This window comes from Magnolia sinica, chromosome 2, assembly GCF_029962835.1.
Source record: "Magnolia sinica isolate HGM2019 chromosome 2, MsV1, whole genome shotgun sequence".
NCBI classification, from domain to species: Eukaryota; Viridiplantae; Streptophyta; class Magnoliopsida; order Magnoliales; family Magnoliaceae; genus Magnolia; species Magnolia sinica.
In genome coordinates this window covers 126,387,718-126,459,806 of record NC_080574.1, presented here as the reverse complement: position 1 = coordinate 126,459,806, position 72,089 = coordinate 126,387,718, and the positions used below count along the sequence as shown (strand labels likewise).

The 72,089-nt window shown below is 41.5% G+C and overlaps 1 protein-coding gene across 2 annotated transcripts; it reads right to left on the bottom strand.

Annotated features, from left to right (window-relative positions):
* Positions 1-13,648: 13,648 nt before the first annotated feature.
* On the bottom strand, positions 13,649-54,894 carry LOC131237573 (methionine aminopeptidase 1B, chloroplastic). 2 transcript variants are annotated; one of them, XR_009167317.1, is made up of 11 exons: positions 54,617-54,894; positions 46,293-46,371; positions 45,232-45,469; positions 41,793-41,954; positions 41,645-41,686; positions 34,845-34,916; positions 33,658-33,737; positions 21,877-21,974; positions 21,415-21,519; positions 17,918-17,965; positions 13,965-14,036 (listed from the first exon to the last, which is right to left on the bottom strand). XR_009167317.1 is itself a non-coding variant. In XM_058235408.1 (10 exons), the coding sequence occupies exons 1-10, from the start codon at positions 54,753-54,755 to the stop codon at positions 13,891-13,893; spliced, it is 1,104 nt and encodes a 367-aa protein (XP_058091391.1). In that variant the 5' UTR covers positions 54,756-54,890; the 3' UTR covers positions 13,649-13,890. The 2 variants fall into 2 exon arrangements, 1 of the variants encoding a protein (XP_058091391.1); XM_058235408.1 differs by lacking the exon at positions 21,415-21,519 and having other exon boundaries at positions 13,649-14,036; positions 54,617-54,890.
* Between the last annotated feature and the right edge of the window lie 17,195 nt (positions 54,895-72,089).

Sequence of the window (72,089 nt, the reverse complement as noted above, 5' to 3'; positions counted from 1 at the left end):
ATACGAGTCCAGAAAATAGATGTGAAACGCGTGTCTCTATCAGACACAATCTCCAGGGGAACTCCATGCAGACGTACTATCTCTTTGATATACAACCTAGCCAACTCGTCTGCAGAGTTAGTGACTCTGATCGGTAAGAAATGCGCCGACTTCGTTAATCAGTCGACGATCACCCAAATAGAGTCATATCCCTTCCTTGTTCTCGGCAACCCAGAAATAAAATCCATAGAGATGAAGTCCACTTCCATTTTGCTATGGGAATGGGCTGTAGTAATCCAGGAGGTCGGCGATGCTCTGCCTTGACCTGCTGGCACGTGAGACAACGAGAAACAAACTCAGCAATCTGGACCTTCATATTGTCCCACCAATAAGACCTCTTCATATCCTGATACATCTTCGTGCTACCTGGATGCATCGCAAGCTTAGAACTATGGGCTAACTCGAGAACCTCCCGTCTCAAGTCAGGGATGTCAGGAACACATAATCGGCCACAAAATCGTAGACCCCCATCAGAACTAACACTCCAGGCGGAGTTCTCATCTGTACCAACCCACTTCCTCATCTTCACCAAAAGCTCATCATCTGCCTGAGTTACAACGATCCTCTCGTCGATAAGGGGCTGTACACGAATGTGTGCGATAACCTCATACGGCTCAACCACCATAAGCTTCTGCTCAAAATTGTGCACGAACTCCAACATATCCCACTCTGCTATCATCAGTGGAGCCGCAAACTCAATAGCCTTCTTGTGACTCAACGCATCTGCCACAAGGTTCGCCTTGCCCGGATGGTAAGAAACATCGAACTTGAAGTCCTTCAATGTTTCCATCCATTGGCGCTGCCTCATATTCAAATCACGCTGCGTGAAAATATACTTAAGGCTCTTGTGGTCGCAAAAGAGCTCGAACTCCTCACCATAGAGGTAAAGTCTCCAAAGCTTTAATGCAAAAATGACAGCTACTAACTTCAGGTCGTGCGTAGGATAATTCTCTTCATGTTTCCTTAACTGACGCGAAGCATAAGCAATCACCCTGTCCTTCTGCATAAGGACACAACCCAGGCCAACGCGAGAGGTGTCAGTATATATAATATACTTAACCCCTTGCTTTAGCAATACTAGCACAGGGGCGGACGTCAACTTGTCCTTCAGCTCCTGAAAAGCTAACTCCGCCTGCTCACTCCAAGCAAACTTCAAATCCTTCCGTGTCAGCTGCGACAACGGTCTGGCAATCTTCGAGAAGTCTTAAATGAAGCGTCGATAATAGCCTGCAAGACCCAGAAAACTCCTTACCTCAGTAACTGAACCAGGCTGCTTTCAGTCCTGCACTGCAGCTACCTTGGCAAGATCGACAGCTATCCCTTCCTTGGACACCACATGTCCCAGGAACTTGACTTCCTCTTTCCATAAATCACACTTCTTGAACTGCGCAAAGAGCTGATTCTTCCTAAGAGTATCCAAAACCGCTCTTAAGTGCTCCTCGTGTTCTTCTCGGCTCGCCGAATAAATCAAGATGTCATCGATAAAAACAATGACTAATCGAAACAAGAATGGCCGAAACACCCTGTTCATCAGATCCATGAACACGGCCGGTGCGTTCATAAGACCGAACGACATCACAAGGAACTCATAGTGACCGAATCTAGTCCTGAAAGCGGTCTTCTGCACGTCCCCATCCTTGACGCGCAACTGATGATACCCTGATTGCAGATCAACCTTCGAAAAGTACCGTGCCCCCTTCAACTGATCAAACAGATCATCAATCCTGGGCAAAGGGTACTTATTCTTCATAGTTACCAGATTCAGCCTGTGATAATCAATACACAGTCGCAAGGAACCATCCTTCTTCTTCACAAACAAAACAGGTGCTCCCCAAGGAGACACACTAGGCCGAATAAAATCCAAGTTCAGCAAACCATCTATCTGCTTCCTCAACTCCTCCATTTCACTCGGAGGCATACGATAGGTGGGTAAAGAAATGGGCGTCGTACCAGGCATGAGGTCGATAACAAAATCAATCTCACGCTGAGGAGGTAATCCAGGAATCGACTCAAACACATCTTCAAACTCCCGAACTACCGGCGTGCTAATTAATGCCGATTCAGTCATACTCTCTAACAGAGAAGAATAATAATCAATACGAAAAGGGTAGCTGACCTGAACTGGAAAAGTAACAGTCTCGCCCTCAGGTCCATGGATGGTCACCGACCTCGCTTCACAATCGATCTCAGCTCGCATCCTCGTGAGCCAATCCATACCCATAATAACATCGTAATGATAAAGCAATGCGACTAAGAAATCAACACGAATCGATCCACTTCCCAGATCGACCAAACAATCCATACAACGCTTGCCCAAAGTAGAGGAAATCCCCGTAGCGGTAGTAAGCGTCACTCCTTGCATAGGAACAGATCTCAAACCCAAACGCCTAACTGCCGCATAAGATATAAGAGAAGTAGTGGACCCTGTATCCACCAACATAGAAACGGGAATACCTTCAATGTGCGCTGTCACCTCGAAAGACCTCGGCACCAAATCAGACATAAGCGCTTCAGCTGAAAGTGCATGAACTCGAGCCTGCTGCTGACGATTCGGCGGAGGAACCATGGGCCGCTGAGGTGGCCTAAAGCTAGGAACTGCAGGTCTGAAGGATGAATGAGCTGGCGCTAATCGAAGAGGTGGAGGAGAGAAAAACCTGAGGCATCGGACGGCTAATCCTCTGCGGTGGAGTAAAACCATTGGCCCGCATACGAGAGAAGCAAAAACGGTCCAAATGCCCCGTCTTCCCACAATATGAACAGCGAACATCAGCTCTCATCTGCTGAGCGGGCAGCGCTGAACGCTTAGGAGGAGAATCTGTGCGCGGCCTCTTGCCGAGAAAAGGTGCACCCTGAAAGTCCGGTCGTGGCCTAGGAGTCATCGGTGCTCGCATGCGGGACGACCTATCCCCGTCCTGCTCTGCTCGCAAGGACATGCTCACTAGCTCCGCATAAGAAGAAATGCTAACACAGCAAATCTTCGATCGGATCTCAGGTCTCAATCCCTCAGAAAAACTCCGCATCCTCATCGGCTGATCGTCCAGGATCAAAGGAACATATTGACCCAGCTCAGTGAACTGGTTCTCATACTCCGTCACAGAAAGCCCTCCCTGGCGGAGGCGAAGGAACTCACTCTCCTTCTCATGTCGGTACGTAATCAGAAAATACTTCTCGTGGAATCGTGCCTCAAACGCCTGCCACGACCACACAAAACCTTCCTTAACAGTGCGAAGAACACTGTCCCACCACAGACTGGCCTCCTTCTCAAACATAAAGGAGGCAAGCTCAACCTGCTCAACCTCAGAGCAGTGCAGCGGTCTCAGCATCTTAGAGATGCGATCGATCCAATACTTGGCCTCCTCGGGTCTATGAGAACCCGCAAATGTAGGAGGTCGCTAGCGATGGAATCGCTCAAAAGTGCCGCTAACACTGGCGCTCCCAGATGGGGGCATAGGTGAAACAGGTGGAGTCGCCCCCACTGACTGAGCAAAGATGTCAGCCATGGAAGAGAGGAACTCCTGCTGCTGCTGCTGCTGCTGCAGCATCAACAGCATTATCTGCTCGAACCTATCAGACGGCGGAGCAGACGAAGGTGCACGGCTCGGCTCAGGAACCGAGGGCGTGACTGGAGGAGCCATAGGTGTCGGCCCAACACCGGCATGAGACGGACCCGCCTGTGGATCCGACTGGCTATCGCTCAAGGGAGGAACCCCAGCAAGCGACTCAATCAAGGAGAGACGGGCCGAAGACTTCGAACCCTTAGGAGGCATACCCTATATTCAACAGAGGATGCAACCTGTCAGATTCTACGTCACATAATCTATCCATACAGCATTTATAGCACAACTCCAAGGAAAAACAACATGCATTCCATTAAACAAAATCGTCACAATACAAGTAGTGCAGCATTACATGAATCACGACTATGAAAGCATGTGAACTACAACAACTAATACTTCAAGCAACAACAAACAACTACTAACAACTCCAACTACAAAGCCAACAATGGCTACACACGGAAAGAAACAACAAACAAAGCAAAGGACGGCTACACCACAACTACTCGTCGGAATCAGGAGATGGAGGCGGGGCACCCTTATCCTGTAAGCAACACAGGATAGACTTCAGAGTTCGAGTCACTTTCTTAAACTTATGCTTCACAAGGGCTCGAAGATCCACAATATCCTGGCGTAGAACAGCCTGCCCTTCTTCAAGCCGTGCGAGACGGGCATCTCTGGCAGTCTGATCTGCGCTCTGCTCTGGTGCCATAGGAGGAGAGCTATCACTCGTATCCTATGCCTCAACCTCTTCCTCGTTCTGCTCTGTTTCTTCCTCAATCTCAGCACCACCTTCAGCATAACTCTCTTCATCATCACTCTCTGACTCATCCTCAGTCTCTGAGGCATGTCGACCAGAACCAATCTCCATTTGCTTAAGAGTCCTCAGATTAATATGACGAATAGGAACCGGCTTCTCTGCTCGAAGCCTATAGCCAAACTCATGAGCAAGCTTGCAAATGAGGCTGCCAAATGGAAGCGACTCGGTCCTCCTAGTCGAACGAGCGATGAGAATAATCTGACGCAAGATGTATGTCGGCACACACAACTTCACTTCTTGCCCCACCTGATACAAAAAATCTACCATCAGGCGCGTACACTCGCTGCGGTTACTCCACCTTAAGTATACATTGAACTTACACATGTGATGAAGCAAATGAAAATCGTCCGTCATATAGGTAGCCAGAAGACTCCTATTCGGCTGCCATTCGACCAGACGACCACACAAGGATCGGGGGTGACGATCTCTCTCGCGCATACTGTTCACATTTTGCTCACTGGCATGCACTTCACCAAGTAACACATTCAGGAGTCGGGATATCAAAGCGACATTGACTATACCCTCTCGACCGCTACCACAAGGAATCTTGAACTGTAGAGGCTCCAGTGAAGGATCGCGAATATTGGCATAAAAGGCTCGAACAGTACTTGCATTCGCGCGATACTCGCCTTCAAATAAGGGACACCAACCAACCACTTCCAGGCGCTCCAACAACAGAAACTCACCATACAGCCGCGTATCAACATGAGCCTCAAAAAGGACTCTACGACATTCATAGACTCCATGTGACAACTCCGCCAATAAGGTCCTACCAATAGGAGCTCGAGGATCGAGGTCCTACTTGGTCTGGAATTCACGAGTGGCGGACGTGCTAGCAGCGGCACCTCTCGGCCTCCGTGCACGGGTTGGGCGGCTAGGCCCGGCTTCATCCACAGGCGCTCTCTTCTTCCCCATCAAAGAAAGAAAGGAGAAAATGAAAAATATGGCCGTTATGAACTCAAAGAGGGCCATGAGAAATGAGAGAAAGAGAGAAATAGGAAGGATGGAAAGTTCCCACACACTTGAGATCTCAAAAGAGAATGTGAGAGCTTAAATGAGAAGGAAAGGAAGGGTAAACAGCAATGGGGGTGAGGGTTTTGAGATGGGGTGATGCGGTTTGCACGAAAATGGAAGAAGAAGAAGATTTGGAGAAGATTGGGAGAAGATTGGAGAGAAACTTAAAAGAAAAGAGAGCTTGGGAGGGAGAGTTATGAAGGAAGTAGGGTATAGAAGATGTTTAAAATAGTAAACCGTGGAGGGGTGGGCCACACAAGACGTAAAATGCGTCGGCCCGCGCCGGCCCGCTGATCGGCGAGCCCGCCGAACCGGCGATGGCATCGCCGGTCTCTGGACTGGCCGGCGATGCCTCGCCGTTTGGGCGAGGTCCTCCTGGTCCCCCATGCTTAAAATGATGTGGTTCCCCACCTGGGCCCCACTGGAAATGCCCCGATCGGCCCCTTACATGATTTGACGCCTATCGGACCATTCGGGCAGAAATCTGATTCAAATAAAGATTTCTTGAAGATTAAAGGGTTGAAAAGGGAAGATAGACCATCTAAACTCATTAATAGATGGTCTAGGATAGGTTTCAGGTCGCTGTGTGTGATCAGGAGAGAGTACAGACTCGATCTCGACGAACGTTTTCAGGAAACTTTCGCCGATAGAAGCTACGGAACACAAACACACAATCTACACTAGACTCGCACCCAAATACACTAAAGTGGCGACAACGTTCGGTGTGTGACCATAACCCAGGTCCGGTTTAATCCAGATCATGCTCTGATACCAACTTGTAACGCCCTGAAATTCAGGGGTCGAGCATAACTCAGCTCCAGAGTTCCAAAACATCACTTATGCAACATATTTAATGATGGATGTATGTTGTCTGTATTAGTGCATAAAACATAGAATAGATTAAGCCAAATAGCAAATATAATTCAGGGATAAGTGAAGAAAGCAAGCGGAAGACTTATAGAAATATATGTGTACAAGTGCAAATCCCTGAAGTACATATACATACCAGGTCGTAATGTAAGTGTTATTATCAAAATTACAAGTATTAAGTTACATCATTTAATTCCTAAAAATAATCACAGCATCCCGCGCATCAGAACAAGGCTCGCTAAAACCCGTCTGAAAACTGCATATAAGAGAAATCAGCCTCATCATCATCCATCTCCCGCTCTGCCTCAGAAGTCGCATCAACATCTGCAACATCAGAACCTAAGACAGAGTCTGGTGGGTGTTTAACACTGCCCCAGAACGTGGGAGTGAGTGATCAACTCAGTAGAATAATAAAGCACAGGTTAACATGTTATCAGTTCAATCAAGCAGTAATGATAAAGCAGAATAAGTAAACAAGTCCTAAGTACACTTGTTAATGCAAGGATGTATGCAGAATGATGCGTGCCCTCACGCGTACACCCTCAGCGTCTTCATCTTACGTTTCGCATGACACCACCTCAAAGTGCGCCACATCTACAAAGCACATGCAAATGCAGTGCATGAATATGATTACCAAGTTGTTATTAGTCCTTTTCATACAGCAGGATTGGGAAGCTAAGATACCTTCTTCATATCACCATCCAAACAGCGATCCATTCTAAGGTCGTCAATCCTAGGCATCTCATACGATTATATAGCTTCAGGTCATAGCAAAGGGCTCGTTACCAATCAATGCATGCCTATCATACATTCGTTATTACACCAAGGCTCGTCACCTTAACGCGGTATCCAGGCATGCTCGAGGTCACTACAAATGACTCGTCACCAATCAATGTAGGCCGACAGCACGAATATAGTGTCCCATACCACCATAATCAACTCACGAGTTTAGTTGCTCACTGGTCACTACGGGGAGGCTCGTCATCCCAACGTAGGCCGACAGCTCGACTACGGTGTCCCATACCACTATGTCCGGCTCATGAATCTTTGCGGATCAAGGTACCATGGTTAATAGGATTTAATTAGTAAGTCTAGTACCCTAGATTCAAGCAGTTGCGTCCATAAATGGTGAACATACATCGGACAATCGGGTTACTTGACGAACTCGACTAGCACGAGTGCACGTTGGGTTGAACGACATAGAGTGCGCAAATACTCCGCGTGGCCAAACCACTGCCGACAACTCTAATGCGTCTCGGGTTCGTCTAACACGTCCTACGTGGCAAAAGCAACCTCAGCCACGATCTTAAGGCCGATTACCGATTTTCTGGACTAATGCAAAGTCCCACACACATTACACTACAACAAATATTCGTATTGAATGTAGAACAGTAATGGAGCAACAACTCAAATCATATGGTACGCAAGCATTTGAAGAATATCAACTAAACATAAATGTAAGCATAAGTAAGACTTGAAATTAAATAACAAGGAATGTAACTTACATGAAGGAAATCATACGCATCAATAGGAGTGTTGAGAATCACTTCTCAACGCCCGCAAATAGTGTAATAAGTTACACTTTAGATCATTCAGGCATTTCTACAAACACTTAGAATACATAGTTCAACATACATGATGTATGTTGAAATACGCACATTTGGACAAATCCTTTTACCAAGGAGTTGTAGCACATACATCTAGCATAAGTACACGACAAATAATCATGACAATCACATGTTCATATATTATACGCATACGGTACTTTATACATACACAGAATACACAAATCTCAATATATCACATGCATATCAGGAACGCAAAGTAAACATAACATTTGACATGTGAAATCTCATCCATAACAAGAATAAATCATTAACTGGCATTAAAAGCTTTGAAAACCCTAACCTATACACTTAAAGTCTGCACCTTAAGCCAGAAAAGAACACCGAACTGATTTTAGACGATATGTCTTCGTCAACGGCGACAGAAAAACCTAAAGTAAGGATAGAAATGAGATACAGCAACACCAAGACTATTCTAAGCTCTATCACATATTAGGGTTAGGTTAACTTACCCAAAGATGAACTGAGAATCGTCAGAATAACGATTCAAAGTGAAGGTTCAAGGATGTAGAAGAACTAGAGAGAATCCAAGATGATTCACCAACTTCTCTCTCACTTTCTCTCTCTTTTCCTTTTCTCTTTCCAAGCTAAGGTTAGGAAATTCGTATGGAAAAGAGAGCTAGGGTTTAAGGACTATAAATAGGCCTCATATTAATGAAAATAACCCCAGGGCCAAGGTATACTTAGGGTATAACCAAAACCGGCCTCTCACGATCCAACGAAGCACTTCTGGTGGGCCTATAACCACGAAAGGTCGGACTTAAGCTCACTAACTATGGATCTAGGTTAGGCTGAGTTTTCGTACCGACCAGCTCTTCAGATCAGCCGTGGCAGATCACACTCAATTCAACGGTCACAGAATCTCGATCAGGTCCACAAGCACAAGGACATGCCTGGGCCACCTTCCCTGATCAGAGGGTGAAATTGGGTCAGAATCCAACGGTCAGATTGCTTAAAATCATCGCGCAAGCGACACGACTCAGATTTCATAAAAGCTTAATAAATTTCCAACCGTTCTCACACTCTTCACTCCGAACTCAATCAAATCAACCCAGAACATCACATGGACTTGATTTTCAAGGTGATGGTCAAGCCCAACATGGTGACCGCAACAGCCTAAGATCATCGCTATCGGACTTTCGACGCGCGGTCCAGGTCCGATTCAAAACTTCTAAAAATTTTCCAGAACAACTGGATTTAGCGATGGATCCCAGATTTCAGAGTAACATAGCACTAACTAATCTACAAGTTTAGAGTCATGCAGATCGAATTTAAAGTAATTTATGCGAATTTCACAAGCAATCAAGTATAGCACTAATTACCCCAAAAACAACTACTAAGGAAAGAAAAGCACAAAATTTTCAGGGTCATTACAACATCATTAACAATGGTCTGGCCTTGGCTCCATACAGGTTCGGGATACTGCTTGAACTAGCAGTAGTGGTCGCTACTCTTTGGGGTCTCGCTTATCCTCTCTACGACTCTTGGTTCGTGGGTATAGGAGGTTAAGAATGCCCTCAATAGGTTCTTTTCCCTTGGCCTATGGTGCTACATGTGAAGGACCTGCATTAGCTACACTATTAATAAGACAGCTCGTGTGTTGGATCACTCAAGCTACGCTTCCACTCCGGTGGCCAGCTTGATGACTTTGTTTATGGTCCAAAAGAGTTGCGTCTTAACCCGATCTTAATCGCAATACGCAAACCACTGTTGAATCGATCGACTTGCTGCAATTCAGTTTTAACTAAATCGCTCCGCACTGTCAAATGGTAGAATTCCTCTGCATAATCTCTCACCAATCAACTACCCTGCTGACAATTTTGGTATTGTTGGAACAATACCTAATCGTAATCGTTGGAGAGGAATCACGCGCGCATTAGTTATTTCATCTGTTGCCACGTGCGAATTGATGCCTTCATCTATCTCGTCCATGTGAGCTGAAGTCGTTCTCATCAAGTCAAAACTTCGCCCTTCAACTTGTAAGCCACTAATTTAATTTTCTTCTCTTCAAGGATGTCCATGAAGTCGAAGAAGCGCTCAACTTCAAGCAACCAATTGAGGAAGTCCTTGATTTGAGTTGGCAGTTGAAGCTAGGAAGATCGACTTTCATCTTGAATTCTTGATTTGTCCAATCTACCCGATCACCACCTCGTCCGAGGTATTAAAGAACCATGTCATCGATCTCCTCATCGTTGGATCCCACATCCTCAGCTGTGATTTTACGATTCATTGCCAGCATCGCCCTGCGATCAGCATGATTGTGAATTCCAGCACCTACAAGAGGCGAATCATCGCCACAAATATGAAGTTGCCCTAAGGCCTCCATCAAGCAATCGAGAGCGGCCTGCAGCCATTGCATGGCTTGACGATTTTCTGACTACGTCACCTCAAAATCCACCGCCGTTATAGGATAATTCCCTAGAACACCATCTAAGGGATTATTGCCCGATCCATCGTTAGAAGCCATTGATTCAAAGAAAAGCCTCGCTCTAATACCAAACTAATATAGGGAAGGGTGTGATAAGGATGATCATCGTCTTCCTTAAATAATAAACACCTTGAATCCACAAGGCCCTCTTCAATCCACGAGAATTTTTTCGAATCCACAAGAGAAATAAGAAATTTAAAGATTTTTTTATTAAAAAGCTATCAAAATAAATGAATTTGCATACTTAAATACTTTTAAATAAATCCTAATACATAATTAGAAAAGTCCTAAATAAATAAGGAAACAAAAAAATTTCCGTTATCCGTTGATCAAATCGTTGATCAATCCATTGATTGGAATTGTACAAAAACGTACAGAGACTAAAGCCCAAATATTGTATTTATTTCAATCAACCAACCTAATCGGACTGAGCAAAATATGTCCAGCAAACTTTCACCTAAGTCTAAATTTCAATCGATTTTGATGGATCGAACTACGTGATCTCCCTTGGAACTTTTTATTGTCCATTTGTAATAGGAACGCTTGCAAATGGACATTTGGGTCCTTACACTTGCCCGGGTGGTAGACTCCTTGGAGTTTCAACTCCCGGTCAAGGGTTCGAGTACCCATAGGTGGTGAAATTCCACCGGCGTGAGTGTGTGGGGTGTGTGTGCGTGTGTAAAATTAAAATTTAAAAAAAAAAAAAAAAAAATTTAAAAAAAAGAAAAAAAAGAAAAAGGAGCGCTCCACGTCGTACATCAATTTACCCTCTGTGGCGAAGATGATTCACAATGCTGCACTGGATGAATATTCTCTACTTCGCGCAAGCATGATAAGTTCGTAGGTGTGTCGTGAAACGACTCGATACACCCTCTACGGCTGCGATTTTCCGTAGTTAGTCTGAAGTAGACATGCTTGACATGCCACCACTGACCTCCCTGGTGGCAGGACTCTGTGGGGCCCACCGTGATATATGTATTTATCCACACCGTTCTCTCGTTTTTCCAGCTCATTTTCGGCCATGAGCCTAAAATTGAAGCATATCCAAAGCTCAAGTGGACCACTCCACAGGAAACAGTGGGGATATGACGTCCACTGTTGAAAACTTCCTAGTGCGCACGGTGATGTTTGTTTATCATCCAATCTGTTTACAAGGTCATAAAGACATGGATGAACAGAAAACACAAATATCAGCTTGATCCAGAACTTCTGTGGCCCCAAGAAGTTTTCAACGGTAGACATTCAATCTCAACTCTTTCCTGTGGTGTGGTCCACTTAAGCTTTTGATCTGCTTCATTTTTGGGCTCAAATTGAAATAAACTCAAGAAGCAAAGAGGACGGCTTAAATTCTCTAATACGTGTGATCTTTGAACCTGGGCCATTCATGATATCCTTTTAAAGATCATACAAATCTAAACCACTGATTGTACTCTTCAGGAATAGCAGTTACAAAGTCCTGGTGATCCAGACCGTTGTATCCAAGTGGACCGCACATGGGTTGTTTATCCAGACCATTTGATCTTTATGGGCCCATTGCAGATGGCAGGTGACCCGAAACACTTTCATATTTGGAGATCCTAGCCATCAAACCCAATGGATTTTTTCTTGATCATATCCTTAGTTTTCATAGACTCCTATGCCTGGGCAGTGGGCCACTGATCAAAAGGACAGGAGCTTCTACTCTGATAAATTTTGAGGAATTCATGGTATGGAAAATAAGATCATCGCTCCAATGACCATAGCACGTTCCCTACGAACATGTAAAGCAATCTGGACTGTCAAAGTGGTGGGCCCATCTGTGGACGGAGGGTAGCTCGAAATTCACATTGTAATCTTATATAGGAGTAGCAATGGGCTGGACAGCCTGGGCTCGGCCTGAGAATCCCACGCTGTAAGGCCAGGGACTGAACCTATAAGCTGGGCCTAGGTCTATAATATCTGAGCCCACCCGGGGAATGATGAATGGTTAGTCCAACATCAAGTGGGCCAACATAACAGAAACGAATGGAGAGTTTACAGACACATTTGAGCGGCTCCCATTCACCATAAATATGTAGTTTTAAGACAATCGTTGGATCTGGGTCATGTTTCACTGAATCAAAACCGTTCATGTGATGGGATTGTTGTTGATGGAGGATACCTAAGAAAATTCTTAAATTGGACCATTTTATTTAAATATTTTCAAACCTTAGAATGGACTATTTTATTTAAATTCTTATGTGTTGGGACTTTTTCTTATTGATGGAGGATACCCGACAGAATTCTTAGATTGAATTATTTCAAACCTTTAATTATTTAAATATTTTCCTGACCGTTGCGACCCATCAAGGGCTTTTTAGTCCAATTAGGGCAATAGCTAAGGGGACTTGGGGCCAGATGAGGGCTAAGCCTAACCCTAGCCCTAACCCTGTCACCCTTAATTTCATTTCCCAATTGAGTTGAATTTGGGACTACTGACCATTTTATTTTCCACGATCTTCGGTTGGATGGCTGGTATGTGGTTCACCACATGGTCTTCGGTTGGATGGCTGGTATGTGGTTCATCCACATGGTCCTTGTGGCCCACGAAATGATTAGTCCGATCTCATCCAATGTGTCATGTATGGACTTTTATGTGTCCCCAAAACCAAACACAGACCAACGCGGCGAGGTCAGCCGGATGCGGGGCTGGGTCATGTTTCAGCCCAGCGACCCGAGTAATGATAATTGCTGTCACTGGACTAGTCTTGGGCTGGGCTGAGGTCTAGTCCAAGCCCAGTCTGCCAGCTAAAACCTACGTCTGAGCCTGGACTGGACCATGGTGAGCCAAGACAAGCAAGCCCAAACCGTGCCCTTGATTATTATGAGAAACTTCCCTTGAAATCCTAAACATGTTGTTCCGGGCTGACAGGCTCTTAATGAAACCTGAGCCCCAGCCTAAACAGGCTTAAATTTTACGCCCGAGCTCGGATCTCAGGCCTAGTATTCTAGCCGAAGCTCGGCCTGAAGTGGGCCAGCGATGAGTCGTTTAGCCATGTCAGGTCTCAAGTTGACATGGGTTCCACACAAATGGATGGATGATCAGAAGATACTGTGGAAGGACCATGATCAAATAATCACTCACCATTTATGTGCGAGTTGAATATATGAACCAACAGAAATTCCCATCAGACAGTCCACATGTCCATAAATATCATCCATTCAGCATGACATTCGAGAAATGGTCCATCTACATGAGCGCCTGAAAATGGACAATGGGTGGACCATGCCCAAACAATATCCTCACAAGTTCCTAACCTTTAAATTTCTGGGCTGGTCAAGAGAAGAGATTCAGTGTCTGTCCATATTAAATAGATGATCCAAACATTGGAAGGTAGGATCTTCTAAACATTGGCTTTTCAATATTCCGCAATGATACAAACATAAATAACATTCTACACATGCATATGAACAAGAGCTTTCAATGGAAAAATGATGTATGCTACACTGTAACAATGATTTCAAAGAGACAGACACAACATTTGTAACGATGGAAGGATATAGCTTCTTCGGTGCCAAATATCAGTACTTTGTTAAAATCTCTGCGCCCATCCTTGTAATTAGCAACGTATGCTCGAACTGGGCGGCGAGGCTGCCGTCAGCAGTAAGTGTGGTCCAATTGTCATCCCATGTAACACACTCGATGCTTCCCATTGTAAGGATGGGCTCTGCATATCAACTACATGTTAGTAACAATGCCAATGAAAATAATATATTCACACACCCAGATCCATAGCTCGACTGGCAGACTGAGTGGAGATACCTTGTTTCAACACTTGAGGTCTTGGTATCGATCCCTAGTGGGGGTGGCTAACGTGGAGTGTGTGTACTGACATGGGTGTGTACCAACAAGCTGACCATATGTGTGTGTGTGTGTGTGTGTGTATATTCACACCCCCCCATACAGATGCATTGTAGTGGTTTCATGCCCTTTATCGAAAGGGAAGGAGCAGATCACTAAAAAAAAGGGAGTGTAAATAGAGTCACGCAAATATTAATGTATTATTTCCTAACAAAATCCAGCATGATGGGAGGTAAGAAGTGAATTCTACAAGCGAAGTTACGCATGGTTTAAAGAAGAAAGAGGCATTCTGCAATGCTCAGGCTAAAAGGTTGTACAGTACCGTAGATGGTCCATGCATAAAAAATCACCCCAATTGAATAATCCTACCATTACAATTTTTTGGCTTTTTTTATTGGTTGAGTGTGAGCTAGTTGTCCCATTTCCTTGTCTTTAACCATATCCCTTGAAGGTTCTTCCAATCTGAGGGATTTTCAGTTTATGGGCCATCCAAATTGGGACCAATGAAAATCAACTGTTTGGATCATTGAAATTGAGCCCTACTTTCCTCATACTAATTCGAAATCCAAATGGCACTGTACAACCTTCTGCTCAAGTATTGGACAATACCTAGACAAGAGAAAAAATCACATGATTGTGACATATTGAAAGATTAATTATCCCTGAAGAGACTTCTGTTGATTCCACATGCACCTTCACATGCAGGCACATGTGCCAACATGTGTCATCTGCAAGATCCAAGCTACTCAGCAGATGCCCTCTACCCATGTCAAAGATGAGTTTTTGGATGTTTCTTCAACTGCCCATTGCTTTTATACACGTATCTTCACCTGAAGGGTAGGACAACCTGATTTTTCAGCCATGGCATCTGTTCAACCTCACACACATGGCACATGTGCTAGCATGTGAACATGAATGTGAAATTAGCAATACTTCTCATTAATAGTAGCTTATATGAAAATTGTGCATGAGCAGAGTAACAACTCACTAACTAAAGTATGAAATGGCTTTTGTTTGTAATAACACCTACTGCATCGACATGACTACCTCATATACATGACAGGCACTTGTACATGGATATCAGGAGATTCAGGACATTATATTTACATGCATGCAAAAACTGTATGCATGGATTTAATTATCATCTGATTCAGTACAAATAACTAGTTACAGATGGATTTTTTTATGGTTAATATGGAAAAAAATACACGTATGATTTGACTTCTTTTTTTATGTTCATAAGAACTTGCATCAGTACTATTGTGGTGCTGTACCATCTTTCCTGCCAACATGCCATTTGTTTTTGAAATCAGTAACATAAAAACTATGGATGTCATCATGAAGATCACCCATGTATTGAAAATCAGGCTCATCTGCTGCTCAATAGGTGAGCCACACCTGTGTGTTGGGTTAGATCGTTGGTTGTCCTTTGATTCCAAAGGTGTGGCCCACCTTATGAGCGGGGTCCAGCCTGATTTTTCTGTTAGGTTATTTCATGGTGATCCTACCTTTTTCTTGATAATGATGGCCAACACAAGTGATATGTTGACAGGAAAGATGGTATGATAGCACAAGTTGTGGTGCCTTGTGTAGGTGATCAGTACTTGATGCAATATGGAATAAACAGCATTTTGATCCTTGATTGTGAATGTATTATTGATGTCAATGCCAACTTAACCTGAAGAAATGCAGAGTACATGACCGCACTCAACATGTGTTAATGGTTATGAATGTTTCCATTGAGAGATGGAAGAAAGGAAATGAAATTAATAGGTGTCCAAAAATTAGGTGGTGGAATTTAAAAGGAGAGAACAATGATATTCAGAAATAAATTGATGGAAGAAAGAAAGTAGAATGTCAAGAAAGAAGCAAACACTAGGTAGAATGAGGCGGCTGAGTGCATCAGGAAAGTGGCAAAATATGTTTTAGGAGTATCTAGAGGGAAAAGTCAATCATATGCGGAAACTTGGTAGTGCAATGACGATGAACATAAAGCTATTAATGAGAAACGTGCATGTTTCAAAGCCTCGCAAGGATAGAAACCATGAAAATCTTGAACAAAATGGAAATGCCGAAAAGATTGCTAAGAAAGTAGTGATGCTAGACTAAGGCTTATGATGATCTTTGCAATAGAATGGGGATAAGAGGAGGTGAGAAAGATGACTTCGAACTTGAGGTGATAAGGATATGTATGAGGGAGCATTAACAAATGTGAGGACCACTAGCGGAGAGGCAAGTGAGTTCCAATTACTATGGGCTTACACCAGGGGTTGGCATTGACCTGTACTTTTTTGCATTGGTTATGGACAATTTAACAAGTCATTTGCAGGAAGAGATACCATGGAGTATGTTGCTTGCAGATGATAGTCTTGATTAGCAAAACGAGGGACGATGTAAACACAAAATTAGATTTATGGAGAGGTGTTTTAGAATCTGAAGGATTTAAAATAAGTTAGACGAAAACAAAGTATATGGAGTCAATTTTTGTGACAATATGAGTTGAATCGAGGAATTAGTAAACTTTGCTACCCCAAAATGATCACTTGGAGTCAATTTTTGTAACAATATGAGTTGAATCGAGGAATTAGTAAACTTTGCTACCCCAAAATGATCACTTTTGATATATTGGGTCAATAATTCATCAGTGGAGAGATTAAGAAGGATGTTAACCATAGAATTCAAGTGGGATGGAAGCAATGGAAATGTGCCTTTGGAGTTTTATGTTATTGTCGTGTACCACTCAAATTGGAAGGGAGCTTTTATTGGATGCTATAAGACCAGCCATGTTTTATGGGACAGAATATTGGGCAATGAAGAATAGAATTAGAAAAGAATGCATTCGAGGGAATTTAGAAGTAGAATCAATAGGTAAGAAGATGAGGGAAAGTAGACTTAGATGGTTTGGTCATATGCAATGGAGACCAAGAAATGCACCAGTTAGGAGTGGGTGGAGGAAGTGTGCCGGTTGAAGGCTCTAAAAGGGCAAGGGGAAGGCCCAAAAAGATGTGAGTGCAGGAAGTAAGAAAAGACTTGACCTATGATTTAACTGAAGTTATGACCCTTGATAGTGGAATGAGGGAAAAGGATTCATGTAGTCGACCCCAATTAGTTGGTATAAGGCTTGGATGATGTTGATGATGAAATGCAGAGTACATGACATGTACCATATCGAGCCAAATGTTTCTATACATACAAAACAGAATATGCACAGACTGAATCTATCATCATCTAAACAAGTTGGACGAAAAATAGGACAATCTTAAAGATCACAATTACATCTTCTGGTGTGGATGGAATTTACTTCCTAAAAACACCACAGAAGTACTGGTAAAGGGCTTTTGGATAATAAATCAGTTCTAATCTTTTGATTTAGGGTCCATTTAGAGCATCAACAAATGGGGATTGGATCTGCAAATTGAGTGGATCCCATCTACCTAACATTTGGAATAGTGGGGACAACCAAAAACGACATTAAGCAAGAATTTTCCATCTCTTTCTACCCCATAATCCCATAATCTCGATTTAGACCCAATAGGGATTTGGGTGTAGCGCATCCCATCCACTGCTAGAAACAGAAACCTTGGCATGCATCCCTATTTCTTCTGTTATTGCTACAGTTCTAGTTGCATGCATCTGTATCAACCATATGCTAAAAATTTGCAGATGTTCTATTTAAACAAAATAGAAATGTGAATAATGTCTTTCACGAGATGACATTTCAAATAGCACATGAATTGTAATGCTCACCGATGGTAAATGTTTGACCTTCAACCATACGCCCAGGTCCATCATTATCTGTCATGTAATTCATTTTTACAGCATTAATAGAGCGAGCCGGTAACTTTAGACCAAAAGGCATAACATGATAGATTTTAACATAATCAAGAAAATTCACAGAGCAGGGAGCTTCATAACCCAAAAAATATACCTAATCTTGTAATTCTAAAAGGGAATTGATCTTCTGTCTCTGGATGCACAGCATTTCCATGGCTCTAGATTGTGGCATTTCTGTACCTCTAGATTGTGTGCCATACACTTAGCACATGTATGATGATCTAAACCAAGCATCCTACTGGCAATGTGTGCCCTGAAAGGCCAATGAAGGCTACGATCTTGGTACTAGTTGGCCACTTGGGTTTAGTATATATACGATGGATGCCATAATTGATATGTGGGAAGCTTCAAGTGTTTATGGTCACGTAGATTAAAGGGAGAGATTCCTCCCGGTTGTCCTAGGGGAAGATGACTTTGAACCAACAACCACTAGCCAAGAGAGAGCATACGACACAGTCCCTAGAGAATTAGTCTGGTAGTTGTTGGGAAAGAAAGGAGTTCTAAGAGGATATATTGACATGATTAAGGATATGTATTAGGGAGCGGTGACAAATGTGAGGACTACTAGTGGAAAGACAAGTGAGTTTCCAATTATTGTAGGCTTGCACTAGGGATCGACATTGATCCTGTACCTTTTTTTGCATTGGTTATAGACAAGTTAATAATGCATTTGCAGGAAGTTCCCATGGTGAATGTTGTTTGCAGATGACATAGTGCTGGTTGACGGGACACAAAGCTAGATTTATAGACGAGTGTTGTAGAATCTAAAAGATTTCAAATTAGTTGGACTAAAATAAAGTATATGGAGTGCAATTTTAGCAATATTTTAAATAGTGAATAGCATGTAGTGTAGTGTTCTATTAAGTGTGAGGCATAAGCTACATAGCATGTAGCATAAGCTACATGCTTCTTCTAGATTTTTAATCAAGGTCAGCTTGGTTGCACCAATTTCATGATGTTCTACACTAAATTAGACTGATTAATAATGAAATTTAATAAATTTTCATGATATTTGGCGCAACCAAATGCAACCTAAAGTAATGGGAAAGGGCAATGATTAAGTATAAAGGGAAAAATAAAAAGAACAACAAAACTGATTTAATATTGTTACTTATATTGTTTTAATGAGAATAGAAAAATGTAACAAATCATTGAAAAAATTAATTGATTTTAAAGTTGTAGTAAAAAATAACTTGTAGCATTAGTCTATGTAGCACGTAGCGTATGCAAATTATCGTGTAGCGTAGGCTACATGACTTAAGCTATTTCCATGAGTTATGTAACGTAAGGCTAAGCTACACTACATAGCATAAACTACATGCTACATAGCATAGCTATTTAAAACACTGAATTTTAAAAACAATAAGAATGGAAATGAGGAATTATTTAAGATTGTTGACCAAGAAGTTTCCCAAAATGACCACTATCGCTATATATATATATATATATATATATATATATATATTGGGGTTGGCTACATGTACCAGTGGAGAGATTGAGAAGGATGCTGCCCATGGAATCCAAGTTGGGTGGAATAAATGGAGACGTGCCTCTAGATTTTATGTGATCGTCATATACAACTCAAACTAAAAGGAAAATTTTATAAGATAGCTATAAGACCAGCAATGCTTTATGGATTGGTACATAATGTTGGGCACTTAAGGAAAAAACATGTTCATAGGATGAGTGCAGCTGAAATGTGGATGTTGAGATGGATGAGTGGCAAAATGAGGAAGGGTAGAATTAAAAATGAATGCATTGGAGGGAACTTGGGAGTAACGCCAATAGGTAATAAGATAAGGGAAAGTAGACTAAGATGGTCCGGTCATGCAAAGACCAAGAATTGCGCCAGTTAGGAGTGAATTGGTACAGGTTGAAGGCTCTAAAAGGGCAAGGGGAAGTCTGCCTAAAAGACGTGGGTGAAGGTCGTAAGAAAAGATTTGATGGCCTATGGTCCAATTGAAGTTATGACCCTTGATAAACTAGAATGGTGGAAGAGGATGCATGTAGCCAACCCCCAATTAATTGAGATAAGGCTTAGATGATGATGACGATGATGATGGCCATTGGCCAAGAGAGAGATCTTGTTCATAGATCATAGTATCCTAAATGCCCATGACCACTATAATGGGATTGTGTAACCCATGATCATGTTGGGAAGGATCACATCAAGTCTCTAGTCTGGGAGTTGGAAAGGACAATCTCCACTATTGTGGTGCCTTTTGCCTACATGGGAGTGTGAGTGTTCACTTTGCATGCAGGTTCTTGTGTTTAGGCTTGAGTAGGCACTTGCATTGAAGGATAGCACCAAGTCTGTGGTCTAGGAGACTCATCATGCTTGGATCAGATTGACTTAATCAAATACTAGCTCTAACTAATCCTTAGATCTGAGGTGGCATTGGGACTTTATAGTCCTAGTGTTTTGTGCTTTGGCTCACCTTGCAAGGTTACATTGGTTGCTGACATATGGGTGTGATTGAGAGTATGCATTAGGATGTACTTGAAGCCCACATGCTCCAACAAGGGATTCATTAGATTATTGAGACATGTGAACTGATTTGGATGTTTGGACCATCCACAAGTCGTTTTATAGCTAGCCAATGCATTTTAAATGTCTTAAAAGTCCAATTGATCAATTTTAACTGTTTTCTTTGTTTTAAGTGTTTTGATCACACTTGATGGGACATCCAAGGTTTGAGATCTGATGATCCATCTCTTATGTTGGCATGGGATTTATGGACAAGGATGGTGGCCATGGAGAGTGGAGTGATTTGGTCAATTTGGTTACATAGGTAGGATTACAAACTTTTGATGTAGATCTATTGAAGATGTAGGGGTGAGGAGCACCATAACATATGCATTCCTCTGGAACCCTAACACCTTGCAAATAGATCGCATCCCTAGGAGAGGAGTAGAGAGCTTGGACCATGACTCACTAACTATTTGAATCATAGAATGGATGGTATTGATCTCATCACTATAGGCCAAGTGCAGAAATGACATGAAGGCACCATAGTTGCTCCATAAAACATGTCCGGGTTCTGCAATTATTTTAGTAAAACCTAATCCAATGACAATCTCAAGATTGCCTAAATGGCAGTGAACCTTGTTTCTAACCCATATGGTCGAGGGAACAAGATTGGTGTGGACTATGGTTTCATAGGTTTGTGTGATTTCTTCACATGTTTCAGTTAGGATTCTTGTAAAAGAAAAAAAAAAATTAAAAATTAAAAATTAAAAATAAAAATAAAATAAAATAAAAAAATCTGCCATTTCTCTTGTAATGAGCTTTTAAAGAATGTGAATATATTTTCAAGTTTGCTCATGCTAAATTGCAGTATTATTCATCAAATAGGTTTATTTAGAAAGTAAAATAGTGGATTAAATCAAATCTTGTTATTCTCCCTTACCTTGTTATTAAAGGTACCAGTAGCTTGAGCTACTACATGGTTGGGCCGTGGTGTATAGATGTGAAGAGGACACTCCATTTTCAGAAGAATTGCCATGCCCAACGCCTGTGTCAGCCACACGTGTCTTAAGCATGTTAACACTTCTATGACTAACATTTTTAATTTAATTTTCCTTTTGCATTGTAGGAGTGTTTATATACCTTTTATATAACTTTGTGTATTTTTAGTTGTATAGATACATTCTTCTCTATCTTATGTGTGAATAACACAAACATTTTTCAACATCATTATATCTGCAGGTTCAGCATGAGAGATTTTCAAGGTCCCTATGTCTGACAACTCAAGCCAGGGCAACTCCACCAGCAGGAAAGGTTTTATGATCCTGTACAAAACCTTAACAAAACAAGTTAAAGGCATACCAAGTGAATCACATTAAGGAACTGAAATCAAGAGATTGCTTACAGCTATGTATTATAATTGGTTCAGAATGAAAGACTGTCCCTACGCCATGGCCAACAAAACGATCAACTACGCCATAGCCAAACTTTCCGGCATGCTCACTGTCAGAAAGCAACATTTAGAACCGTATAAGACCTGCTGATCTAGAATAAGAAAAAATAAATAATAATAAAAATTAAAAAGCATGCTTATATATCTACTGAGAATTTCTGAAATCCTACAGAAGTATATATCCAATAGCTCCATAATCATCTAGGTTGGGCACCAATGACACCAAGTGCCTGTTCGTATACTATCCAATAAGTAACTTCTTTAACTTAACGTATTTTCATAAGTTACTTTTTTAACTTTGGTTTGGCAAATGCCATTGTAAAAGTAACTTATGTTAAGAAAGTTACTTATCCCCATAACATTTTATATATATATATATATATATATATATTTCTTTTCCATGCTTTTTAACTTTTTTACTTTTCTACTTATCTCTCTCCCTCTCATCTCTCTATGTGATGGATGGTCCATATAAAAGGAGGCCCCATGATGGGGACATCTCACACACATGCACACCCCCCTTACGCACGTACGTAAGGAGGAGGAGGGCCCCACCATCGATCTGGATCAATGACGACGTTTAGGGAGGGCCTCCTAGTTAGAGGGCTGCGTTTTGGTTTGGAGTGAACCCGATAGTCATGTGAATCCCACCATGGGCTCTCATGATCGTGGCTCACTATTCTAATTAATCTAGTACTTTGAGTTTTGTTTATTATTGTTATTAGGAATATTATGGACGGTTTAGATTGCTTTGATTAGTTGTTATTTTTTATTACTTCGTCTCCAAGTAATAGGTTGCGCACATGGCACGAGTTTTAGGGTATAGGCATTGTTATCAAATGAGATCGCATATGCGCATACTGTTGATCAAATCGCATATGCCATGATGGCATATGCGATCCTGGCAAGTATGCCATGGCATACTTTTATATGCGACAAATATGCGATCGCATATTTCCCAATAGCCAAGAGCGGAAGATTTTTATTTTTTCAAATTGGAGAACTTTTGCCTATAATTAGGCACTCATATCCCCTCCATTTTCACTATTCTTTACTCCAAAGCTCTAAATCTCTTACTCTCTCTCTTACACCTCTCTTTCTTACTCTAATCTCTTTACAATTATTTCAATTATGTTTATTTTTTGTACTTTATAAGTTGTGCTTACATTTTGTAAATTAAGTTGTAAGTTATAACTTGTAAGTTGTTTCAAGTTATCCATTTATCATTAAAATTTCTTTGTTCGAAGTTTATAATAATTAGTTATCTTTTAATGTAGCTTGTTGATTGTTTCGTTAAAATTTATATAATATAATATAAGTAATTAAATATATCACTTAATGAAACACTCAAAATATAATGAAATAAGTAAAATAACCCAATCCCATCATGTTACTAATTAGACGAGTTTTTCCCTCTTTTTTTTTTTATAGAATTTATAGATTTTTTTTTTTTTTGAAAAAAAAATATGCCATGGCATATGCGATTGTGGGATCGCATATGCGAACAGCATATGCTGATCGCATGCAATCGCGTATGCGATTTGACAACATTGGGTATAGGGTTTTATTATAAATACGCATCCTTTGTAGTATTTTTTCTCATGGAAGATGAATAAAAATTTTGCGTTTTTTCTGCTCTTTAATTTGTGAAAACCTAATTGGGTGCAAAACCCTCCCTTCTTCGAAGGGCTGACTACCGTGGTGTGAAGCCACACCTATCCCGATTTGCCTCCACCTTCTACCATCCATATTTCTCTTTTCCTACAAGCATTCCATCTGCAAATCCATCAATATTTGCAAGCGTTTCCGCATCTCTAATAGATTTCTAGAATATAGCCCTGCAGGAGGGCCAAAACTTTGGCGGACCACCACGCACAAACCATGCATCGGATCGAACTGAGATTTGGGGGTTTTGGAGTCCATCCCTAGCCGACCAAGGCCAAAGTGGCTTTTTTTTTAATAGTGGGCCTCACACACATGCAGCTGGGATCAGACATACGTGCGTCTAGGCCATTGTTGCTGTCCATGCGTGCAGTACTTCTCTAGTTCATCTCTCTCCTCTCTTTCACTCCTCTTTCACCCAAAATCTTTAATCCTAACCCTAAATTATTCAAATCCCCAATTTTATGCCCTTTAATCAACTTTAGGATTCTCCGAATTACAATCTATGAATCCCTTGGATTGGGGAATTATTTCTGTGCATGTGTGGATGAATTTACCCTCCTCTGATTCTTATTTGGTCTATAATTTTGATTGATCTGGCCTTAACATGTGTAGGCCTGGATCTGCATAAGATTCCCCTCGATTGAGTGTTTGAACTTTTGTGTGGGATGTAAAATTTTGCGTAACTGTTTCTAAACCAGTGTGATCTAAAGCCTGAAAATCTTGCACATCATACTTGAATTTCATGTCCTGCATCAAATTTGGTATCAAAGCTTAGGGTTCTTGTAAGGGAATGCATTGCATGTTTAGGGTTTAATTTATTTGTGTCCATTATGCATTAAGTAACATCATATAGAGTTGTTTAGAGGTCCAAAATTTCTGATTAGGTTGCTGAATTTTCTGCTATCAGAAAATCCGCACATCTCTTTGTTGGATTTTTTGTCGACAGATTTTTTTGATAGATAGGTTGCTAGAAATTGAGTAATATTGTGTCGTTTTCTCCATATAGAGTCATATAGGAGCATTTAGTCCTATCTAGGTGCATATAGTCGTAGTAGGTCCTTAGATTGAGTTAGTAGTTGTATGCCCACACGTACGGGTCGTGGTTTTGGCTTGCACCCTACACTAAACATGGAGCAATTGCAAGAGTCAATGAACAAGCTGACCTAGCAGTTTGAGTCTTCGGGTAGGCGCTTGAAACAACGTATGGACCAACACTTTGAATAGCTTGATGTGCGCATTACCCAACTAGAGACATCCGCCAGGGCAAACCCCACCATTAGGGAAGATGCCCAATCTCAAGCAGGTGGTCAGGATGATAGACCAAGGAATGGAGGTGGCCAAGGAATCGGTTATGGGCGTGCACCCGTGCACTCACCCCGTGAGGTACATCAAGACCACTATGACCCCAATGCGCAACTTGTCAAAGGAGTAAGAGTAGATGCCCCCACGTTTGATGGTCATTGGACCCTAAAGTTTTTCAAGATTGGTTGGCAGACATGGACCACCTTTTTGAGTTGTACGACGTGTACGGCCTTGTGACTAGAGAGAGTGCACCAGAGGCTAGTGTAAAGTCACCCACTGAGGCCATTCCAGTAGTGGATGAGTTTCGTGATATCTTTCCTGATGATCTACCAGATGAGTTTCCCCCTATGACGGATATACAGCATACTAGGACGTGGGACACCATACTACTTATAGCCAAGTTTGCGTTTAATAGTTCTGTCGATAGGTTCACAGGTCTTAAGTCCTTTTAAAGTCGTTACTGGTTATAAACTTAAGAAACCTATTGATCTTGTCCCTATGTCACTGTCCCATAGGCCGTCAGAGTTTGGAGAGTCTTTTGCGCATCACATTCATTCATGGCATCAAGAAATCAGGCAGAAGATCATGACTAGTAATGAACATTACACACTTTCTCCATATAGAGTCATATAGGAGCATTTAGTCCTATCTAGGTGCATATAGTCGTAGTAGGTCCTTAGATTGAGTTAGTAGTTGTATGCCCACACGTACGGGTCGTGGTTTTGGCTTGCACCCTACACTAAACATGGAGCAATTGCAAGAGTCAATGAGGGTAGGCGCTTGAAACAACGTATGGACCAGTAGCTTGATATCCCAACTCGAGCAGCCGTGGTCATGATAATTTACGTGCACCGTGCACTGTGAGGTACATCAAGACCACTATGACCCCAATGGACCACTTGAACCCTAAAGTTTTTCAAGATTGGTTGGCAATGGACCACCTTTTTGAGTTGTACGACGTGTACGGCCTTGTGACTAGAGAGAGTGCACGAGGCTAGTGTAAAGTCACCCACGAGGCCATCAGTGGATGAGTTTCGTATATCTTTCACGTGGTGAGTTTCCCCTATGACGGATATCCACCTTCCATGGGAATTAGTTTCACATTTAATGTGGAGGATCTATTTACATTTCAAGGGACCACCGATACATTGTCCAGCCTGTCACCTAACCATCCTAATTCCTCAAACCTTTCCCTTAATTCATGGCCTCCTCCCGACCCATCTTCCCAGCCTCTGCCTCTCATACCTACCCTTCCTACACCCAGAGAGAAAATAGAGGATATTCTGGACCATCAGATAATATCCACGTCGGACAGCAGATTTCAAAAGTTCTTGGTCAAGTGGAAGTCACGCCTAGCTTCAGACAGTATGTGGCTCGCTGAGGAGGAGCTTCAGAGACTTAATCCTTACATCTCGGAGCAGTCTAGGTGTTTTATTTTACTAGTGGTGAAACCTTCGCAGCCAAGGAGAATTGATTGGGACATCTTGCGCACATGCACACCCCCTACGCACGTACGTAAGGAGGAGGGCCCCACCATCGATCTGAATTGATGACAACGTCCAGGGAGGACCTCCTAGTTAGAGGGCTGCGTTTTAGTTCGTTGGAGTGGACCCGATAGTCATGTGAATCCAGCCATGGGTTCTCATGATCGTGGCTCACTATTCTAATTAATTTAGTACTTTGAGTTTTGCTTATTATTGTTATTAGGAATATCATGGGCGGTTTAGATTGTTTTGATTAGTTGTTATTTTTATTACTTCGTCTCCAAGTAATAGGTTGCGCACATGGCGCGAGTTTTGGGGTATAGGGTTTTATTATAAATAAGCACCCTTTGTAGTCTTTTTTCTCATGAAAAATTAATAAAATTTCTGCATTTTTCCTGCTCTTTGATTTGTGAAAACCTAATTGGGTGTGAAACCCTCCCTTCTTCGAAGGGCTGATTACCGTGGTGCAAAGCCACACCTATCCCAATTTGCCCCCATCTTCTACCATCCATATTTCTCTTTTCCTACAAGCATTCCATCTGCAAATCCATCAATATTTGCAAGCGTTTCCTCATCTACAGCAGATTTCTGGAATCTGGCCCTACAGGAGGGCCGAAACTTCGGCGAAGCACCACGCATAAACCGTGCATCGGATCGAGCTGAAATTTGGGAGTTTTGGAATCCATCCCTTGCTGACCAGGACCAAGGTGGCATTTTTCTGAATAGTGGGCCCCACACATGTGCGGTCGGGATCACACGCAAGTGCGTCTGGGCCATTGTTGTTGTCCACGCGTGCGGTACTTCTCTGGTTTGTCTCTCTCCTCTCTTTCACTCCTCTTTCACCCAAAATCCCTAAACCTAACCCTAAATTATTCAAATCCCCAATTTTATGCCCTTTCTTCAACTTTCAAGTTCTTTGAATTGAAACCTGTGAATCTCTTGGATTGGGGAATTATTTCTGTGCATGTGTGGATGAATTTACCCTCCTTTGATTCTTGTTTGGTCTATAATTTTGATTGATCCGGCCCTAGCATGTGTAGGCCTGGATCTGCATAAGATACCCCTCGATTGAGTGTTTAAACTTTTGTCTGGGATGTGAAATTTTGTGTAACTGTTTCTGAACCAATGTGATATAAAGCTTGAAAATCTTACACATCATACTTGAATTTCATGTCCCGCATCACCCCACATGACGGATGGTCCACATCAAAGGTGGGGCCCGCACGATGGACCTTTTACATATCAAAGGTGAGCCCCACATGATGGATGACCCATGTTAACGTGGGCCCACATAATAGATAGTCCAAATCAAAGGTTGGCCCCTAATGATGAATGGCCCACATCCAAGGCGAGCTCCAAATTATGTGCGACCAGCATCGAAGGTGGGGCCCACATGGACAGTCCACATCAAAAGTGGGCTCCACGTGATGGGTGGTGGACATTGAGGGTGGGCCTCACATGATGGATGACCCACGTCAAGATGGGCCCCATATAATGGACGGTCCACATCAAAGGTTGGTCCCTAATGATGAATGACCCACATCCAAGGCCAGCCCAGCATGGTGGACAGCCCACATTGAAGGTGGGGCCCACACGATGGATGGTCCATATCAAAGGTGGGCTACATGTGATGGCAATGGATATTGAAGGTGGGCCCCACATGATGGCGGACCTAAATCAAGGTGAGCACCATACAACAGACGGTCCACATCAAAGGTTGGCCACTAATGATGAATGGCTCACATCTAAGGCGGGCCTTCATGATGGACGCCCCGCATTGAAGGTGGGGCCCACATGATGGACGATCAACATCAAAGGTGAGCTCCATGTGATTGGCAATGGATATTGAAGGTGGGTTCCAAATGATGTACACTATCATTGATGGTGCACCCCACATGATGTATGATCCATATTAAGGTGGCCCCACACGAGGACAATTCACACTGAGGGTCGGGCCCTAATGATGAATGGCTCACATCCGAGTGGGCCCCATATAATGGATGGTCCACTTTGAAGTTGGGCACTGCATAATGGATGGTCCACTTCGAAGTTGGGCCCCGCATGATGGACAATTCACATTCAAGGTGGGCTCTGCATGATGGACGACTCACATCCAATGTCCAACATGATGGATGGCCCACATCCGAGGTGGCCCCACATGATGGATAACCCACATCAAAGGTGGGCCTCACAAGGTAGATGGTCCATGTTGAAGATTGGCCCAACACGATAGACGGTTCACATTGAAGACAGAGCCAAGGTGGGCCCAACATAATGAACGGTCGAAACAAAGGTTGGTCCACATGATGGCCGGTGGATATTAAGGGTGGGCCGAACAAAATTGAGGAACAACTAATGTGATATTGGAAACCAAACATACTTTTTACATTTTGGCTGATAAGTATGTTGTTTACCAAACATACTTATCTATTAAATAAGTAAGAACCAAGATATGCTACTTGAGGAATAAGAAGCTCATGTGAAGTAACTCATGATCCCAATGCACCCTAGCCATGTGTTACCATATATTGTGAGTTCATTTCTTTATTGAAAAAAAAAACTTGGGTGAGGGTTGTTTAACCTAGCATAATTCATGTACTTTTTAAGGTGGACAATCCATATTAAGGAGTAGGTGGATGATCCATATTAAGGTGGCCCCACACGAGGACAATTCACACTGAGGGTCGGGCCCTAATGATGAATGGCTCACATCCAAAGTGGGCCCCATATAATGGACGGTCCACTTTGAAGTTGGGCACCGCATAATGGATGGTCCACTTCGAAGTTGGGCCCCGCATGACGGACAATTCACATTCAAGGTGGGCTTTACATGATGGACGACTCGCATCCAATGTCCAACATGATGGATGGCCCACATCCGAGGTGGCCCCACATGATGAATAATCCACATCAAAGGTGGGCCTCACAAGGTGGATGGTCCATGTAGAAGTTGGCCCAACACAATGGACAGTTCACATTGAAGACAAGGCCAATGTGGGCCCAACATAATGAACGGTCCACACAAAGGTTGGTCCACATGATGGACGATGGATATTAAAGGTGGACTGGAAAAATGGAGTGACAACTACTTATGTGATATTGGAAACCAAACATACTTTTTACATTTTGGTTGATAAGCATGTTGTTTACCAAACATACTTATATGTTGAATAAGTAGGAACCAAGATATACTGCTTGAGGTATAAGAAGCTCATGTAAAGTAACTTATGATCCAAATGCACCCGAACCATGTGTAACCATATGCTGTGAGTTCATTTCTTTATTTAAAAATAAAAAATTTAAATAAATAAATACTTGGGTGAGGGCTGTTTGACCAAGCATAATTCGTGTACTTTTTGTGCATACCAGAATGTCAACAATTATGTGTAAGCAGTGTTCGGAATATCGATACTATCGGCCGATATTATCGTTATCGCTGGTCTGCGACATGAAACCCATAGGAAACCCCTCGGAAATGAAAAAAATATATAGATTTCTATATATCGTGTGATATATAGCACGATATCGCACAATTTTTTGTGATATCACCGAAAAAATAAAAATAAAAATAAATAAATAAAAAGAGAGAAAAAAATAGGAAAAATCATTCAATTCAGATGATTTCGGTACCTATAGAAGAACATTGCATGATCGGAAGTAGAATTTGGTGGGCCACTTGATCGATCCATAGCGGTGCGTCGTAAGCTCCACAAAATCTCGATTTCCCCTATATTTTCTCTTCGAATAGATGCTCGATTTACATCTTAAAGGAGATTTCGGCAAGAAATCTGCGAAACCCTATGAGATTTGGGTTTAATCGAGGGATTTTGGGGAGAAATTGGGGATTTTTTGGAGAGATTTTAGGGGTTCGAAACCCTTTCTATTTGTGTATTTTCTAACGTTGGGTTTTAATGCATTTTACGGACGCGAGTGCGTCGCATTAGCTCAAACAGACGAAGTATCACAGGCTTTGTGGGATCCACCTTGATGTATATGTTTTATCCAATCCGTCCATTCATTATGGAAGATCATTTTAGGGCATGAGTATAAAAAAAGAGGCATTTTTAAGCCTAAAGTGGACCACCCCACAAGAAGCAGTGGAGATTGAACGCTTACCATTGGTAACTTTTCGGTAGGGACAGGAGTTTTGGATCAAGCTGATAATCATTTTTTTAACTTCACTCGGGTCCATGTGACCATATGAACAGGTTGGATGGCCAAATAACCATCACAATGGGCCCTACGATGTTTTGAACATGTTGGATGGCAAATAACTCAATCACCACTGTTTAATGTGGTGTGGTCCACTGGAGCATTCAATCTGCCTCTTTTTTAAGATCATAACCTAAAATGATCTGTCAAAATGGATGGATGGCGTGGATAAAACATATTTAACATGGCGGGCCCTATATAGCCTCTGATAGGTCCATCTGTCTCTTACTATGTAACGGCGGAGGCAGTGGATTAGCTATTTAGGTTAGTGGGTTTTAACCTTACTGTGTGGGGCCCACCTTGATGATTTTTATCCATATGCACGTCGTCCATCCTTTTTCTTAGCTCATTTGAGGACGTTATCCCAAAATTTATGCAGATCCAAATCTCTAGTGGACCACACCACTGGAAAAAGTGGTGAATAACTATTAAAAGCTTTTTGTAGGCCACACAAGTTTTGGATGAATCTAATCTTTGTATTTTCCATTCATTAATTTTTTTTTTCTTGACCTTATCAACGGGTTCGATGGAAAATAAACATTACGGATCTGCTTGAAGTGGGCCTTCGGAAGTTTTTAATGGTGACTATTCAATCATCACTATTTCTTGTGGTGTGGTCCACCTAAGATTTGGATATGTTTCATTTTTAGCAACTTGTCCTAAAATATGTTGGAAAAACAAACGGACCGAGTGGATATGCAAAATGTCATCAAGGTGGGCCCTATGGTGGGAACACCCACTAAGTTGTTATCGGGGTAAACAACTAATCCACGCCCCAGCGAACTTGGTGAGTCCCCCGTTGAGGGTCAAATATTGCATATTATCCCCCATTTATTACTTGGTTTTATAAACATGATAATGTTTAATGTTCTATTTTAATCATGTTTGTGTTATAAGGTGAATTTAAGAGCTTGGATTGAAAAGGATGCTAAAAGCATGAATTTAACGCTCAAGAATCACCAAAGCCAAGAATGGATCTTGTGAGACCAAGAATGAAAAATTTACATGCCAAAGATCCAAAAAAAACCAAGTGAAGAATGAAGAGCATTGAAGACTTGAAGTGAAGAAAAGGAATCCTGAAATTATTTTGAAAACAAACATATTCCTGAAAGTGTCATGAAGAAGCATATTTTGAAACTCTGGGTCATTCTGTGAAATTGTGCAGAGTGAAGCTTATTTTGGAAAACTGCGTAAATTTGATGCGATTTTTAGAGTTTTCCAACTAGGTGGGAAAGTTGGAGTTCCACAACTATAAATAGGACTCCCTAAGATGTTCTTAGGCATCATTTAGGGTTTGAGGAGTGGAGCGAAAGCGTGAAGAAGGCGTCGCCAAGAGTTGTTCTTCCCTTTCCTTAGTTGTTTTTATGCTTTTCTTAAGAGATTCTAGTTCAATCATGTCTATGGTTGGTTAAACCTCTTAGCTAGGGCTAAGAGGTGAAGCTTGTAGCGTGATGGGATGTTTTTTATTGCTTTGATTCACGTTTAAGTTAAATTATCTTTGATTCTAGTTTGATTATAAGAAATACTTTTAGTTTTTAATGGTTTGTTGTGACTCAAATTACAATAGATCTACAATAGCTTTGAGTATGTTTTTTCCATGTATTGAGATTGTGAAATTAGGCAATCCCGTAGTTCACCATCGTCCCATGGGCATGGTTGGATGATGGAATCCTACCTAATCTTCTCAATTCTCTTATGATTGGTTGTGGGATTGGTAAATCATGTTGTTTGCCTTGTCTCATGCGCATGGTTTTGTGATGGAATCACTTCCAATTCTCACACCTCTCATCCATTGAGAATCAGGTCAAAGAAAGTTCAGATTTGGTTTTACTGAGATATCTTCCAATTGGATAAGATGGGACTCGGATTCCAGTTGCGTCATTGAATCAAGCATAGAACAATTACTTTCTCAATTACTTCAGAATTAAATTCACATCTTCTTCTAGTTCTAGTTCTAGTTACTTTCAGAATACGTACAAATTTCAGTCCCTGTGAATTCGACCTTAGTCTCACCGAGATTATTACTACACCATGACCCTACACTTGGGGTTGTGAACATCCCCCAACCAGTAATGTGAGTGGGACAGCTAACCGTAGGGCCCACCTCGATGTATGAATTGTATAGCCATGCCGTTCATATGTTTTTTCAGCTCATTTTATGCCATGGTCCCAGAAATAAATAAAATGAATGTTTTAGGTGGACCACGGTACAGGAAACAGTGATTCATGATCATTGAAAACCTTTTATGGGCCACAAAAGTTTTACATCAAGGTGATATTTGTTTTTATCTGTCATCCAGATCTGTATGACCATATCAATAGCTTGGATGGTCAATAAACATTACAGTGGATGCCTGGAAACTTTTAATGGTGGAAGTTCAATGAACACTGTGTCCTGTGGTGTGGTTCACTTGAAATATTTGTTGGCTTCATTTTTGGGCCCATGTCCTAAAATAATCTGGAAAAACAGATGGCCAGTATGGATATGCAATGAACAATGAACAACAGATGGACGGGGTGGATACTAAATGTAGTTGTCTTAATTCAATGGAACAGCACGCATAGCTTAGGCCCTATACAAAGGAAACCTATTATGTGCACTTCTTTTTTGAGATTTTATGATTTAAAAGTGAGTAGTAAGGTCTTTTTTAATAATCCCTGAAGTTTCATTGAAAAATTCAACCATTTTCCCAATGTTTCCCCATGTTTCCCAAAAAGTGCGATAAATTATACGATACAAACAGTATATCCCATGCGATAACCGATACGTATCTGTATCCCAAGGGTGCGATACATTGGGCAATACCGATATTTCGAACATGTGTGTAAGTGCAAGTCTATAACAATATGTTTTAGAATCATATTACTGTAGTCATTAATCAAGATCTTTTGATCACCATTCTTTGTACACAAAAATATCCCATTGAAGTAACATACTGCAACTACAGACATTTTATCTCTAATTCTTCAAATGACATCGGTTTATTAACAATTGTTTTTCAAGATAGCTTCTATATTTACTATTTTCAATGAAAAACCAAATAATTTCACCAAGCTCTAAATCACAAACCTTATCTTCTTTCCAATTTTTTTAAAGAGAACGCCATCTCCGCAAACAGATATTGCCTTCTCCAAGCACTCTTCTGTTACCTGATACATGGGAGAACTGAGAATAGGAAAAAAGTAGATAAAGCACACAGAAAATATGCTTTTTTACTGTTGCTTTGAGCGAAGAATAAAACCATGCACCAGCCCGAATGTAATTTAAAGATGTGAGAAAGCTCATGCAGTAAGAACTATTACTCATTTCTTAAGAATATTGAGTCTCAAATGTGGTCAGTTATCACCTGCATGAGGCAATGAGGCATTACACAGATCCTACCAATGTCATTAACCAAATCAAATGAATAGTTAAATCACAAGTAAACCTCCTACAACACTAATATCCAAAAGAAACTAACTGCTCTGATTGCAGGTAAAGATATTCTCCTGTCATAATAGCTCTTTCTAAGTTATTAATTTTTTTTTTATATAAGAAAGAAAAAATGAGTGGCAGATAGTGGAAAATAACAAAAAATATATCTAAAGAATAGCTCAATTGTTTTGCTAAACAATTAACAATGAGATAACCTTGACAAACAGAAGGCTTGTATCAGGATTCAGGAGTACGAGGACGAGAAATTCAAGAACAACAATGCTATATCTTGAGTAAATTATAGGGCTGAACAAGAGTTTCCTGGAAGGAAGGTTGCTATAGTATGTGCACTGGTATGTAGGCAGGTACTCTACCTCCATTGCTATGCAGTATGCTGAGGGTTAAGCTCTATCTTTGATATGCAATATGCTGGGAGTAGGATCATCTGCGTTGCCAGTGCATACTACACAGTACATGTATACATTTATATCTAATTTGATTTGTTTTGTAACAATGGATGGAGTAACAAGGTTTTCTTCCTTCTATTCTCAGAAAAAAGTGGGAGAAATTTTCTTCAATTCAATTGGGGGGGGGGGGGGGGGGGGGTTGGGGGCGTTGGTTTCTGAACCATTAATTAGCTGTGTGAAGACCGAAATGAAAAGTGCTGCATCCATATTTACTTTCAACCAACTTTGGGCCAATACTACCATTAGCAAATCACAAAATCCAGACCGAAAAAAAAAAAAAAAAAAAGCATCAAGTGAGGCACTTTGATACGAAAAGAATGGACCACGTAACCAAGCACATAATACATAGTTCCCAAGACAATATCACCATGATACCTTCACGAGGCGCTTTACTTCTTCATCTACATCCCCACAGAGAAATGTCTTTGAAGTGTCCCCATGGTAACCCTAGAACACAACAAAAACAGATCTTCAAGGAAAAGACTCAGTCATTAAAAACACGTGATGCAAGTAAAGAGAACATAAGCTATGTCATTCATCAAGGTTTGTAGAAAAACAGATTTATTTTTTTCCTGATAGAAAAAACATTTATTCATTCAACTTGAACTTTAGAAATTGATCCATAAAGAATATGTGGATCCAGATCATACTATGAAAAATATCAAGGCACACCAAACTGTAAGACCCACCGCATTGGCCAAGTTGTGTTGAATTTGTGGTAACGCAGGAGAAGGCCCCACTTATCGAAAGATCCAATGAGTAATATTGGCTGCAACATCTATCCAATCAGTCAAGTGGGCCCACAATGTGTCCAATCAGTTTGTGGGTCTCGCATGATGGTGCGATTGATCACCTGACAGTCCTATCAATTTGATGGCTGCTATGGTCCATATGATTGGACTACTTCAAATATTTATTAGTTTCTTTAGAATGAATAGCAAGTACGGAAATAGAATAGCATAACAACAATTGCTTGTGACTCGAGCAACCTATTTAAAGTAGATTAGTCAATAACCATCATCATATATATTGTGCGAAATCGAGTCAACTCGGCTGAGTCATCTCAGTTTGGGTGGCCAGCAACACAAGACACCAGAGTGACACGGGACCGCAACGAGGCCAAAACAGACTGGAACAAAATAAACTAGGGTAAGTCATACCAGTTTCGGTCCCCAAGCAGGTTTCACTACAAAACCAGCATTTAAAACCATGTTAAGAACCATCAATGTATACCCTTATTTTCCACACTTTTCCTTGCCACTTTTGGGTACTAAACAATATCCAAACTACATAAACAATAGCCTGCCAACTTATTTTTTGAACAAACCCAAGATAATACAATTCTGACATGATTTGAGTGGTTTTGAATGATTTAACAATTATATAGATTTCATGGGATTTAGAGGTGTTGTAGTCAATATCAATATTTCAATGAAATATATGGTTGGGATTGATGGGATAGTTGATTACAAGTTGCTTGTAATCAACCTATATAATAGATTATAAGATAGGTCTATTACATTGCGCCTGTGGGAGTTTTGTGCTCTCATTGCCAATCCCAAGCACAGATAAAGGAGGGCTGCGTCGATTTGGCAGCCAGTGTTGAAATTATGCCACAACTTCCAACGTGAATATGAATAATATGACATTCCAAACCCTCGAAGAGTGGAATGGTGGAACGGGGTCCATGCAGCCGGCCTCAATTAATTGGGATAACACTTCGATGATTATGATGATGATGATTAGAATTAATGAATTTAGGATTAGATTAGGGTTTCTTTTGCTTTGGGGAAGTATTCATACATGTAATGACTTTTATGAATATTTGAATGAAATAAAGTTCTCATTACTTTCCTGAGATAAGATTGTTTTAGAAGAGAGATTCTTCTAAATTGGTGCCATGATTCCACCTAGATTGTTTCCATGAGACACCTCAGACATCTCTTTGCCTCAGATTTGGTGTGACTCCATAAATAGATTACTGATTCTACCTTGCAACTTGTTTCAATTGAGACTCCTAAACAGTTGTTCAGCTTTTCGACTGCCAGCTACAAGAGTTTTCAGTTTTTTTCTGCAGTCTGTTGAAGTTACGGACTGTCCTGCAATGGAATCCTTTTGGAAGATCTCCAAAATAAATAAATAAATTTAAATTTAAAAGAATGCATGGGAAGAAGTGAGAGGATATACATATATATATATATAGGGAAATATTCCTATAAGATCAGCCTTTAAAAAAATCCCTACCTTACCATAGGTTATGGTAAGATCGAGGTCTATGGGCCCCACTATGATGTGTATATGACATCTAAACCATGCATCCAGTGACTCCCCTCCTAAACATGGGATGTCTAAGAATCAGCCGTATCTGGGAAATAGCTAGGTTCCCAGCACATGTCAAGCGATAATCCAGCTTGTTGATGAATCAGCTACTCTATCGGCCAGAGGTAGAGGATTGTTAGGGAGTCACCACTAGATGAATTGATATATTCCCCTGACAATCAAGAGAAGTAATTCTCTTCAAATTGACTCATATTATGGTCTTTGTAAGAGACTCCGAGTAAGGACATCGGTTATGGAGAAGTAAGGGCTAGGCACCCTCTGTATAATGCAGTCTCCACTTGGGAGAATTGAAATTCCAGAAATGGAATTTCTGCATGGTGTACTTGGTTTTAAAATGTAAAAGGAAAGCAGAATCTGGAGAATTAGAAGAAGAATGTAGAGAGTAAAGTGGGAGATGAGTTGAATGCGGCGCGGTGGTTGGTGAATTGTTATCTGTTATGATTTTCAAAGACAGAAGCATAAAAACTTTAGAATATTAAGCTTTTAATCCTGTAGGATGGCTAGGTTCTACTCCCTTTGAGGAGCTCTAGGGTTTCTTGTGTAGCACCCGTTTTGGTGCTCCGACACCCTACAAACTTTGTTTTGGGCTAGGTTCTACTCCCTTTGAAGAGCTTTAGGGTTTCTTGTGTAGAACCTGCTTTGGTGCTTCACCACCCTACAAACTTTGGCATATGCCTACAACATTAAAAGTTCGTCATCTTGTTTAATTCAACATCCAAATTAACCTATGTTCTTCTACTTTACTGTGGCATTCAATCCATGTTTCTAAACCCAATGCAAGTCTCTAGGATGGACATCAAAAGATCTAACCATTAGATTTCCATCAAGCTAGATAAAACAAATCTACAGTGAAAATAGAACATCCAATGGTTGAAATTCTTTATAAACCCTTTGGAAAACATTCAAAGATGTTAGCTAGCTATTTTGAGCTTGATGGAGCATGTAAAAGATGAGAACTAGCAACTAATCTTAGTCCCAAGCGAAAAGAGGATTCCTTTGTGAAGTACATCAGGCCTCAGCTGAATCTTAATATGAGAACCCAATAACACCGGTGTGTCAACCACTAATGTAGCATCAAAAAGTGTATCCAAGCCTAACATCAAGACCCCCGAAGTCCCTTTGCATTCTTAAGTCAAAAGGCAAGTTTTAGCTAGTGAATGATCCAAGATGAAAGGTACTCTTGGTTAGGAGACTTGATGCAATCCATCCAATACAGGTGTTCAATTGAGCCCAGAACTAGGTCGCGATATTCATATGAACATTCATCCTCCTATGTATGAAGGGCAATGGCAACTGAATGTCCGACAGTGGAGATTAATCCATCCCGACTCCTCATCAGTTCATATCACATAGTATGACCACAAACAAATCACGTGTTGCTTAAACCCACTAAGGTGATCATGGAATATTTCGAGTATTCAAGAATATGGAACATTAAATCTCCAACAGCCCATCTATATCATTATTCCATTACATTCTTTGCCCAAGGCACAAAAGAGATTCCATAGGAAATGCATAACTCATTAATTCGTCATAGTTTCCAATTACAATTAATATCAAAGCACAATAGCACATAGAAAAGTGAGTCACTTATAACCCTTTTCCATTCATCAATAAAAGTCACCAATGACCATGTTCCAATCATTGTCGTCATCATCTAAGCCTTATCCCAATTAATTGGGCTTGGTTATATGAATCTTGCTCTGCCATTCCACTCTATCGAGGGCCATAACTTTAGTTTGACAATAGGTCATGAAGTCTTTTCATTCTACTTCCACACACGTTCTTTTTTGGACTTTCCCTTGCCCCTTTAGTGCCTTCAACTTGTATCAACTCACTTCTTGTAACTAGAACAACTCTTGGTCTTTGTTGCACATGACCAAACCATCTAAGTCAACTTTCCCTCATCTTACTCCTAAGTTCCCTCAAATACATTCATTACTAATTCTATCCTTCCTCGTATTGCCACTCATCCATCTCAACATCTTCATTTCAGCTAACCTCATCTTATAAACATGTTGTTCCTTAACTGCACAACATTTTGTTCCGTAAAGCATGGCTGGTCTTATAGCTATCCTATAAAATTTCCCTTTCAGTTTTAGTGGTACACGATGATCACTTAAAACTCCAAATCTCCATTTTTTCCACCTCGCTTGAATTTTATGGGCAACATCCTTCTCAATCTCTTGACTCTCATGAATTATTGACCCAAGATATCCAGAGTGGTCATTTTGGGAAACTTTTTGGTTAGCAATCTTAACTAATTTCTCGTCTTCTCTACTATTGGTACTAAAATTGCACTTCATATACTCTGTTTTAGTCCGACTAATTTTAAGTGCTTTATATTCCAAAGCACCCCTCCATAAATCTTACTTTTCAGGGCATACATAATAACCAAGTTCCAATCAACAAAATAATCAATCTTGTCAAACTGGCTATTACAGCACACACATAACCCCAACATTATCATCTCATTGCTTTTGTTTCTTGATCTTTAAACTGAATTGCACTTGAGCATGAGGTCGGTCTCCTTGGTTGGAGATGTAGGATTTATCATGGAGGATCTTGTCAATTGATCTTGAAGGGAATTGGGAGGAGAAGAAAAGCAAAAGAGTACTTCAACTGAAAGAGATTACCAGAGCCATCGCTTGCTACTCCAAGGACTAGAGACATACTACTCAGCCCCTAAAGGGAAGAGCTTCCTACGCTATTAATCCCCAACCCATATTCCACTTCTTTTCCATGGTTCTAAATTCTTTTTTCTTTGAATTCTTGTAGAAAATTGCCTGAGTTGGGAGGATATTTTGTTCTTGTATTTTAGGACTGAGAATTCTCAAGAGCCAAGACCCCTCTCTTGGAGAGAGAGGCCTCTATTGACAGAGGTTTGGAGTTGTAGGCTTGTAATTTGGAGGGAGGGGGGTGCTCTAAAGTGTAGCAAGTTATTCAATGAGTGACAAGTGGCAAGTTATGGATTGTCAATTGGGAAGTTTGGAGTCAAATTATGGAGAATTGAGGAGGAATTAGGTTAAAGCCGATAAGGAAGGTTCTAGGAGGTCTCTAGAGGCTTGGAGATTGAATGTGTAGGATTTTGCCACTTGTAAGGATAGTATAGTTTGGGAGGTGTAGTTTTTGTTTTCACAATCCAAGTCAGTTAGAGGATAAATTTGAAAAAGATGGTAGTTTAGGGTCTAACTAATTGATGGGTGTTTTGGTAAAAATGGGGTCAAAGAGTTAATGGAAAATGGAATTTGGGTTGCTGTTTCATTGCAAGGACATGACGGTAATTTCTCAAATTATTCATGCATGAATATCAGCCTGTACACCCCTTAGTTTTTTTTATCAGATGTTGCGCTCAGGCATCAGGTTTGAGCGATCTACGGCTCGTTGGAAAGATGATTTGATGAGTTAACTAATGGTTTTGCGTTGAGGTTGGAATCCCAAGGGTTGGGGAGATATGAGGTATGCAAGTTGGGCGAACTCTCTATATTGCTACAATCAACTTATCTCTGAGCCATTTCTGTTTTCATAACATGGTACCCAGAACCCAGATTGAACTGAAACTGGATCCACTGGAATGCTGACTTTAAGGGATTTGAAATGGACCCTAAGATTAGGGAAATTGGGTATTGGAACCCAGTTAATTGGAGCCCAAAACTGCAGATCAATGGTTATGTAAATGGGAGCTCTCTGGGACACAAACTTTTTGTGTGTTCTGGATAGTACTTTCAGAGGAAACTCCATGAAACACAGAAAAACTTTTTTTCCTGTGCCCAAGGGAAAACTCCAGAAGTTAAAAGGGATGTAGTCCACAAACCTGGGCTGTGCTGGGTCAAACACCTCCTATGAGGTCCCGGTTCCGATGTCTTGGGTTAATGGGGTTTCTTTGGTGAGGTTCTGGGTTAGATCTGACCTTAGGTTGGGGTTCAATTAGGTAGAGGGAAACTTGGATAAAATTCTGCAGAAATCAGAGAGTTGAATTGGTAGAAGACACCTCTTTGAAGATAGTGGGGTTAATTAATCTAGAGTCTAGACAACCAAAATTAGGTGGGGTGCCTACACTAATGCACGTTCTCAGCTGAGCAGACTCACTTAGCCCCTTGAGAGAGATGGGCTATAGTCCGTGTCCACGTGACAAACGCTCATCAGTGCTGAGAATTAGTTGGGACGAGGAGCAATCTGCTTTTTGAAAGGCAAAGGCAACTGCAGCCTCTACCACATTCTGATTGAACCCTGCCAGTTTAGTTGAGCAGGGGTCTGTCTGTTTCTGAGGAATGGGGCTTCCAATCCCTTGCCATCGGCATGTATAGGAACTCTTCTGGAACACTATTCATCTATCTTGGAGGGTAAATGTCCCCTGGTTGGGACACATGGCAGCGCAGGGCTGCTTCTTACCAACCAAAGTTACAGAATATTAATGAATTACTCAAAATACTAATGAACATTCACATCCAGATCATAGTAGCAGAATAACAAGCTACCATACAATACCATGATAGCTTTAGAAACCAATTCGGAGATTGAAGTATATATCACTACTGAGAACCTAATAGTTTGGATACACTATAATGACTAAGATCATCCCCATCTCTTGGGGTTTATGAGAATAACCAATATATAAAAGCATCATTGTCTTGAAAAAGTACAGAAGCATGTTCATATAGAAAATGAAACAACTTCAAGGATCAGCTTCTTCATTTTGTGTCACTTAAATGCAATGATTACTCATCTGCATTATGTTAAAGGGTGAAGTATCAAGAAGTAGACAAAGTAAAAGAAGCTTTCATATTGATATGCAAGAAATGAATAAAAACGAAGGACACCATATGAGAACTTACATTCAAGAAGACAGTTACATCGATGTTTATTATGTCTCCATTCTGCACAAGAGGAGATCATCAGTCATGAAAGATAAGATCTCGAACAATCCAAGATCACCAATGAAAGTGTCTAGTGAAATATCTAACAAATTGCAAGCGTATATACCCGTAGCTGACTAGAATCAGGTATTCCATGACACATGCACTCGTTAACGGACGTGCATACACTTTTCGGAAACCCCCCATAGCCAAGGGGTGAAGGATAAGCCCCAGCATCAATGATCATCTGATGCACTGCTTTGTCGATTTCGTTTGTTGTTATGGATGGCTGGTAAAAATAAATAAAATCACAAATGCAATATTAGGATGGAAAAACATCCAAAAGGTAGAAAAGAATAAGAACCATTTTAGGACAGAGTAAGAAAATAGTGAAAACCAAATTTGTATTCAAGTGTTCACTTAAGCTTTGTTTGGTAAGCTTCTTGGATATGTCTGTTGTGGGAAAGCTGGGGCCCACACTTCCACATCAGTACTACCCTCATCATTTGCAGGAAGCCCCATGTAAAATTGGATGAATGGGAGAATGGGTAAGAGTGATTCACCCATTTTGTGGGGCGCCTCCTGTAAAACAACAACGAAAGTGCAAAGGTGGTACTTGTGGCAAACAGCAGCCCTCCAAATAGATATCCTGAAATCTTCACCAAACAAAGCCTTATTAAGAAAACTTAGATGCGTCCACCAACAGGAACTGGGAAGAAGTATTACTTTCATTTATTTGGCAATTGCATTGATTAGAAACGAAATAAAAGTAAAGCCAAAACATCCAACCTAGAAACCTAGCATGCATGAGCAGTTCTTCGTTGCACAAAGGGAAAGCTAGAGAGGGGGAGCATATTCCTGTGCAGCAGTAGGGAAGTGATTGTTCTCAAGTGCAGGAAGTGTGAACAACCAGGAAGCAGGAACAAAATTCCAAAGCAGGAAGAGGAGCAGATTACCGAATAGGAGTGGCACCTTAAGTAGAAGATTCCTGCAACTAGGGGCAAATTCCTATGGCAACAAAAATTTCCATGTTCTTTACCAATTTATGCAAATGGAAATTGTAGGAGCAATGGAAGAAATACCGAGAGAGGAAAGAAGGAAAGGAACACAACTCTACAAGGAACTGAAACCCAAAAGAGATATTGAATACTACTCTCTCACTAGAAAAATGAATTGATTAACACGATAATTCAAAGATTTAAAAAAATGAAACTAATGTGGGGGCATTTTCACACCGGGCTGAGTGGGGTGACCTGTGGGATGCAGGGCACACTCAGGGTGGTCGGCCCGCAGAACCCATAGATTTGGAGCCCATGTGAGGCGGGTGGCTCGTGTGAGGCAGATCTCATGGATTTAGGACCTATGAGGGGGCGAAACCCATGGATTTGGGGCCCACGAGGAGGGTTCAGCAGAGGACCTAACCCATGAATTTGGGGTCTGGGTTATGAGATAAAGGGATTAATTCACCATGCTCTATCAGTTTGAGCTTTTAAAGCAAGCAGTTAATTGTCCTGCATCAAATTGGTATCAGAGCAGGAGGTTTCGTATTCGAAACTCCTCACTAGGGTTATTAATGCGGGGGCATTTTCACACCAGGCTCGAGTGAGGTGACCTGTGGGATGCGGGGGCACACTGGGGGTGGGCGACCCACGGAACCCATGAGATTTGGGGCCCACGAGAGGGTGGAACCCATGGATTTGGGGCCCACAAGAAGGTTTTAGCCAAGGACTTAACCTATGGATTTGGTGCCCACGAGAAGGTTTCAGCCAAAGGACCTAACCCATGGATTTAGGGACTAGGCTATGAGATAAAGGGATTAATTCACCATGTTCTATCAGTTCGAGCTTTTAGAGCATGTGGTTAATTGTCCTGCATCGGAAACTCTCAAAGACCTCGTAAGGAGTTACAATAGGAAAAACCTAGCCTAACCCTCTAGAACCCCGATGCAATCCCAACCATTGATTAGACATCAATCTAACAGTAAACACTAAAAATTCAATATAAGAACTTCTCAAAGACTCAAACCATAACCAACATACCCATACCCAACATGATTTTACTTTCTCTATATCTAAATATAGTTAAACAAAACCAAAATATCTGATCCATCCATCACAAATTAATAATATCCAACCTTGTCCATATGCACCTTAAAACCCAAATAAACATCAATGAAACTTGAGTGTAAGATGCTATGCTATGTGCAGAGGCGAAACTAGCTACCCCCTCTATCATTCTCCCAGAAGTGGAAAGATCTCATATTCAAGTTTGTGATGTTATGGCACTAGAATCATCCATGACTATGCTTTTTCCTTTCATTAGTGTCGCCTCCAAGCTCTTAGCAGTTGATGATAACGGGTACTTTACATTCTGGCCAATCTTTCCCAGGGCTCCGTAACACAAATACATAACAACCAATATCATTTCATGTTTCACCCACCACTGTCGAAGTGGCAAAATTTGCACAAATGCCTAGCCATATTAATGCAGGGGCATTTTCACACCGGGCTCGAGTAGGGTTGCCTGTGGGATGCAGGGGCACACTCAAGGTGGGTTGCCCGTGTGAGGCGCACCCCACCTACGTGAGGCGGGCGGCTCGTGTAAGGCAGTACCCATGTGATTTGGGGCCCACAAGGGGGGTTCGGCTAAATACCTAACTCATGAGATGTGGGGCCTGGGCTATGAGATAAAGGGATTGATTCGCCATACTCTAACAGTTCGAGCTTTTAAAGCAAGTGGTTAATTGTCCGGCATCAAAAGTGGTATCAAAGCGGGAGGTCTCGTGTTCGAGACTCCTCACCGAGGGCGATTAATGCAAGGGCATTTTCACACCGGGCTCAAGTGGGGTTGCCTATGGGATGCAGGGGCACACTCGGGGTGGGCGGCCCGTGTGAGGTCCTAACCTATGAGATGTGGGGCCTGGGCTATGAGATAAAGGGATTCATTCACCATGCTCTAACAGTTCGAGCTTTTAGAGCAAGTGGTTAATTGTCTTGCATCACATATACTTCTACCAAGTAATCAAGGTCCTTAATCATAATTGTAGATGTTTCTTATACATATAATCACTTAAAATATCTCACTCAACTAAAAGTTTAGTTTCTGATTTTCCTGATGCATCATGCACAAAGTTATTGCCATTTGACACTATTTCCACAAATGGGACTTGTGAAAACTGTTTCTCCCACATGATCTTCTAGTGAACAGATTGCCAACACATTCAGCATTCATCCAATCAGCAGCTAGGACTATCCTAACAATTTGATTTTGGGTCAACTCATGGGAGGGCACAACAGATGCTTGCAGGTGTGCAATGCATATGGAGATACAGTGCTAGATATCTAACTTGGATATAAGCATTTAGCACCAGATCCTTCCTCTCCATATAAAATCATTAAGTTTCTGATAAAGAGATGAAGGGAAAACTGCAAATTTACCAGATACGGTTCATGAACTTTAATTATAAAATACAAAGAAACAAGTCAGTTGAAACCAGTCTATTCTAGAAATTAGTACAGATGATAACCTAGCATTGTGAACTTCATAAACATTGTAATTATCCTCACCCTAACCAGAGTTCCCGCATAATCCAAGACACGAGCAGCAAGCTCACATGCAGCCTTCATGCGAGCAATGCCCTCAGAATCATGCATTTGGTGCTCTTTAGAAAGATCTGGCAATGAGCTTGAATTCACATAAGGAGGTCTTGGAATGTGATCTGGCACAGGAAGACGTGCTGAGACCTTTCCACGTCTTAATGGAGGCCTTTTCTTTACCTTTACTGAACTTCGAAGCTCACGTTCCCTACAAGTTATCACGTCAATGAATTTTAGAACGGGAAACTTTCTGCAGTGCAGCTGACTAGTGAGTGTCAAACACCACCGAAAACATGTTAGAAACTGTATTTAGTGAATATCTTGAATGGACCATACCCCAAAATCACATCAATGTGACCATCCTAACCATCTTATTGGAGGACCAAAAGTCACTGACCATTCTATCTGGCCAGGAAATAGATATTTACAGAGAGAGTCAACCAAAGGTAATTTGACTGTCCTTTTTTCCCTCAAAGAGTTCTCCAATAAAAGGACTGGGATTGGACAATCAATATGACTTTTAGTATATGGCCCATCCAAGGTACGGCCTATCTGACAATTGGTTCAGATCTTTTACATATTTGCCAGGTGTACGAAAAGCAACTCACTTTAACCGAAAGAAATTGACATAACATCCTAATTTTTCTCTATGCAAAGCTTGGCACTGATGTGAAAAGCTTGGCATCTACTCACAAAAATGCATAAATTGCAAAATCCTAAACTAAAGTTGACAAACTATTGAGAGACATGCCTCGTTATTTCTTTTCAATTAAGGTTATAAAACTCAATTCTTGAGCATGACCCACCTGGAAGCTGAAACCAAAACTGAATTATACGGTTTCAAAACAGGGTAAACTCAGACTGTGTTGATTTGTCCCAGGATGTGCATGTTTTGAGGGGCTACTTGGCTCATTATAAACAAAACAGGGTAAGCTCAGACTGTAGACTTGATTTCAACAACTTTTAATTCCTTAGCTTTCAAGTTCTGTCCTAATCAAGATACTTCTGAATCTAGTACCAAATTGACATACCTCCTAATTCGCATGGCCTCCTCCAGCCCTGATATCTTCCTCGATTTGATGACGACGCGCTTCTGTATTTTTGTATTCCCTAAAGAACACGAAATTAAAATGGAACTCGTTTAGGCTTAGAAATGATACTACATTTTGCAGTGACAGAATATTAACCATTCAAAAAAAAAGAAACATCACAGAATATTATTTATTAAATGGTAGCATTAAGCAAATAAGAGTTTAAAAATTATGTTGGTAGGCTTAGTCATATGCTCGTGTTCGTGGGTGATTTTGCATAGTAGTTGTGAGGTGTGCAATGCAATTAGTTTCAGCTCCTACTAATGCAAACCAAGGTAATGACAATGATTAACCAGCTAGAGATACTTAAAAATGCTTAGGCTGCATCTGGATGCACAAGTGATTTGGGGAATTAGCTGTCAAATTGCAGATACATTTCTTTCAAGCCCAACTCGAAGGCAACATAATTGCAGCAGTTTGGAGCCCAGCTACCCAAAGTTAAGGAAGCTATAATCCGGTTATTACACAATATCAACTTATTAAGGTTACAATTGACATTATAATATACTAAACACTATATTATTTTACTATTTTAAATATTTGTGTTGAAACATCAACCAATCTGAGTTTTACAAGCTACCATGTCCAATATTGGCACACATGTGGACGTCCAAGTTACATGAGATGAATCAAATGAGTAGAAGGCTCCATCTTCATGCAATTTCTAACAGAGGGAGTAAGAGAGACCAACCATAACTCTTCAAAACATCAGCATCATAACAGTATGCCACATAGCATTCCAAAAGCAAGTTTCCTATTTTTTCTGACCTCACTACAATATATCTACATTGGGATTCATGTGCATGTATGTTGTTCATAACTTTCTGGTATGGAAATTCAGAAAATCAAAACCAACAAGGCAACAACATACAACTCCTGAAAACAGCTTTATGAAACTAAGCATACCACAGTTACAGTTAGAAAACAACTTCCGTAAAGTGACCATAATTCCATTATATAATGGCTGTTAGCTTCAAAATAATGGATATTATTTTAACAGGCATTTTTTTGTCACACAATGGAGAATGACCTTTCCCATTATAACAGGTGTTGTGACTTTTTTTAGTTAAAGGTAGCTGTAGACTTGTAATCACTAAATCATAATTTTCCCAAAAAGCCGTACAATGAATGTGTAGTCTTCTAGAGTGCCATTTTGGCTGCCATTCTGCATGGACAGCTTAGCTTCAATCTTTGGATTAACTTGTCCTGGAAACATACAATGCTCAGCGGAACATAACTGCTTCTTTCTTTCTTTCTTCTTCTTTTTTTTTTTAAAGGCAGGCTCCACATTTACATGCCCAAGACCTTTCATCTGGTGGGCTCCTTCATAAATCAGTCATGCCCCAAAGATCTTCACTGTTGAAAATATTGGCCCCATGGTTGAAATTCTTCTACCATTGAATAAAGATGGGGCAAACAATTCAGTTGCTGGCCACAAATTGGACAATTATGATTCTTGGATGGCAGAAATCTCCATAGATAGTCCATCAATAATGGAGACAACCTGATGAACGGTCTGTATTACCAAAAGACTGGCTCCAGCAGTGTTAACTGGACACTTCCACACTGTAGATATGCCGACACTTCGGGACACTTCGACACTCCTGGACACAAAAAGACACTTCAAAATCTGTATGGACAAACTGTCCTAGTGGTGTCATTGGAAGTGATGTGTGTTGGACACTTTAAGTGAGGTATCCAAACATAATCCCCACAAAGTTTTCCTTTCATCTTTCTGATGAGGACATCCGAGCACCATACCAAATGAGGAGGGTTGAGCTAGTCTCCTTATGGCTAGACGACCATTACATGGGGCCCACTTAGCCCAATTCACATTCCTAGCCACGTTGAAGATTCCACATACGTGTTCGTGCATATTTGAGGACTCCACGCTAGGAAGATGTACGTGGACTGCATATGGGATCTTGATGAACACATTGGACCGTTGGATCGAGTGGACACGATGATCGGATCGTCAGATTTCAACCATGGACCATTCTGACAATTAGATCATCATCATCGAACATCTTGATCGTGGACCCCATGGGCCACAAAATAATTTGTTGTTTAGTTTGTTTACATGTTTTGTTATTTTAGCATATATCATACTTATATTAAAATTAGAGAGTTAGGAACAACTTTTAATTCATTAAGCATCTTTATGTTGAGAATCTTATCAGAGAATGCCTTTTTGTAAGAAGTCTTTTTTGAGACTATAAAGGGTTGGACGTCCCCACCCTAGCCAATATACATGTTATGAATGAAAGAGATTTCTCACCTTTTGCTTTGAGATTGAGCAAAATTTCATCTTATGATTGGATTGGTGGTACGAAACCACGGGGAGCGATTCCCTAGTTATCTTTTCTATTTTTCTCTCTCCTCAACAATGTATCATCTTCTCTCATCTTCTTTTTTTCTTCCTTCTTCATCTCTTCTTCTTTCTTTTTCTTCTTTCTTCTTCTTTTCTTCTTCTTTCTTTTTCTTCTTTCTTCTTCTTTTAAACCTTCATTCTTCTTCTTTCTACAACCCTTAATCCATCCAAACCTAGTTTTCAAAACTCTAGTTCTCAAAACCCTCTTTAAAACCCCTAAACTAATTTCACCAAAATCCTCACCCTAAAATTTTCAAATTCCAAAATCTCTTGTCCAAATCATAAATCTCTAATTCCCATAGCCTGAAACCCATAATCCCAATTCTAGAAACCCTAAATCTTAAATCCCTTAAACCCAAAATCTGAAATCCCAACCCGAAACCTCCCAAAACTTCAACCTTAATGTTCCAATATTAATTCCTCTAAGCCTAGATACCCCAAACCCATTTCCCACATTCCCTAGCTTTTAAGCCGCCCTAACATGTCAAAACTCACACAAGACACATGATTTCTATTGAATTCAGATTTAACCCTATGTTAAGATGGGAGTTATATCTCCCAAAGGTCCTAGTTAATCAGTAATTGATGAGATTCGCATTGCAAGACTGTCATAGGCTTTAATTTGGACATGTCGTAACTCTAAAATTTCTGAATTTATAGTAAATTAGCTTTATTTTGTCGTTTCATTGCTCTAGTTAATCTATCTTTTAATTTCATGGCATCATATTAGGTTAAATCATTCCATCCGGTATCACTTTTCCAATTTTGTTTTCTTTTGTTGTGTGAGTTTCTTTTGTCAAGTTGAAGATCACCCACTCCTAATTCTCAACCTTCTCTACTCTCTTGTTGTTAAAGAAATTACTCATAAAGATTTCCCTCACTTTGTAGATTCTATTCATTTTCCAGCATAATTATCATGACCCACATAACTAAAAAGCATGATTTTTGTAGTTCCTTTTGCTCTTTTGTTCTCTCTATTTTTTTTTTCTTTTTTTTTTTTTGGATTCTCTATTTATTTTTTTAAGAGAGCGAGTGATGCAAATAAAAAGTTATGGTTATTATGTGTAACTTTTGATCTTTGCTAATCAATTATTTGTTAGTTTTTAGTACTAGTAACTAGCTTCTATCTATGAGAACAATTTTTCTAGTTTCCTTTCTTTTTAATGTTTTAATTATCAATTTATTTCATTTGTTTAATTAAAAGACACCATATTGTTAAGCACCATGCGTCACATGTAACTTCTAACTTATAAACTTTAAGTAGGGTTGCAACAAGCCCAGGCAAGCTTCCCCACTACCAACACCCCTGACCAACCCAAAATAAATAAATAAATAAATAAAAAGATTCTAGCTGGACCCAAGCATATGTATTGTACCATCCACGTTTCTAATTTCTACAAGTGGATCCATAGGTCAACAATCCAAACCATTTATATCATGAGCCCTACCACAAATTGTCTACTCCCCGAAAAAATAAACCTAGAGATATTGGCCTTTTTTCTTGGATGAATGTGAACCATTGCTCCATTTTCTCTCTTAAACATCTTGTAAATTGGTATGAAATGGTAGTCCCAAAGCTAGGGACAATGTCCAACCGACGGTGGGTCCAAGGTGGATAGCGTGCACTGTCCATACAAGTTCTCTCTAGTAGAAGAGGAGGAAATACGAGAAGAAGGAGAGAGAAGAAAGAGACGTGATGAGTAGGAGAAAAGAGAGATGGAGAAGAGGAATGACGAGAGAGAGAGAAGTGAGAATGGCATGAGGAGAGGGTTCGTATTAGCAAACCCTAATATTCGCTCCTTGCTTTTGTTAACACTCAATCTCTCCTTGCTTTTATTAACACCCAAAGCCAGGGACAACGTCCAACCGACGGTGGGTCCAAGGTGGATAGCGTGCACTATCCATAAAAGTTCTCCCTAGCAAAAAGTGGAGGAAAATGGGGAGAGAGAGAAAGAGATAGAGAGAGAGAGAGAGAGAGATGTGAAGAGAAGGAGAAAAGAGAAGGAGAAGAGGAATGAAGAGAGAGAAGTGAGAATGGCATATTAGCAAACCCTTATCTTCTCTCCTTGCTTTTATTAACACTCAATCTGTGTGAAAACTATGTATGATAAAGGGGCCCAAGCCTAAAATGCAATCTAGGCCCAAAGCTCAATAATACACGGAAATAATCCCATCAACCCATAGGCCCATATCCCAAATACACAACCATTTCAACACTAACCCTCAAGCTGTAGCATATACAGTGTTCGAAATATCGGTATCGCACAATATATCGCACCCTTGGGATACAGATACGTATCGGTTGTCGCATGGGATATATCGTTGTATCGCATAATTTATCACACTTTTGGGAAACATGGGGAAACATTAAGATAATTGTTGATTTTTTCAATGAAACTTCAGGGATTATTTAAAAAGACCCTAATACACACTTTTAAATCATAAAATCTCAAAAAAGAAATGGACATAATAGGTTTCCTTTGTATATTGTACTAAGATATGCGTTGTGCGATTGAACTATGACAACTATATTCAGTATCCACCCCATCCATCCGTTTTTTCATATCATTTTAGGACATTATTCAAAAAAAATGAAGTAGATCCAATAATCAAGTGGACCATACCATAGGAAACAATGATGATTGACCATTAGTGGGCCACAAAAGGTTAGATCAAGCTAATAATTGTTTTTTCTCTTCATTCAAACTTATGTGAAGTTATCAACAAATTAAGTGCCTAATAAAATATAGGGAAAATCAAGGTGCACCCTAAAAAGTTTTTAATGGTACTGTGTTCAACTACCATTGTTTCCTTGAGTATAGTCCACTTGAGACGAAAAATAAGATAGATCTAACGATCAAGTGGACCACACTGAAAAAAGTAATGGGGGGATTAAACGTCTGCCATTGAAACCCTTTATGGGTTCACGGAAGTTTTGGATCAATATAAATTTGTTTTTCCTCTTAATTCATGTCTTTGTGACTTTATGAACAGATTGGATGGAAAATAAACATTATGGTGGGCCCTACAAAATGACTCTTGCATTTAATCCCACTGACATTTAATGCTTAGTGCATTTTAATGCAAGCTTATTATTTGGTGTGGTCCACTTGAGCGTTGGATATGCCTCATTTTCGTACTCATACCTTAAAATAATATGAGAAAAGGGATTGACGGTTTGGATGTACAGATACATCACAGTGGGCCCGACCACAGACCTGCCCGTTCGGAGCTAGGGACGGGCGGGGGTAGTACGCAATCCGCGTCCTCGTGTGGTACACTAGCCAATCCGCTTCCTTTTGGACCAGATTTAATGTTAGATGGCCCCACAATAATATATTTATTATATCCACACCGTTCAACCATTTGGAGAGATTATTTTAGATCATGAGCCAAAAAACAATTAATATCCAAAGCTCAAGTGGACCACACCACAAATAGCAGTGGGACAGTGATTCTCACTGTTAAAACATTCGTAGGGCCCACCATGACTTTTATTTTCCATCCAATCTGTTCACGAGGTCACACAGAGCTGGATGAAGAGGAAAAATAAATATCATATTTATCCAAAACTTCTCTGACCTCAAAAGGGTTTCAATGGTAGACGTTCAATCTCCCACTATTGTCTGTTGTTTGCAGTGTGGTCCACTTGTTCTCTGGATCTGTCTTATTTTTCGGCTCAAGCCTTACAACGAGCTCGCCAAATGGAAGAACGGTTTGTATATAATGCATGCCTTATGATGGGACCCACAACACTTGATGACGTCAACACTCAGTGGTGTGCGGTACACCACCCAACCCAAAATCACTTAAAGAGGGCTCGGACGCTCTTGTTTTTTGACACAGAGAGGGTTCTGGAAGGCCGGAACCCTAAAATCTCGCCCAAATCCAGGAAATTTCAGATCTCACGATGATTTCTCGACATTTCGGAGAGGATTTCTCCGGATTTCGCTTGGATTTCTTCGGACGTCGATAGATTTCTCTCCTGTGACCCAGAAATGTCGACCACGGCCTGATTCCTCGCCGGAATCTCCAAGAAAGGGGGAAGTTGAAGAAAATTTGCAGAAAATCCTACTTACCTGTCGAGTGGCCCACCTCCAGCCAGGTACGCTCCGATTTCTTTTCTTTTTTTCTAATTCAATTTTTTTTTTAATTCTCCACAAGCCGGATCCGATTTTCTGTCCGTGCATTTGTCTCCGACGATAATGGAGAGGAAATCTCGCCATATCGTCGATATATCGTGCGATATCGACGATATATCGGCCGATATTGGGATTTTGAATTTTTTGGTATCTTCCGGTGGTTATCGGGGGTGTATCGTCTCGCAATGGTGCGATACCGATAATATCGGCCAATAGTATCGATATTTCGAACACTGAGCATATATGTCAATCATGCCCAGCTTGTCACTCATGTATGAACCTCGCAAATGAACCAAGGTCAATAATACACTAGAATGGGACACAGAAGGGGTGTTTGCCCATAAAGAATGAATGATGGTTGTCGGTTAATTAAATGACAAGTGTATGGATCGCATAACTCCAAAAGCACTTGTGAACATTCATGCGAGTCAAAAGAGACCTCGCCGCCTCAAGGAGATGATGATTTTTTCTTTCTGCAACCCCTTTTTTAATGGGGTGTGTAGGCACATGATGTTTGATAGGTAATGCCAACAGAGTTTAGGTAATCATGAAAAGTATTAGACAAATATTCTAAGGGATTATCAGAACAAAGGAATTGGATCTCTAATTTGAATTGAGTTTTAATATTAGCATGAAACAATCTAAACATATAAACCACTTCATATCTATCCTGCATCATAAACACCCATGTCATACAAGAAAAGTCATTGATAAATGTAACGAAGTGCTGAAATTTATTCAAACTAGGCACCCGAATAGGGCCTCACACATCAGAATGAACCAAGGGAAATGGGCATAATTACAATTAACCACTCTAGGCAAATAAGTAAGCCCACCATGTTTCTCTAGCCAACATGCCTCACAGTTTATTAAGTGCACATTTGACAATGAAGGAACAAGTTTCTTATGAGACTCAAAAGAATGATGACCAAACCTAGAATATTAGTTGACCACCTATCGAATGGTTAGAATTCTTCAATCTGTCCATCGGCCATCGGCCATCCACATTGGTGCCTATAATGCCTATTATTTGGATAATTAAACCATGAAGCTCGTCTGTCCCACTTGTGCAAAAGGAAAACCCGAATGGCGCTAGACAACCTTTTGGCCCATCTATTGTAATACTATGATTAGGATCTCAACAAAACAACTCACAGGGGAGTTCATAACTGGAAAAAGGGCCATGGGCCCAGGTCACCAAAGGTGGCCACTCTCCTTAAACAAGTGACCACAAATTGGGGGCGCAAATCGGCTGGGATGGACTGGCCACAGCTTGTCCAAGCACAGCCAATGAGCTAATCATCAGCACCCAGGCCCACACCAGCCCACTAGCGGGGCCAGACCATTCCGCTAACCAAGTACACAGACTAATTGTGCAAAATGAGCCAGTTGTGCAAAATGAGCCAGACCGTTTGATTAGGACTTTTCTGCCTACCCAAGCCTAGGCCCGGGTTGATTAGTCACAGGCCCTCAGGTCCGGAGCAATGTGAGCCAGGTTAGCCTAGGCCCGGCCCACTTTCAGCCCTATCCATATTCCAAATGAAATGAAAGCCATTTTTGTCTAGTGAATTGCATAACTGGTTTCAACTAAACAGATATCGCAACAATAACAGATTTCCTCCAAAATAAATAACAAATCCATCCGATGATTGAAGGAGAGTATGTGATAAGAATATAAGAAGATTAAAATAAAAGGAAACGAGAAAAAAGATAGGAAGTGCGTTTGGTAGCGAAGGTGTTTGTTGAAATACCTGAAAGAAGTGGAGATGGTGAGAAGGATAGTTGAGAGCCTGAGACAAGAGTGGAAGAAGAATAGCAAGAAGAAGAGGAGGAAGATGATAAGGAGGTTTGGCCTGTGAAGGAAGAGAAGAGGGAGAGAGAAGAAGCCATGACCGTTGTTTTGTTTTTCTGCAGATGAGAGAGTCAGGGGCGGAAAAACAACAGAGAAAAGCTTTGATACTCGGGCAGAGCGTGATGGTTGATAAACAGGCCTAAGAACTTGCAATCGTGGAATATATAGAGGAACGTACTTTATAGTGTAGGAATTGATTTGGATCGATTTTATGGGATTTAAGTTTTTTAACTAGAAGATTGATGGACATCAACGGACAGGCAAAATGCAAAAACAACGGACAGATTTTAATGAGAAAGTACCCACTAATCAGAGATTAAGTTCACTTAATTATTGCGAAAATTTTAGAATAAGATCAATCTAAATTGGCCCCGAGTTTTGGACGGTATAATTTTATCTAATATTTGCTACTTATACCATATATGAGTGCTAAGTACCATCTACCACACTCTTGCAGAGTATCAACTCTGATACTCTGGCAGTCCGATGGATGATACGCTGGCACCCAGAAATTACTCAGGAATTGCATAATTATCATGCAATTAAGTTAAATTAAACTGTCCAAATTGTGCTTCCTAGGCGTATGATGAAAAAAAAAAAAACAATCTTATTGAATGATCTGTACCATAGATTGGTGGAAATTTTGTTTGATGGTTAAAAATGAAAATATCCAATTGTCCTGTCTCGAAAGACAAGTGTTTATGAATCAAAGGTTAGGATTGTTATTAAAATTTAAAAAAAAAAAAAAGAAAAAAATAAGAAGAAGAAGCTGATTTTGGGAATGTGGCTTAGAACAGTAGATTCCACAATTCAATCTATTTAATTTAACCTAACATCTGACATGTAATAATTCTCAAGTATGTAACTAGAGTCAAATGCACTTTTATAACTTGTATTTGGTATGAAATAAAATTCAAATAATTATTATCATGGAATTGTTCTGAATTGAAATGATTATCGTGTGTTCGTAGAGCTGGGCAAACAGATCCAATCCAATGGATCCAACCCGATCAGACCCGATCCGACCCGAACCGATGGCTTACATCGATCAGGATCAAGTTGAGTACTTCAGATCTGAATGAATTTCCGATTGAGTTTGGGTCGGGGTGGATCCAGACCGTTCCGATCCAAAATCTGATCCGAATGGATTCGGACCGATCCAATCCGACCCGATCCAGAGTCACTCCCTTGTTTCCCTTTCCACAGAAAGAACAGGTATCCATCGATAGATGGCTAAGACGCCGGTGATGCCGGTGAAACGTCGTTTCCCTTCAGCAGGTATATGCAGAATGGACTCCATATATTTATGCAAGAGTTCTATTTTAAATAGGAAACGAGGGTTTTCATTACTACATGAAATAGGTTTCTATCTTTCGAGAAGGAAGAGTTGTAATTTGACTTTTCTTCTTCATCATCTCATTTCCTAACATTCAAACCAGAATCCTCATCTAAGGCTTTTAACTGCTTCCAAATCGCAATGCGATGGAAACTTCTTCTTGCCACTCTTGAGTCAGTCTCCTTTTCAGTCTTTGGATTTATTCCACGTTGATTTTTCTTCTATCGGTGCATATTCTCTCATATACATATATTCAACCATTTAATTTATTTTTTCAATAAAAATAATAATAATAATCTAGATCGATCCAAACCGTGCCCAATCCGATCTGAACTGTGCCCAATCCGATCCGACTCAGTTTCCTTGACTGAGTCGGACTCAAATCAGATCAGGCAAAGCACGTTTCGGATTGGTCCAAGTCAGGTGACCCGAACTTGGCCCCGGATCGGATCGAATTCAGGTCAGGCCATTGAGATTTTGGATCAGACCGAGTTGGACCCAATCCGATCCCATCTGGACCAATGCCCAACTCTGTGTTCGACAACCAATAATTGGAATTTTGTATAATTCAAATTTTATGTTTGGTCCGTGTAACTAAAATGCATTAAAAATTTTTAAGATATTTAGGGCTCATTTGGATATCACCAAAAAAGTTACTTTTTCTATTTACAATAGTAGGTAGGTGACTTATTTCAAATAAGTAAGTTTGATTTACGATTAGTTATACGTAGCTTTTCTACTTAAAGTACTTGATCACTTCAATTAATTTCTTTAGCTTTTCTAATTTTCGTAAGTTGCTAAAAAAAGCATAAGAGACATGAAAGAGAGGAAACACTAATAAGTAGATTGTTTACCAAACATATGTATCTTCTTAATAAGTAGAAACTAAGATAAGTTATTCTATTAGTGTACTTGACTTATCTTACTAGTTATTGAATTGTTTTAGGGTATCATCAATGTGTTATGTATATTAAAATTTAGTAGCTTAGTAACACTTTTAATCCTCTTGCAACTCTCCTGCCTTAAAAAAAGTAGCCAACAAAGGTAATTCATACTAAGTCGAATGGATTCACAGAAAAATAGAAGGATTTTGCAACACACAACAAAAAGCTGCTTTTTATTTACCAACGGTTACATAATGCCAAACACACCAAAAATGTGAAATTATTATCAATTACCACCAAATATATGTTACCAAATAATTAGAAAGCCAATGGATGAGATGGCCAATCACACTTGTCTACTTTTATTTTCTAGGCCCCCGTACTTTGTGTGCGACCTCCAACGGGTTCAGCAAGTACACATTATCACGATTATCAGAGATAAACTAAAAATCATGCGGTTCCAACATCAAGTGGGCCGTAGTGCATTTTTATTTTTATGGATGGTGTTATTGTTTTTTATGGTTGTGGCCCACTATTGATTAGATTACCTAATTTTTTTTATTTATCTTATTATGCACTTATCGGAAGGGTTGGATGTCATACCAACATGTGGACCCCACAATTCTGAACTTTACTCTTTAAAAGGAAAAAGTAGATGAGGACATTTTGGTCATTTCAACATTTAAAAAGCATGTCATTGGGAAATCGGATTGGCTACTGGGTAAACTTTGTGGGCCCACCATGAGTAATGTGTCTTAGTCACCTTGTCTATCCTTTTTATCATCTCATTTTAGGGTATGAGTCCAAAACCAAAGCATATCCAAAGCTCAAGTGAACCACACCATGGGAGACAATATGAATTGAACACCTACCATTGAAATCTTAATGAGGCTAAGAAGGTTTTGGACGAAGCCTATATTTGTATTTTCCTTTCATCCATATCTACATGACCTTATGAAATGGTTGGATGACAAATAAACATCATTGTAGGCTGCCCTAGAAATATTTAGATAGTAGGCATCATTATCCCCACTATTTTGGTGGGGTCCACTTGAGCTTTGGATATGCTTCAATTTTGGGTTCAACCCCTAAAATAGCTAAAAAATGGATGGAGGGCGTGTGGCTAAGCCACATATATTCATGGTGGGCCCAATAAAGTTTAACAGGTATGCTGATACACAATCCAATTTTTATTATGGTACTTTCAAAATGCCTAGTACTTTTAAGCCATAATTCCTAAGGCCACACATATGAAAATATTATCAAATTTTTATAAGCCTTTGGTTGCTTCCATGTGTATTATATTTCATTTCGAATATAAAATAAATAATGGGTTCCACATGTTATGGTTGCAATGCCCTACACGAGTGCACAACGATGGAAAGCGGATCGAGTCCAGTAGGGTGTTGGACTTTTTGCGTTACCAATGAAGAGCATCACGTGCACATGTACAAGTGCACCCACAAATCTTTTTCTCGCACAGGTTTGGGAAATTTGCATCCCCAAAATATATCCCATATTTTTTCAGTTGTAGTTAGCAGATGACTGGTCCCCATAAAGAAGTTATAGGTTGGAGGTGTAAAGCTTGCTGCTTTGGATTAATTGTGGATACAAATTTGAGCAGTTTGGATCGAACCTACTTGGCCGCCCACTAAAATTTTGTAATTTGATCAACCCACACTAGGTGCACTTCATGGACAAAGTGAATGTTACATTCCTGAGCAAAAAGGTGGGCCCACATAACTCAGGTGTTGTGCCCTTGTCTTACAGGAGGTAAAGAGTGGATTACATAGGTTGCCTCTTGCCTTCCTTTTCATGTATTCCAAACCACTCAATTCTTCTTCCTATGTGCATTGTGTAAGTGGAAGCACCATAAAATATACTAGTTTTAAAATTTTCATGAATAAATTTCTCTTAAATGCGTGATTACGATTGTCTTCTTCACTACATGGAAATGTTCACAAAGACAAAGAAAGCCCACTAGATATGCAGATTTGCTGGTTAGGTTGAAAGGAGAAAACACCTTACACACTATGAGATCTCTAAATTTGGGGGAATAGGATTTTTAAGAGGGGAGGGATATATCTAGACTAGAGTTAGGAGAAAAAAGTATCTCAAACTAAAGCCCTGCACTAATATTTATAAACCTCCATCCTTGAAATTTTCAATTAAAGACTAAAACCAATATCTCTTATATTACAGTGGTAATGAGATGTGCTAGATTATTACACTATCTTCAAATTAGAAAACTTAATCTGCACCCTCCAACCAGGTAGGTCTTGTGTGAGAATTCTATGACCATTGTTGATGCAAAAATCTGGTTCGTCCTCTTAGACCTTCGTATACCTGCACGGAAAGAGGACAAAGGAGACCCTGGCTTGAGCAGGGGACCCTCCGATGCCAAAGTTAGGCCTGGATTCTGGGTCTAAATGTATTGAGGGGTTTTGAGAAAGAATTTTTGCCTACCTCACAAGACGATGGAGGTTCCTCTTTTATAGCTGCTGGAGCATTTAATCGTACGAGGATTCTTCTCCTGATATCGTGTGCGGGATCCTCTCCTGGTATCACGGAGATAGGATCGTGCCCATCTCCAGTCTTCATCCGATCCCGTGAGCTTCGGGGTCGGGGATCTTATCCCAAGATATTCGGGATGAGGCTTTATCTTGCGCTGGCCGATCTGATAAGAAGATCGGCCCGACGCATGCCCGGATTGTTGATGTGTCGTCCAAACCGACTTAACTTCTGTCTCGGTTTAGTGAACCATGCCTCAGATCTGACACATCCTTTGGCGACCTGAGGCATTAAGTCCGAGTCTCCGAACTCTGTATCTTTTGTCCCCAACAGTAAGCCCCCTTACTCCGTGTGTTTCATATGACACTTAGGAATAGCGAGTTTTGAGTCGGTTCATAACTTAGTCCGAGACAATAAGTAGTCATTTAATGTATTCCGTGTCGCCTTTGACGGGAGACGGTTCAGTTTCTGACATCGTATGCACCGACAGCCGTCAAATCGCTCACCCCGCCAATGAGGGTTGGACACGTAGCAAGGGCATTATTGTCGTCAGTCGACGTGCGCCACGTGTCGAGTGGGGGAGTCGATGCAGGCGTCGAATCATTTCCCCATTAATTGCTTCCGCCACATGGCAATCTTATAAAATGGTGGGGGTCCCGCATTTCGAACTTCTACTACCATTCCCGCTTTGCATTTCCTTTGGAGCTTTTTCGGTCTTTCGTCTTCTTCCTTTCCTCTTTCTTAACTGTCAGCGGCTCCTTTCGCCATTTCCGTTTTCCTTCCTCCCTCTCCCCTTCCTCTTTATTTAGTGATAATGGCGGCTAGAGGTTCTCGAAGTCCCCATGAGGAAGTTTCCGGAGATGAAGGCGAAGCGCAACGTTTTTGGAATGTTGCGGAATCGCCTTCCTTACTGACAGAGATAGCAGTTGATGCGAACGCTGCTTTTCTTTCTGAGAGGGTCACTGAAGCTCCGGCGGAGCGCCCTGCTTCCGTTGATCCTTCTCGTGGTGGGTCGTCTTTAATAACCCGCCCGGGAAGGCCTAATTTTCCAAGGGGCATGGAGGAAGAAGAGGAGGAGGAAGAGGAAATATTGATTGCCGAGGGAACCTCTGGGCCGGTTCCTGTTGATAAGTCGGCACACGCCGAGTCTGAAGGAGAAGGATCGGGGGATGATCTAAGCGGCCCGGTTTCTTCAGTTTTAACTGAGGCGGATTTAGATAGAATCCGAATCGGGTATCACATCCCCGAATCGGTTATCACTTATCTCCCCCGTCCGAATGACTTGCCGGATCATCCTCCTGCTGGGGCGGTCGCGATCTACCAAGTCTCGATGCAATGCAGCTTGCGTCTGCCCCTTCAAGCCATTGTCCGAGGAGTTTTATCTCGTATTCAGATTGCCCCGGGGTAAATAGTTCCGAATGGGTGGAGGAACTTATTCGGGTGTGCGGTGTTGTGAGCTGAGATGGAACAGCTATCGCTAATAGTCGACGAATTTCTCCACTTATACCAAGTGCGCGTGAACCCGAACTACCCCGGCTTTTATGTCTTCGCTGCTTGGCGGGGCGGAGGCGGCTCCCTAATAACTGACCCTCCCACTTCCAATAAACATTGGAGAGAACGTTGGTTTTGGGCCTGCGGTCGCTGGGAGACGGCTGAGTCCGGGTCCTGCGAGGCTCGTGTTCCTCGGGCGTTCCAGAGAGCAGGTGACTTGGGTCTTCTCTCTTGCCCTTCTTTATTTTTGTAATATTCTGAGTCTGACGGGCTTGTGTCTGGCAGATATTCCGAAGAAGCGGCAGAAGCTCGGCTCCAGTGCTTCAGCTCGGATCAAAGAGTTGAGGACGTTGGATCCGGCAGATAGGTCTTGGAAGGTGCTCTTACAGCCGGAGCGTCTTCATCTCGCAGATCTAGACTCGACCGTCATAGGTAATTGAAAATGTATCTTCATGTATCTTCTGAATTTTTCTTGACTTACTTCGTTTTTTTTATTATTTTTAGATTTGCCCGAAGCTCGACCCCATCTCAGGATTGTTCCCGAATCGGCCCCCTCGGGAATGACTGGAGCTCGTCCTCCTCTTAGGGCGGTTTCGAAGTTAAAGGCTCCTCCGCGATCAGTTCTTCTGTCGGAGCCTCGGCCGCCGAAGAGACAAAGAGTGGTGCGGAAGGAGAAGGAGCCTGCGAGTTCTTCTGCCCCTACTGTCGTCGTAATTTCTGACCCGGAAGAAAGGGTGGAAGTGACGGTGGCCGCAGCCTCGGAACCTCAGGCGGCACCTGACTCGGGACACGTTGCGACGGATGTTCCGAGACAGGAGGAAGAGACTAGGGCTGCGTCTTCCAGAGGGGAAGAAGAGACGAGGACTGCATCCTCCAGAGGGGAGGAAACGAACCAAGAAGGGTAGTCCGTCCTGCAGAAGGTGGTGTCGGGGATGATTCCCTGGGCCTTAGCCCATGGGGGCGAAAAAGAGTTCATCAGTCTCTACAACGCTCCTTCATCGCAAACCATCGGCCATGCAGCAAGGGTGCTTTTTGAACTCGCTCCCTGCTTGGTTAAGGCCAGCAAAGAGTTATCTTCGACTCATCGGCTGCAGACTCTTCTGTCGGAAGCCGAAGGGCGACGCGAGGATGCCGAAACTGGGGTCGGCATTCTGATAGGCGAGGCGGCCCTTGCCCGGAAAGCTGCCGAAGACGCAGAAGCAGAGGCGGCTTTCTCCAGGAGAGCCCTTGATGAAGCGCAAGCCGAGGTTACTCGGGTATTGGCTCTCCTTTCCAGAGCTGAAGAAGAGAACCGACGAGTTCTCGCAGTCCATGCTTCTTGTGCAGATGACTTGGCTCGGGCTAAGCTTGAGGTGGCGGGGCATATTCAGCAGGCCAATGAGAAGACTCGGGAGGCTGAGAAGGCTAGGGACCAAGCCGTCCAAGCTTTCCTTGAGTCAGCAGAGTTCGAGGATGAGAGGGATCGCTTGTTCCAAAGCGGATTTCTTGAATGTGTCAAAGACATAAAGAAATCTTTTCCTGACCTTGATCTCTCAGAAATCGAGGGTGGAGGAGCCTCGGAATCCGAGAATCCGGACGCCGCTGCTGAAGCCACTGCTGGGGATGAGGCCGGTACATGCGAGAATGCTTCGGGTACCGTTCCTACCGGAGGACAGTAACCAGGGCCCCTTGTGTTTTTTTTTAAATCGATGTATTCACATGTTGTACTCGCATGTGGTTGATGAATTAAAGAAAACGCTTAGTTTTATTCATTTGACTTGGCTTTAATCTTTCTTAGTTCAGAGTCTTTAAACATTGAGTACCGAGCTAAGGATAGTAAATCTTGAGGTGCTCAGCGTTCCAAGGATGAGGCAATGATTGTCCGTTTAGATCTTCTAGCCGATACGTTCCCGGTCGGATGGTGCCCGAGACGATATAGGGTCCTTCCCAATTGGGTCCTAACGTACCCGATCCAAATTCCTTGGTATTGGAAAATACTTTTCGGAGAACCATATCTCCCATTCGAAACCTCCTGATCTTAACTCGGGTATTGTAGAACCGAGCCACTTGTCGTTGCCGTGCCTCCGTGCGCAGCCGCGCCACTTCCCTTTGTTCGTCCAGAAGGTCGAGCCCGAGTGTAAGGAGTTCTTCATTTTCTTCCGTATTGAACGAAGTGATTCGAGCCGAAGGTAATCTGATTTCAACGGGAGTGACGGCTTCCGAGCCATACGCGAGTGAAAAGGGAGTTTCTCCTGTGGCGGTTCGAGCTGTAGTTCGGTAAGCCCAAAGAATTTTCGGGAGCTCTTCGGCCCATGCTCCTTTGGCCCGGTTAAGCTTGATCCGAAGATGTTGCTTGATAATCTTGTTAACTGCCTCAACTTGTCCGTTAGTTTGAGGATGATGAGGTGAAGAATAGACGTTTCTGATTTCGAGATTGTCGCACATCTCGCGAAAGCTCCTATTATCAAATTGCCTTCCATTATCTGTAATAATGGTACGGGGTACTCCGAATCGGCAGATAATATTTTTCCATACAAACTCGGTGATCTTCTGCTCGGTTATTTTAGCTAATGGCTCTGCCTCGGCCCACTTCGTGAAATAATCCACTGCTACCACAGCAAACTTGGTCTGACCTTTTCCCATAGGGAGTGGACCTATGATGTCGACACCCCATTGTGCGAAGGGCCAGGGATCAGTCATCGGCGTCAGTGCCTCGGGGGCTTGCCTCGAAATTGCCGCGAACCGTTGACATTTGTCGCATTTTTGGACGAGCTTGCGAGCGTCGTGTTGGATAGTGGGCCAGTAATATCCCTGTCGTAGGACCTTGTGGGCGAGAGATCGCCCTCCAGAGTGGTTTCCGCAGATTCCTTCATGGATTTCACGTAATACATAGTTCACCTCACTGGGTTTGAGGCACCGCAGCAACGGAGCGTAGTAACCTTTCTTATAGAGGGTTCCGTTGAGTATGGTGTAACGGGAGGCTCGGATCTTAACTCGTCGAGCCTCGGCACGATCTTCAGGCAGCTTTCCCTTGTCAAGGTATTGGCGGATTGGATCGATCAGGATGGTTCCGAGTCGATTGTATTGACGGCCTCGCTAATTGGTTCATTTATACTCGGCTTATCGACGTATTCGACAGGGACGGACCTGGGTATACCATCTTCATCGGCGGAGGTGAGCTTTGCTAATAAATCGGCTTTGCCGTTTTCTGTACGAGGGATCCGAGTGACACGACAGAGTTGAAATCCATTGATAAGTTCTTTCGCTTTCTCCATGTATGCTCTCAATTAGTCTTTCCGTGTCTGGTATACACCGGTAACTTGATTAACAACCAACTGAGAATCGCTGAAAACACTTAGGTGCGTGACTCCCATGCTAGCGGCGAGTCGGAGGCCGAGTAAAAATGCTTCATATTCTGCTGTATTGTTCGAAGCTTAGAATCCAAGTCGTAAGGCATACTGTATATAGGTATGATCGGGGGTTTTCAGCACAACCCCAGCCCCACTTGCCTTCGAGTTGGAAGAACCGTCGACAAACAGTTTCCAGGGAATAGGGCAGGGTAGGGTCGGGGGAGCGGTTGGTGGTGTTCCCTCGGCAATAAAATCAGCTACGGCTTGCCCTTTGATTGCTACCTTCGGTCTGTATTGAATGTCAAACTCACTCAGTTCGATAGCCCACTTCGTGAGTCGGCCGAAAGCTTCTGATTTCTGCAATACCTGGCGAAGCGGAAGATCGATCATCACGATGATGGTATGAGCATGGAAATACGGCCTGAGTCGGCAAGAGGAAGTTATTAAAGCCAAGGCCACTTTTTCCAAGCTTGGGTATCTCGTTTCTGCTGGCAATAACGCTTTGCTGACGTAATAAACCGGCAGTTGCTTTCCTTCGGATTCTCGTATCAAAGCCGAGCTAACCGCTGCCTCGGATACTGCTAGGTAAAGGAGCAGGGACTCCCCTGATTCGGGTTTTGATAAGAGAGGTGGAGAACCGAGATATGATTTTAATTGTTGGAATGCCGCTTCACATTCTTCCGTCCAACCCATTATTTGTCTTCCTTTCAACTGTTTGAAGAAAGGGAGACATTTATCCGTGGCTCTGGACAGGAACCGATTAAGTGCTGCGACTCGTCCAGTCAACCTTTGGATGTCCTTAATGGTTTTAGGGGATTCCATATCAATCAAAGCCTTTATCTTCTCAGGGTTTGCCTCTATTCCTCGCTGACTAACCAAGAAACCGAGGAACTTTCCAGAGCCCACCCTAAAAGCACATTTACTCGGATTCAGCTTCATCCGAAACTTCCGTAGGATGAGAAACATTTCTTCCAAATCATTCACATGATCTGCCGCATGTATACTTTTGACGAGCATGTCGTCAATGTATACTTCCATGGTTCGGCCTATAAGCCGAGCAAAGATTTTGTTGACTAATCTTTGATAAGTTGCGCCGGCATTCTTCAGACCAAATGGCATCACTCGGTAACAATAAAGGCCTTTGTCGGTGACAAAGGTAGTTTTTGATTTATCTATTTGATGCATTACAATTTGATTATACCCTGAATATGCATCCATGAAGCTAAGGAGCTCATGTCCGGCGGTACTATCTACTAGCTGGTCTATCTTCGGAAGCGGAAAGCTATCCTTCGGGCAGGCTTTATTTAAGTCAGTATAGTCAATACAGACTCGCCACTTCCCGTTGGATTTCTTTACAAGCACGACATTCGCGACTCATTCTGGATAGTATATTTCTTCTATGAAATTAGCCTGGAGGAGTTTGTTGACTTCTTCTTCAATGATGGCGTATCGTTCAGGGCCGAGCGGTCGTCGCTTCTGTCGAATCGGTCGATATGACGGATCGATGTTGAGTCGGTGAGTCATCACAGAGGGGTCGATCTCGGACATATCTTCATGACACCAGGCAAATACGTCGGCGTACCTACGGAGCAGGGCTATCAGCTTTTCTTTCAAGGGGGATTGTAAAGACGAGCCAATTCGTACCGTCTTGGATCCATCTGTTTCGACCAAGGGGACTGAGATAAGATCTTCGACCGGCTGCCCTCGTTCATGACTCTCGCCCCGAGGGTCCAATGATTCGATCGTTGATATGTTGATCGGACTTTTGTCGGCGGTTCCCTTTACAGCTATCATGTAACAACGCCTCGCATCTTGCTGGTCTCCTTTGACAATTCCTACTCCCGACTCAGTCGGGAATTTCAGTGAAAGATGGTATGTGGATACCACGGCCTGGAGGAGACTCAATGAAGGTCGGCCGAGTATTGCGTTGTATACTGAGGGTTGATCGACGACCAAGAATTCAACCATCATCGTCGTCTGATGTGGGGCACTACCAGCGGTGAGTGGTAACGAGACAATCCCTTCAGGCAGTACTTGTCCTCCGGAAAAATCGATTAACGGGGTCCGAACTGGGCGTAGCATGGATCGTTCGATCCCCATTTTGTCGAACGCCTGAGTAAACAACACGTCTGCAGATGACCCCGTATCGACGAGTATCCGGAACACTTTTCGGTTAGCGATAGTCAGGGTGACAATCAATGCGTCATCGTGGGGGTGATAGATACCTCGGGCATATTCCTCTGTGAACGAAATGCAATATCTTTCCCTTTTCTTCTCCTTTGGTGGCCGATCTATAATCATAAGCTCGGACTTAGGCTGACTAAGTTTTCTCGCATGATTCCTTCGAGCATTGTTTGAGTCGCCCCCACCTCGCGGACCGCCGATAATTGTCCGGATTTCTTCCATAGGCTGACTCTCGGTCGGACGTCCCTCAGCTACCCCAGCTTTAACCACATGTTCTTTGAGTCGGCCGTCCTTTATGAGTCGTTCGATCTCTTCCTTTAGGTGACGGCAATCACTTGTGTTATGCCCGTGATCACGGTGATAATGGCAGTATTTATCCTTGTCCCGCCGATTAGGATTACTCCTTAGCTTACTGGGCCAGTTGACAAAGCCTTCGCTTTTGATTTCCATCAATACCTTCTCCTGTATGTTCAGGGGGTATATGTGGAAAATCTTTGATCCGGCCGTTTGCCCGACCTTCGCTCATCATGCGCTTGATCATCCTTGCGTTTCCTTCCTCCGGTCGGCTTCCTTTTGGCCGACTCTTTGACCAAAGTTTTAGTTTCACGCAGAATTCGCGTTTCTTCGGCGTTTGCATACTTATCCGACCGTGCCATAAATTCTGCCAGAGTATCGGGCGGAGTTTTGTCTAGAGATGCCAGGAATGGCTTATCTCTAACTCCTTGCATGAGCGCATTGAGAGCCGTTTCTTCTGAATGTTTTCGAACCTGAAGGGATTCGAAATTGAAACGCTTGATATAATCCTTCAATAGCTCTCCCTGCTTTTGAACTATGTTGTTCAGATGTGCAGGGGGCTTCAGTTTCTTTTTTCCACCGATGAAGTTGGTGAGGAAGGCGTCACTCAGCTCAACGAATGAGCTAATGGACTTTGGTTTCAACTGTTTGAACCACAGTCGAGCTACATCGGTCAATGTAAGAGAAAAGGCCCGACACATTACTGCATCCGAGGCATCGTGGAGCTCCATATAGGTTCTGAAGCATTCGATATGCTCCGTCGGGTCGGTTTTGCCGGTGAAAGGAGTGATTTGAGGTAATCGAAACCTCTCGGGCAACCGAGCCTTCATTACCGAGTCCACAAAGGGGGACGCCTTTGCTTCGGATCTGGTCGAATACATATTCCGGCCATGCTTCATGTCCGCCATCTCTTTCACCATTTCTTCCCGCACTTCTCTTTTAAAATTTTGAATATCGGCTTTCCAAGGTTCACTGCTCTCTGCCGTGCCTTCCATGGAAGGGCGGTTGCGCCTTCTTCGCTCTATCTCGTGTCGAAGATCGGTCGGGGGTAGGGAAGCGTTGGCCGACTGCGCTGGAGATGGTTCTGATTCACCTTGGGGTTGGCTCGGCCAGAAAGACTGCGGCGCGGAAGGTTGAGGATCAACCGCCACAGTCGGTACGTGCGCTGTCTCCCCTTGAGGATGTGGGAGTGGCTGCATTTGCTGCTGATACATTCGTTCCAGAATCTGCTTCATCATATTCATATCAGACCGGATTTCTTCAACCTCCTGGTCCAACCGCCCATCGTTGCGACCCCGCTGATTGTTGCTTATTCTGGTCGCTCCTCGTTGGCGGTTGTTAGGTGGGTTCTGGGCTGTGGGGACCGCGACTGGACCCGCTGGCCCTGTAATCGCAATCTCATTCAAATCTTCTTCTGGGACCGTCCTTCTAGTCATCACCATGGAATTCAATATAGAAATATGAGATGGCTTTTTTGTACGGTTCCCACAGACGGCGCCAAACTGTTGATGCAAAAATCTGGTTCGTCCTCTTAGACCTTCGTATACCTGCACGGAAAGAGGACAAAGGAGACCCTGGCTTGAGCAGGGGACCCTCCGATGCCAAAGTCAGGCCTGGATTCTGGGTCTAAATGTATTGAGGGGTTTTGAGAAAGAATTTTTGCCTACCTCACAAGACGATGGAGGTTCCTCTTTTATAGCTGCTGGAGCATTTAATCGTACGAGGATTCTTCTCCTGATATCGTGTGCGGGATCCTCTCCTGGTATCACGGAGATAGGATCGTGCCCATCTCCAGTCTTCATCCGATCCCGTGAGCTTCGGGGTCGGGGATCTTATCCCAAGATATTCGGGATGAGGCTTTATCTTGCGCTGGCCGATCTGATAAGAAGATCGGCCCGACGCATGCCCGGATTGCTGATGTGTCATCCGAACCGACTTAACTTCTGTCTCGGTTTAGTGAACCATGCCTCGGATCTGACACATCCTTTGGCGACCCGAGGCATTAAGTCCGAGTCTCCGAACTCTGTATCTTTTGTCCCCAACAACCATAACTTTCCTAAAGGATGTCATTGCATTAAATCCACGTGTAGACAAAAAATAATTCATCACAATTTCCAACTGCTTGTCCTAACTGTTGATTTGATAACATGCAATAGGCATGTTTGATTCTATATGTGCACATGCACAAATCCCCAGTTCTCCTATCACAGTATATACTTATTTACTTTTGAGAAAGAATGAATTTTGTCTTTGGAAGCTTGATCAATCAAAATTCATTAAATATATTAACTTGCAATAAAATTTATTTGTAGCACCTTAGATAAGTCTCATGTGCATTATAACTACTTTGTAATTATGTATATTCTTTTTCTAACATATTTCTATGACCTAATCTTGATTTGGTTGATTTCCCAGTATGCATCAGACCCATTCGAATATGTACGCATGGCCTTGAGAATGCACACTAAAGTGGTGCTGCTTTATCACAATCTTGTCACGTAGAGTAAAAAGGACAAAAGAGTCGCCTATGGGACTATCCTACTCACATAGCGACTAAACTGGAATTGATATGTCACTTACAGGTAATTGTTCTTACAACACATATGGCTCAAATTACACATCATAAATAATCAAGTGTTTGTCATATACACAATAATTATGCGAGATTCATCTGATTAATTAATGATTTATTCCCATTGTGATATATAGGCTTACACAATCTTAATTGGGTACAAAGCCAATTGTGCCGATATCTATGAAATTTCATCTTAAGCATCTCATAAATAAAGGTGGAGGTACATCTCATATATATATGAATCTCAATATGCATTACTCTTATGTGCATACCCATGCATTGATCTATATGGTTCGATAAGAAAATTTAGCTTTTAATTGATGAATATTGGTCACATCTCATCACGATGGTCAATCTAAATACTTTTGTGCATACATATAACCTCAAACATTAAAATAAATAAATAAATAAATAAAATCTCAATATAATATAATGAATAAATATGTATGTATCAATAACGTTCTAATATGCCACAAAAACTTTAATAAATTGCATGAGCCATATACCTATTATTTGCAACGAGGATGAACTTTCACTTGATGAGTGATAATTGAGTTCTTGCATGCATCTCTACATGGGATCGGATGATCTTGATTGTCCTTCCGATGGTTGTTACCTTGGATTGAGCACAATGTATAAGTATCATAGAAAGAATGGTTCTAACCATATATTTCTAGAGTTGAGTATGGGTCATTAGCAAGAGTGGTTTTCAATTGTTCATATTCAACTACACATATTGATGATAATGATCATTTGTTCTAGTTGATTTTTGGTAATGACTCATTTACTATTTGATGGGATAAGGACAGTTCTAATTAATGGATCGTTTTTACAAGTGGGCCCATTAACTTTCATATATGATGGATGAATGCAGGTCTCACAAAATGACTTGACTAGAATTTAACAAAGGTTTTAATAGTCCAAGGGAGTAGTTGAAATTATAGTCTTGGCTCTTCTTTTTACATGCAAGGTTTGTGTTGGGGATCATAATGATTCATCTGGATTTTAGCAAGTTCTACCATAGATGGTGCATGGTGAGAAATTGTATCAAACAATGTACCTAGGAGTGTACACAAGTTGAACTGAGTTGAGTTGGGCACAGGTCAACCCGGCTCAGCCACTTGCTGACCCCAGCTCAAACTCGGTTCGCCTTGATCCTCGAGCCACTACACCAAAACTGTGAAAAAAGGACGGTCTAAAACCATCTCAAATGACCAAAAAGGACGGTCATGGACCGTCGCAAGGGCTGTCAAATTTTAACGTGTCGTATTACTTAAAGGACGGTCGAAAACCGTCATTCTTATTGACGAAAAAAGGACGGTCGTGGACCGTCCTTAAAAAGGACGGTCATGGACCGTCTCTTATGAGCCTTTAAAGGACAGCCATCGACAGTCCTTTTTAAGGACAGTCATGGACCGTCCTTAAAAAGGACTGTCATAAACCGTCTCTGATGAGCCTTCAAAGGACGGCTATGGACCGTCCTTTAAAAGGAAGGTCATGGACCGTCCTTAAAAAGGATTGTCGTGGACTCTCTTATGGCCATTCAAAGGACGGTTATGGACCGTCCTTAAAAAGGACTGTCATGGACCGTCTCTTATGAGCCTTCAAAGGACGGCTACAAACCGTCCTTAAAAAGGACTGTCATGGACCGTCCCTTATAAGCCTTCAAAGCACATTTTCAAATTTGAGAGGATCAATATACACCTGTTACAATATATTTCATCGTATTCTTCCTGATATACACCTGTTATATAATATATTTTATCATATTCACATTCATATCCATCTAAACCCAAACTACGTAAATCCAACATAAACTATATTCATCCAAACATAAACTACATCCATCCAAACACAAACAATCTTATTCACATTACATTCATCCACGCATAAATACATATAAGTTTAACATCATAAATAAAAAAAAAGAAAAAAAATCAGCAACAATTTTCTTTTTGTATCTTTCATCTGAAAAAAAAAATATTAAACCAACAAAAAATTATAATTCAGAATCATGAAGAATTGCATAAACTTTTTTAAAAAAAGTAGGCACTTTTTAAAAATAAAACTGATCATTAAAATAAAATTAATGCAAGCAAATAATGCAAAAAAGTGTTTCAATTCAAGTTAATAGAAACAACAAGAAAAATTAAAGCTTTGTAAAAAGGGGCATGTGTTAAAAGGGATACATTCTTGTTTCTTGCCATGTGATTGGGCTACATTATTACAACGATTAGGTTTGGGTTCGGGATCGGGTTTAGGTTTGGGTTTTCAAGTTTAGGTTTAGGTTTAGGTTAGGGAGTTGAGATTAGGATTAGGTGTAGGTCTAGGTTTAAGGATTTGATAATACATTTAGGTTATAGGTTTAGGTTTAGGTTTTAGGTTTTAGGTTATAGGTTTAGGTTTAGGATTAGGTTTTAGGTTATAGGTTATAAGTTTAGGTTATAGGTTAAGGTTTAGGTTATAGGTTTTGGTTTATGTTTAGGTTTAGGTTAATGTTTAGGTTTAAGTTATAGGTTTAGGTTAAGGTTTAAGTTTTAGTTATTGGTTATAATATATATGTTATAGCTTTAGGGAATTTAGAGTAGGTTAAGGTTAAGGTTTAGGTTTAGGAAATCGGGTCCAGGTTCGGGATCGGGTTTAGGTTTGGGTTTTCAAGTTTAGGTTTAAGTTTAGGTTAGGGAGTCGAGGTTAGGATTAGGTGTAGGTTTAGGTTTAAGGATTTGAGAATACATTTCGATTTTAGGTTTACGTTTAGGTTTTAGGCT

Coding starts and splice junctions, on each gene's coding strand:
- LOC131237573 (XM_058235408.1), bottom strand. CDS start 54,755: ATGGCTTCTTCTCTCTCCCTCTTCTCTTCCTTCACAGGCCAAACCTCC. Junction 45,470..46,292: donor GAGGCCATGCGAATTAGGAG/GTATGTCAATTT, acceptor GATAACTTGTAG/GGAACGTGAGCTTCGAAGTT. Junction 17,966..21,876: donor ACCAATTATAATACATAGCT/GTAAGCAATCTC, acceptor ATTACATGACAG/ATAATGATGGACCTGGGCGT.